We start from the raw sequence: 72,089 nt of genomic DNA on the forward strand, positions 1-72,089 counted from the left end.
AGCAATACTTTGATAGCAGTTCTTTGCCTCAATCATAACAGATGTTTTAAAGGTGATTGGCAATATTTATCAAGGAAATAATTATGGGACTGATTACGAGTACGGCGGTCTTGAGACTACCGTACCATTGTTAGAGGTCCGACCATTAACTCCTTGGTGGTCCGACTGCCCTATTACGAGGAAGTGGGTCAGACCACCTCAAGACCACTGCATCCTCCAGGATCTTAGATCCCTAAGCGGCACCGATGGGGAAAGCAGCACTCTTTGGCTGCGGTGCTGATGCCGGCACCACTGTGCTGATCACAACCTGCCTTTCTGTCGACCTTTTAATGGCAGGGGCATAGCCATAAAAAGGACGATGGAAAAATAGGGAATGGGCCCCAAAGAGGGCCCCAGGGCCATTTTGCCAATTGGGAATTGTGCATGGGGACACATGTTGTGCCCTCCTCTGTTTGCACTGTGTACCATACAACCCATGGTGCATGATACACAGTGCACCTGATGTGCAAGTGACGCTGCACTGTGTCGGCACGTGATTCAGGCTCTTTCTCTGAGTCAAAGCATGCTGCTGCCATGGCACCGCCAATGCAGATCAGATGGTGAGATCATAATGTGTTCGTCGGGATGCCGGCAGCCTTGCGGTGTTCTCCCAACTGCCGCAATAGTGGTCCGGCAGTCAGACCGCCATTCTCCTATTTGGGCCCTAAATATTTACATAAATAATTTCATTGTCCCAGGATTTTGTATGTTCGGAAACCTGACAATAGTTTTATTCAGTAAGCCTAAGTAGGCAAAATTGCAAAAAGCCGACCAGGATTTGACAACAGCATTAGCTACCCTAGCCTTCCGGGATGAAGTGAACGAAGAGAGAACCCTTCTCAGAGCCCTGGAATTATAGAAACGGGCCTTAGATGTTGCGGTCACCTTAGCATAAGTAAGAGGCAACAGTATAATTTTAAGAATTTTGGAAGCCCGTGGCAAAACATATTTTAGGGGCTCCTGTACGGAACAGCTTTTAATTTCATTACACATTTTCTGCTAACTCAAGCCTGCTCGATGCCAAATAATGCTACATTATGTTAATTCTTAACAGGGGACACAAAAAGGGGTGAAATATGTCTTGCCCGGGACCCAAAATATACTTAAGATGATATGGCATAGACAGACAAAGTCAACGGCAGAGGCAGGTAGGTTTAGAAAGAAAAATAGAATAGACAGAGGACAAACAAAGAGAATGTTTACTTTCCATGGTGCCCACTTGGAAGGAGGGCCTTTGGCTACTGCCCATTTTGCCCATGCCTTAAAAAGTATTTGAGAGGGAAGCATCAAAGTTAACAAGATTACCAATGTTTTCTAATGACCTTGGAAGGCTGTTGATGAGGGTCCATGGGACCTTTATTGTGATGGAGTGAAACATTATTCTTACAAAGTGAGTCAAACATAGATAATTCTCCAGAAAATGTGGTCACAATTCCACCCACTAATCTAGTTAAGAATGTAAGCAAGAGTTTTCCAAAGTCTGTCCTGGAGGGCTGAATCCATGTCAGAATTTTAGCATATCCCCGTTTAGATAAATTCAGTTATTTTATAAATCTGCCGTGGATCTGGCCCTCCAGGACTAAATTTGGAAAACCCTCATGAAAGCCATTTAAAATATAATCAATTATACCGGTGTGCTTACTCTGTGCAAATGCACCTAACAATTTCTAGAGTAACTTGAACTCCAATAAAACAAATATAAATGAACTATAAACGTTTTCAGGGTGAAGTAATTTCACAGAAAATAAGCGTTCAAGTTTACTGGACCCTAACTAAATTGTTGTGGCTAACAGGAGCTGTGGAGTGAACGCTGGTGGCCGGCCACCTTGGCCTGTGCACCTGCCCCTAAACAGGTGGTAAAAAATCTAGGTGTCTGGGTTGACTCTGCCCTTACTTTTCAGACTCAAACCAAGAAAGTGGCAGGGACCTGCTTTGGCATATTTCGTCAGTTTAATCCGCTGCTGGGGTTTTTCGCCCCACCAATTAGGCAGGTCATCGTGCAGGTTTCCATCCTGTCGAGACTGGACTACGCTAGCTCACTCTATTTGGGGACAAACAAGACTGAAATCCAGAGACTACAGAGGGTTCAAAACGCTGCTGCCAGAACTCTTCTTGGCCTGCCTAGAACGTGTTCTATGACGAGCGCCATTCGTCGGCAACACTGACTGCCTGTGGCCAAATGCGTGGAGTTTAAGTCCCTCTGCATTGCTTTTGAAATTTTAACCACTTGCATGCTGCCGTCGGCCGTTGGCTGTCGGGAGCACTACCTCGCTAGTGCTGCCGTCGGCCTACGGGCTGACGCGGCCCACCCCCACCCATTTTGCAGAACTGCCACACTGCTGCAAAATTGCGGCCGTGGCAAAGTGGTTAAAGCTCTCTTCGCCAGGCATCCTGGCTAACCTGCGTGTACCTTATTTATATTCCTGCCTGACAACTCCGGTCGATAGGGCAGCATCTGACGGTTGTTCCTTTGGTGAGGAGGGTGCGTGCCGGCGGACTCTCCTTTTGCACTTTGTCAGCCAAACTTGGTGACGCGCTACCTCTGCATATTCGTAGCATGGAACTATCTGTCATTTCGTAAGGCAATCAAAACGTACCTCGTTCCTTTGCTCTAGGCTTTCCCTCCTGTAGATTTGCAGTTTTCAGCTCACAGCACTGGGACGCCCCTTAGCTGGGGAAGGTGTGCGCTTTAGAAAACGGTATAACAGAACATAACAAATTGGATAGACCCCCTAGCCCCCAAATAGTTAGCATCTACTTCCAAATTTGCACACAGTACAAGACCAGAACTTATTTCATCATCTGACTTCGCCCCAACTCTAGAGAGAGAAAGGCAGAAAAGGGAGAAAGTAGACACATATAGTTAAACAGTGACAAAGAGAGAAAGCAGGGCTGAAAATAACCTGCAATAGTCAGGTAAAGAGACAGAAAGTATAGGGTGGCAATGGAACAAAGACTAGCAGCTTTGATGTTCACCAAAACTTGATAGTTGTCTGTGCTCACAGAGGGCTCAAACAAAAAACTTTGAATCCCTATACTTATACTTATCCTTGTCTTGTAGCAAATTAAGCAATGTGGCACTGGCCACTGAAAGCCCTTGAACAAGTAGGCTGTCTGCTGAAGATCCTATACTGGATACATGTTGGGTGTAGCTCGTGTCCCGTTTACTTTTCCTGCTGATGTGGAAGGAGACTTGAAATTACAACACAGAACTTTGACGTTTTGTGAGTGCCTTCCAACCACTGTAGAAATGCGTGAGGTTTCTACTGATACAATACCTAATTCCAATGCTTAATGTGTACAAAATGTAAGTGCCATGGTCCTCATCAGGAGGCCACTGCAGTTTGCAACACCCATTGCTCCTACCATCGATGCCAATGACAGTACCAACACAACCACTAACCATCAAACTCCTACAATGTGACAATCCAGACTATTCCTGGGGCCCCAGAGCTATAAGAATAGATTGGGCGGCAGGTACTAGTCATTTTTAATGTATATTGTATTAGTAAACAACTGTTATGTTCATCCCTAAATCAAACAACCCGCAGCACCTTGTGGCACACTGTCATATTTGCCGGTGCTGAGCATCACACACCATGGGCTCAAATTAAGCACTGCATAAATCCATTCTCACCTTGAACATGGTTGTTTTGCCTTTAATGTTACAACAGAGTTACTGCACTTCTTGTGGTACAGCACAAGTACTTTTCAGTGCAGCAGCTACACTTGCTATCGTGGAGGGAGTGAGGGTGAAAGAAAGCGGCGCTAGTGAGTGACGGGGGAGCGAGAGGATGAGATCAAAAGAGGCACAGGGTGCGCGGAAACATGTGAGCGTGAAAAACAGATTGGAGCGAGGACGAGACATGGAATAGAAATGGCAGTGAGAGGTGGTAGAGAGAGGCTTGTGACTGTTAATGAAAGAGTGAGCGAGGTGACTGGACGAAAGCGAGAGATATAGAAATAGAGGGGGAGACGAGGGGAGAAAGACAAAGAAAGTGTGGTGAGCGTCAGGAACAAACCAGCAATATGAAAGGTGCTACAAACGCGATCTAGTTGTTGACCTATTACATAATGTGATTTCTACAATTAATCTCTGTGTAGCACACTGATAAGGTGCCAATTTGGAACTCGTCTAATCCTTCCGACAATCCCAGTGTACAGTGGGCTACTGAAAAAAATCTGCAAACGCCTTCTTTCATCCGATCAAAGCTGTGTGCAGTTAAGTCGAGGCCTGGACGCTTGGTGGCAGTGTGGTTCCAATGTTACCAAACGTGAATCCAACGCTCCTCTGGGAAAAAAGTGTGTTGTTGCCTTTTATTTTGAGCAATTTATCTTTTTTTCGTTCAACCTTTTTTATCATCCATCTGTCAAAATTTCATTCTGGACAAATTAGATACAAAAATTAATGGAAAATGACAAATAGAGTACAATTCTAATCAGCATTCAACAAGTGGAAATGGAACTATAGTTTATAATCGTTAAAAACAGTATACAAAAAAATTCAGAGAGCATCTTTCTTTATTCAAGTTGATGTTCTCAGCAAAATAATTCTCAGGTTTAGAGACATTAAATAATCTTTAGGTTTTGCTTATAGCATAGCGCCCATTGTTTACCATCAGATAACTTTCTTACCAATTTAGGGGCATATTATCAAGGAACGACGTTAAAATTATCGCCGCTTTAGCGGCAGAAAACTACCGCTAAAGCAGCGATAATGGGCTTGATAATATGCCCTCGAAAATTCCCATAGAAGCCCATGTTCTGGTGTGAACATGGGCTTCTATTGGAAATCTCAAGGGTGTGTTAACAAGCCTATTATCGCCGCTTTAGCGGCAGTATTCTGCCGCTAAAGTGGCGATGATTTTAGCGCCGTTCCTTGTTAATATGCCCCTTGATTTGGGCGCTTATTATTTACTATTTACTGGCTTTCGATCCTCTTGCTGTGTTGTCCTTCCCGTGGAGCTTAGCTTCGGTTTTCGTTCTTTGTTTTAATGACTTGTTCTTTCCACTGCTCACCTTCAAGGAACTACTTTTTAGATCTCAGCATCAGTAGTGGACCCCACGCTCTAGCAGCTTGGATGGGAGGGGGTTGCCACTTGACCCCATAGGCTGGTAAGTTCACCCGGTCTAAAACATTAATTAGTTATTTACAGACTTCCTATGTCTGCAAGTTTGTCGACAAATGCTCATAATAACACTCTTAGACAATGTTATTACAGAGGGCTGTGGCCCTTGGGCTGACTTGCCCAGTGAAGAAAACAAAAAGAGAAATGATGAAAATAGGTAAGCAGAGATAGGGCAACATGAAAGAATAAGTGAAAGAAATAAAAACAATGTCAAGGTAAGTATAGCTAAATAAAGAGGAGAAGATCCAAAGTGCAAATAAAGAAAGGGAGGAGGGTAGAAGAGTGAAAGAAAGGACGAAAAGGTGAGAGAATGGAAAAGTAAAAGGAACAAAGGATAGACTGAATGGCAAGGTGAAAGGGTGGAGAAAACGCAGGGGAAATGGATGGATGGAAGGGTACTAGGAAGAATAGCGGAAAGGTGAACAGGGGATTTGAAGATTGAAAAGATTGATATGTAAAAGTATGAGTGAATAGAAGAACGGACGGATAAACATATGTAGGTAGGTAGGTGAAAGGATGGATGTAAATATGAGAGGATGGATGGATCAGAGAAAGTATAGCTGGACGGGTCAGTGGGTGCAAAGCAGAAAGGAAGTACAGATGATGGAAGGGCGAGAGTATGGCTGGATAGATGGTTGGAAGGAGAAGAACGTATGAATAGAAGTCTTCTAAGAGGATCTGGTTCGCTGACTTGATGCAAAGCGGGGGTTATTTTAATTTTCTGGCTATTCCTTTGCTCAGTACAGTCAGCTTTGGGTGACAGCTGCCGAGAGAGCGGCTGTCATCAGTCTATCAAAAGCAAGCACATTTAGAGAGAGTGGGCTTTGGGTCAGCCCTTTTTAGCCTTGGCATACCTGTGTTTTTTCCAGGCTTTGTCTTTGGTTTGTCGGTCAATGCCATTACATTTTGAGGATTTACATAAAGTAGTCCTTTTATTTAGAGCGCAGATGCAACATGATAACTATCCTCTAGTCTGTGTCCTTTGATATATTTACATTGCTGACACAAAGACATAATCATTTATGATTTATAGCTTTACTGCTTGCTGTTGCGATGCCTAAGCTTGTCATAAAGTGAAGTCCCAGAGCCATTTACTAATCACCTTGATGCCTTCATTTCTTTTAGTTTGTTGCCATTGTAAGGTTGGATTATTAGCATTTTAGTTCACAAAGTAAAGCTAAACAGACACACAAGATATCTTAAAGATCAACACACACGTTGGGCCTTTGTCAAAAATATCAACAATGCCTTATTTTGCAGTGTATGTCTCTACGTTCAGCACATACAACCAATGCAAACGGTATCTTCTTTCTCATTTTCTTGAAACACATCTTTGAGGGTAGGGCATTCATCTGCTAATGCAATCTGTCGAACAAAGGTGACATTTTAAAGTTATCAATATGATTAGGATTATTATGATTGTCATTAAGGAAACACTCCTACTTGTATGTAACCCAGTCATCAATAAACAGAAAAAGTGTGTTTTATTAAAAAATGTATGTTTTCGCTTCTCATTAAAAATGCTGTAATAATCTAAGGAAAAAGTTCACCATCATATCTATCCTACCTGCCATACCATACGTAACCCACCTAGCATACCTAAAGTACCACAGCTACCTCTACCTCTGTGAGGCGTATGTGTAATTGAGTTTTAGATCAATTAAAACTTAAAGGGATTCATTCTGAAATTCTGAAATAAGCAGTACAATGCCATGAAGGTTCTCTAATGTAGAGCAATACAGAGAATGCAAAATCTGAAAATTATCTGATGTAGAAATGAGCAACAAAATCAGAAAATAGTCAGATAGCATCCCTATTAGCATCAAGGAAAGCTGAAAAATCTCCGGCTCAAGCTCAAAATCAATGGCTCCTTTTATACAATTCTTGCATAGAAAATTAGAGAAACTGCAAAATCATTATGGTATGATCGAAAGTATCTATTCTTTAAAATAAATTAAATAACACGCTGTTACGTTAACACATAAGCACCATCCCGATTCTGCATATAATTATTCAACACTAATGTCATCCAGAAATGTTCTAACAAATATGAAACATTTAACAATAGGACATTCAATTGCTTAACAGGCTAGTGAAATCACAGTGGAAGTGCCTTAAAAACGTTACATGTCCTAAACAGGCCTGGGTGTAGTTTGCTGAGTTTTACTGCGCGGAACTCAGGAAAGTTACAAAAAAAACTCAGCGGAGTTCCGCAAGTGGCAGAGTGCAGTGCGAACTGCCGTTTGCGCTGGTCTTCGTGTCGCTGGGTAGAAATTCTACCTGAGCGGCAGCTAGCACTCCGGGGAAAAAACTCTGCAGCACTTCACGAAGTGGAGTTTTCTGCACTCTGCGAGCTCCGCAGAGCGTGAAGTGCAGAAAAGTCTGCAAACTCGGCGAACGGAGTGGAGTTCACCGTCCAGGACTAGTCCTAGGGAACACAGAAAGGGTCCATTGAAAGCAATGTAATCATAACAGTGGAAATAAACCATTACAACTTAACTTGACTATGTTTTGTGAAGCTTGTGGGAAGAGGATGTGTGCAGTGTGGATAAGCAGGATAAAAACACGTTAATAAATCAATTTTTACACAATGTAGGAGATTTGTTTCAATTACAAACATTAATTCAGTTTATGTATGTAAATTCATAAGGAAAACAACTCATTACCCAATATTTGAATGCACAAAAATAGAAAATCCAAAAACAATCTAAAAGCCACCCTGATTATTTTCTAATGGCTAAAAGAATTAATGCAGCTTCATTAATCAAGAAAATTAATTCCGTCTAACTCACTTTCAGCGTCTTTCTGAAATTCTCCTCCACTAGTTACAATTGATTATAAACACAATTGTTATATATTCTCCAATGCATATTCTTTGGAACGTTTTCTCCATATTGATTTCTTCTTCTTTTTTAATCCACTATTTTTTTCAAACACCCAGAAAATGTAAATAATAGAAAAAAAATTGTTGCACAAATCATTATAATTATTATTAGTTTTAGTATGATATTGAATGTCCCCCTTCCAAAGAATCCATACATTAACCAACCTTCCTAAAACCCTTCCTTATCTCACTAATCCAAGAACCTATACCTTCCCATAAGCCATGTTTTAAAAGATTGAAGTTCAAGAGAAATTTTACATAAATTCAACATATGAGAATCAATGATAGGACTATTATCATATATGAAAGTACAGCACTTCTAAACTTTCAATACTTTACAAGCACCACCTTACTTTGTAATAAAATTATCTAATGCTAGGTGGTTCTGGATTACTGTAGCCCTAATACCTATTAGTTAAGAATTTAGTTAAGCTACGTTAGTGCTCCCAATGTATTAACCACAAGTTTAACCATCAAAGTAGATAAACGTCTAATTTTCGCATCATTCATTGCCACACCTATGGAAGGAATAATAGCAACTTTAAGGCCATCTGTCTAAATCTTTGTTTCCTTTTCCTCAAACCAGCTTCATCAATTCATTTCATCCATGTGATAAACTCTTGGAAAAACTATAGCAAGATCCAAACCAATTTTTCAGCAGATTGGAATACGCATTCTTACCTCACACACAATAGATTCCTCTTAGAACCAGCTCCTCACCAATCAAATAATCACCACTCAAAACATAATTTCGTGCACACTCAATTTGTCCCACAAATTCAGCCTTACCTCCATTGAAAGATTCACGATGCACAATACATATTTCACCTCTCCTTTCTTGCTTCATTCTCAATTTAAGGTATAGATTTGAAAACCTAAATTCTTATTTTTCCTTTCTTTGTTCTTTTATAAACTCTTCAGCTTTACAATCCCTCACAAAGTTCACTCTTCTTTTATTATACTCAATAATTTCATGTTACTCTTTACTCAAACTACACATATATCCCTGTTTAGTGGTTTTAGTTTCATGCTTAATTTGTGCAAATCATTTTAGAAATGTACCATACTTTATATTATTAGAACCTTCATTCTCCATGATTTACAAATTCTTTAGCGACATGTTGAAATCTGACAAGTAAGGAAACAAAAATTCATCAATATTAAAAATACTAATAAACACTGTACAGGACAAACCGTAAGAAATGGAAGTTTAGAAGAAGTTGAGAAGAAATTAGAAATGGTAATTTCAGAATAAGTAACTTCTTCACCCACAGAAGAAGGAAGGAAAGTATATATGTAACAATTCATAACCATTGCTATCTCTAAATATTCCTTTGCCATTCTAGTATAAATATTATCTTGATTTTCATTAGTTAGACTCTCTCTATGCATCAGTGTATTATGATTCACCTCATTGTATATTGTAGTTAACTCATCTTTTGTGGAAGCATATCCCACCAGAGATAGTAAGCACAACAACAGGACAACTAAGATCATTAATATTGTTAATAAAACAACAAATCCAAATATTTTACAGCATCTGCTGTACTCCATTTTCTTTAAAGACAAAACAATTCAGTCGCATGGCTCAAAATACATAATTAAAAATGTTTTTCTTTAAAACAATAATATTTACAAATAAAAGGTTTTCTTATTTCATTAAAGCACTAATCAAAACATCATTTCTAAATAATCTTTTTTTTCAAATGTTCTTTCATTTAGTACAGTTCATTCTCTTAATCAATTCCTCTTTATTTACTTCAACTTGAAAATGTTTCTCTTTACAATCTTTCATAGTTTTCATGGTGGTTCTTCTTCTTCTCATTCATTTTAAAACTGAATTGACAACAATTTATTGTACTGTAAGAATCTGAATCTGATTTTCTTCTTGTAGCTAGATATCCCCATTCAGGTGAGGCATGTTTTTTATTCAGTGTTCTGTTTCTAGCTGGTCTTTTAGCAACAGATGATTCACTCCTACCGTTTCCAGAGTCTAATTCAATTACTTCAGAAATCTCTTTGATTGGCTTTAGACTCTACTGGCTTTAGACTCTATTGTCTCTCTGGTTGACAATGTTTTCTTTTGAAGGTTCTTTACAGTGGCTTGGTTTCTTCTGTCTTCTCTTTTCCGCTCACTCATGAACATGTACTTGAACTTGAACCCTGATCATTCTCTATTGCACAACTTACTGTGAATTACTTTCTCACTAAGGGGGTTCTTGTAACTCAACTTTTCAACTGCAGGATTTCATTGTTTGGAGTTGAGTCTGCTTCGGTTTTGTGCCATTCTTGCCTTTGACTTTGACAATGCAACAGCTCTTCATCTCTGCTTTGAAACTAGATGGTGCCACCGCTGGCAGAGGTATCAGGTTCTTTATCCAAATTATTAATTTCACTATTGGAACTTCACCAACCTCACCAGTTTCAAATCCACCCAACACTGGTCCACATTATGAACTTAACTCTATGAATTAGTGATTATTTGCACTACTTCTTCATCTGCGGTTTTCATTCTTTTCATGTGAGTGGTATGGATCCACTGCAGAATTCCAGTGTTCTTCATTAATATAAACTTGAAAGGGGCCACACCAGCACACCTTCAGACACTTTTGCCTAACGTGCTTTCGAATCAGTATCCAACACCCTGGATTTAGTTAATGACAGGAGATGTCTTTTGTTGCTTCAGTTGCCACGTTCATCTGCTGAAAGACAGTTTCACAATATCAGCCAGACCTTTGCACTAATCTATATCAATGTCATCAGTTATTGTGAGCAATGCAACTGAAGGAGTATACGTCAATTTCATTGCTCTGTCCATGGGGTGATAAACCAGTCGTTTTATCAGGAGTACATCTGGTGCTTATCAAATCCAGAAGAAGTTCGTCAGGCCACTTTAAACTAATGACAGTACAGATCTTCCCCATTCATAATTTTGCTCTTATTAAATGTAATAGGGCAACCCAAAGTTATCCTATGAGCTAGGTGGGACTTGCAGCAGTGACAAATGGATTTCAGAGTTTTTCACTACCAGGACATGTAAATTATAAAAGCACATGTCCAACCTTTTGATTACAATGCACCCTGCCAAATGGGATATCTGGGGCCTACCTTAGGGATGACTTGTATGCAATAAAAGGGGAATTTAAGGCTTGGCAAGGGGTTTGTATTGCCACATCAAATTGACAGGCTAAAACTGCATTCAGGCTGCACTGGCAGGCCTGGGACATGCTTAAAGGGACTACTTGAGAGAGTGGCACAATAAGAACATAACCCTGTACTTCCTCTTCTCTCAATAGAACCTTTCCATCCTCAAACCCTTTGCACCAACTCTTCCCACACCCCTCCTACACCCCCCCCCCTATTCCTAAACAACATGAAGTTCTGGCCTTACTTCAGGAATTAGCTCCTCCTCCCTCAATAATCGCTTTTCTTTCAATCTTAGACCAAACTGCTTCACAGGAATCCTCACAATGCTTGATGCACCTCAGACTAAATCAAGCCATAGGCTCCACTCTAGCCTACGATGACTACCAGCGTACCCCTTCCTCTGCCACAGAACCCACTGCCTCCCAACTGATCTCCATAATCATACATTTGTTACTTGAAAGCAACACCATACTTGATGAAATTTAATCATTATGTAAATACTCAAAGATGTGCTTCAACTCACCTTCCAATTCCAAAAGAACAAGGGAAACCTGTAGGTAGTCAAGGACCAAGGGTAATCGTTTTATCAAGTAACAAGGGTCCTTGATTAAGCAAATTAAACCAACAATAAATGAATTATAGACAAGAATCTGTTCTATAATAGGAAAGGTCTCCAGCCGGACACTGATTTAATTAAATGCAAAAGGATGATAAAAATTAAAGACAGACAATTCTACAGTGGGATACAATCATATATCCAGTACATATAACAAGGGGAAGGGATTAACAGGCAATTACATATAGAGCTACTAGTGAAAAATAATACATTAACCTAGCTTAACTCATGCAGTAAACACAGTTGTGTAACACATTGGAAAGCTAGTGTGTTACTACATAGACAGTCAACGGCATTTCGATCCTACACATATTAAGGGATCATCATCAGGACTACATATAACATTGCCTTATTTATAAGCCTGCAAGAATGGGGGAGAGAAAAGAGACATAGGAAAAAAGCATAAATTAATACATGTATCCTCTACATTAGTGCATAGCATAGCAAGTTTACATACCATGCTTAAGGTGAGGACCTTTCACACGTGAAATGTGCAGAGTGACAGTCAATTCCATCAATTTATTAAGGTCGTGATATGGGGAGTGCTTTGTGGGGCACGGTGAGCCTAAGGAAGGGAGTGGGCATAAGTGGGCTGTGCCAGAGTTGGCAGAGTAAGCGTACCTAATTAAGCACAGATAATGAACCCCCGAAATGGAACAGCGCTATGAGTCAACGTGTCCACGGAGCAGGGAATTCTCAGCGATATATTGACGACGTGCTTCTGGAAGAGAAGTCAAGGTATAAGTGATTCCATAACGTTGTCATTGGGATTGTGAGTCAATTGGTATTTAGCCACTAAGATTACCTTAACCTGGAGCGACGGATAGCCTTATTCTAGGTTTGGGTCAATTGCGGTGTCTTGGTCCGGGGACTGGGGGGAAAAATAAATAAAATTCAGGCATTGGTTGATGACGGCGTAGCGGCCATCAAACAGGGGTTGACGGGTGTGCAAAAGTAAAACTTACCCCGTATGTGGAGACGGGGCCAGCGCACAATGGGAGACAATTGAGGCGAGTTGAGGGAGGTGTAGAAAGGTATTGAAGTTAACCGCATAGTCACGGTGCTGGAGCCTGAAAGAAGGGTTGTCTAAGTTACCCGGGGATAATCGGTAGTGAAGGGGTTGGCACACGGGACACTGTGGTGGGGCTTACCATGTTAACGTTCATAAGAATCCACAATGTTTATTAATCCTGGCTTGTCGGGGATCCGTATTTTGGAACTCCCGTATTTAATCAATAATTATTCTGAAAAAATACTTTTTAGAAAAAGGGGGGTTAGTGACCGAGCCTATAGGAAAATACCACGACTAAAACGTCTTGGGTCAAGGAATTGAGGCAAGGCTTACCCGTGGTGTTCACACTCGAACATCATCCGATACTGATGGGCACGATCGCTCCTAACAGTGGGAGAACCGTGTGGAACCCGTGAAGTTACCAGTTGAACCGCCATCTCTGTTGGGGCAGGTTACATTCAGGGCGCATGCGCGGTAATTACGGCGGCCATGTTGGAAGTGGCTAGTCCGCGTTTGGCCGTGTAGTCAAGGGGTGCTGGTGATGGCCACGGAGGAGGGGGGCAGAGAAGTATAGCTGGGGGGAAAAAAGAATTTTACTGAATGAGGTCAGCCAGGGGACCAACCAATGAGTGCAACCGGCGAGAAGTTTCGCCAATGGCGGCCATCTTGGTTTGGGGCGATTAATCATAAGGGAATAAAGGTGACGAGGGGGTGAAGGAACCATGATTTTTACGTGAAAAGAGATAAACGAGAGGAGTTAACACTGCAGAAAGCAAACCCTTAGTAAGGGCTCTATCCTCTATGAAATAATTCCCAAACATAATACCATATCCCTCCATCCTGCTCACTGACTGGACCAACCACCACTTAATTCTATTTGAGCTCAATGTCAACCAGCCCCACACCCAAACTAATCGCTCTAAGCACTGGATTAGAAATATGTTCAAAATCCCCCAATCTGAGTTAGAATCTCGTATTAGTCCAGAAATTCTTCCTCCACCCGACCGTCCTTCCACTGAGGACCTCACCTCTCACTTTATAACACTAAAATTACAGAACTTCTTGACACTGTCACCCCTCCAAAACGTAAGAAATCAAAAACCATTCCTTCCACATCCTGGTTCAATAAAGACCTGAAATATGACATTACACATAAAAGACTCCCTTCCCTTATCCATAGTCAAAAATCTCAGGCACCTCGTCTCCACAACATGGACTAAAAGTATCAACCTCTCCCTATCCAGTGGCTCAATGCCGGCCTCACTTAATCTCTGCCAAGTCACACCCCTCATCAAAAAGCTGAATGCTGACCAGAATGACCTAATCAACTACAGACCCATAACTAACCCCCTCTCCTAACCAAAACTATTGATACATGTATGCTCTCACAACTCAACTGCCACACTGAAAAATTCAGCCTACAAAACACCTTCCAATATGGGTTCAGGAAAGGCTTCAGTACGGAAACTGCATTCCTAAACAATACTGATGACTTACACAGATCTCTCGATGATGGTATGGCCTGCCTCCAAATCCTCCTTGACCTCTCAGCAGCCTTCAATACTGTTAACCACAACATTCTACTAATCAAACTGAACAAATCCACTTCACCAGCAGCATCAGCCCCACAGGGAGTTCCTCAAAGAACAATTCAGTCCCCTGCCTTGTTCAACCTCTATAATGAACACTTGCAGTCATCCTCAAACAAGTCAATATTGCCTACCATCTCTATGCAGATGACACCCAACTATACATCAAAATCTCATCACCCAAAGACATTCAGCACCTAAACAACAGTCACAACATGGTACAATCCTGGATGACCAACTACCACCTTAAGCACAACCCCTACACAACTAAACTCCTCTTCATGCAAGCTAAAGGAAAGTCCTATCCTATACACAACTGGTTTGACCACTCAACTGCACTAAGCCCTGCCACAGGATGTACATGATAATCATTATTTCCTACACTTCAGAAAAAACCTTAAATTATTCCTTCTCTCCCAATACTTGAACCCATCCACCTAAAATAACCGACTTCTTTGACAATCTTCCCCATTCAACCAGCAAAGAGCATGAACAACTACCTCTGATTTTAACAGTGCATCCCCTTAATATTTTAAATAATCTACCAACGCTACCTCTGAACTATATAACCCATCTACTCCATCATCGCTCACATATTATTACTATGTATGCCCATTGTTTTTATTATTTTCCTTGTATATTATCTATAAATGCTGCTGATAAGCTTTCTACTTTACCATTGTTTACATACTATTATCATGTATGCCCATTGTTTTTCTTATTTTCCTTGTATACTGCACGTAAATGTTGCAATGCATATTCTGTAAAGCGCTCTGATACCCTCGGGTCACGTTTGTACTATATAAAACTAGGAAATAAATAGATAAGTATGCTTAGTTTAATACTTTTCCCATGTTGCATGCATGCTTTATGTTACAGCACACATGCAAAGTTTGAAACATTTTGAGAAAAGAAACCTAATCTCAAATGTTACAGGTGCTTTGAGGAAGCATACACCCTGCCTACCATTTTCAGTAGATGGGGCTTTGTGTCAAAAACCATGGTTGGTTGCGCTGGAATGCCGACATTTAGGATCATCCTTGATGCCATGTATTGGAAAGTGTTACATAAAAGGGTAAACCCAAAAATCACTGGGACCTGGGTATAAGACAGTACAATAGTGGGTGGTCCCAGTAACGGTACATCCAACAGTGTATAGAAAATATATAACCACGTTTTTACAAAGTCAAAGAAAGCATATTTGATTTTTGCAACAGTGTTACTTAATCACACTGAACATATATATAAATTAAAAAAAACATTAAAAAACTGCAAGTGCCCAGAGGGAAAAGGGAAAAGAAAACGGAAAAGTCGGTGATTTGGGTGAGAGTAGCGGGGTACGTGAAGTTAGAGTATAGTGTGTATCACAATATTCTGATTACTTGGCATATCATTTAGCCAAATGTTTTCACAGTTACGATAAATAATACACTGTATCATATAGCCATTTATAGCAAGCAACATAACACAGTAAAGCAAGTACTGATGTTTATACTGGCATCATATGAAGTTTCGACATTTTGACCCCAGAATGAGTGTAGGTCCTTGCAAACCATACAAACGGGGTCTTCCTCAGGACTGTGGTGATGGGAGGGGGGGGCCTAGGGATTGAATACAAAAAGTTTTAACACGACTAACCGCTAGACAAGGAAAGTATACAGAATAAGGGTAACAATCACCATTATTTACCGTGAAAAAATGAAGGGGGGCCTCACAAGCGGTAAGTGGTGAGGCCAGTGGGGCTCAAGGTCTCCAAGTGGGTGAGAGCGGAAAAGCACCTGCAAGAATAAGGTGCATATCAATAAACCCTCACATGTGTTAGGGTTGAGTATATTGTGATCATTGATAACTATTAATCTCTTACACGAAGCTTTAATCAAATAATTTCTGTCCAATCCATATCATTTGTTTATCAAAGAAAAATACATCTTGGTTGCCTCTCAAGGATTAAATCTGAAATAGTAGAAAACATGGAACAACTGCTATCAAAGGGCAATAAATAAAACAAAAAAACACAAGCGGTTGGTGAAGTACTCAGACTACCGTGTCAGGGCTAAAGTAATAAATACCTGTCCGTAGCTTAAAAAAGAGAGTCAAACCCTTTGCCACCAGAATCTTAACACATAACACAAAGGAAATATCAATGTCCTCTGTCTCGATTAGACCATTATACCAACATGGATAAAGAAGACAAAAGTTTGAAAAAACAAGAGAACTCACTGCGAATACCGGATTAACTGTCTAAGCAATGGTGGTAACGCAGTGCTGAATCTGCAAATGAAGGCAGAAAGCAGGGCCTCAATTATGGATAATACCTTAAGAGCATCTTCACTTCAATAGTGATGTCTCAACTGAAAAAGCACCTGCATCCCGCTCACAAAGACTATCACAAACTCACCGCTACACGCCAGGAGAGCTCCGCACGAATGGAATGGAACCTGACCGGTGGCACGTGATCTATTTAAATACGGCCAGAAAGCCGTACTGCAACACAATGAACGTAATTTATGGAATCCTCTACCCCTGTGGACTGCTCTACGTGGGCCAAACACAGCAAAAAACTCAAGGCTCCAATACGGTTTGATGTGGGGTGCAAGGGGCACCTTTAGTTGAACACTGTACAACGAATGGACATACCCCAGATCAGCTACAGTGGTTGGTATTAGAGAAAGCCACACTGGGCCCGCGAGGGGGCAACATTGGATCAATCCTGAACACACACGAGTGTAAATGGATGGCCCGTTTGGATACTATGAGAAATGGACTTAATGAACTTGACTCCAGTCATGCGCAATTAGCGTGCCTCATGACTGAGTAGTTTGCTTTAGATACCACCTCACACATGTTGACAGAATGTAGAATTGCTAATGTGCCTCCATTCTATACTAAACACCTTCAAATACCCTTCGGCATCTAAATAGTACTTCTTTCACCTGTAACGCCTAAACATGTAAAATATAATAACCCGGCAAAACTGGTGCATGTCCCTTTCATGTTTTTTAACAATTTTGTCTACTTTTCCCATTTTTTGCAATACGAACGCTAAACTGTTCTTTGTTAACATGTCACGCAGGGCGTTTATGATATATTACATTGTATTTAATGTTTTCCTACATTGAATCGCGAATACCCACTGAGGTGTATTCGACAGTGCTGAACAAATACCTTTGACCATACAATGTGCCCATGATGTTGTTTTCTCTTGACACTGTGTCTAAGGTTTCAGCAATAACACAGTGCAGGCTTTTTCCACAGTATTCTAACAATTTAAACTCCCTTTGTCCCCTCCACTAGACCTTTGACCCTTCGAGTTCTGCATTATACAGTCGCTTTAGTTGGCCCTAGAATTTTTATCATGCATTGATGAAGTGTAGTCTGTTTTCCCTTCCTCTTAGCCAGGCACTTGATTTTTCACAAGCATCTAACGTCTGCAGGACGCTGACATTCCTGCGGACACAGCAGCTTTCTGACCGTATTTAAATCGATCACGTGCCACCGCTCCGGTTCCTTACCATTCGTGCGGAGCTTCCCTGGCGAGTAGCGGTGAGTTTGTGAGATAGTCTTTGTGAGCCCGATGCGAGCATCTTTTCAGTTGAGACATCACTATTGAGGTGAAGATGCTCTTAAGGTATTATCCATAATCAGGCCATGCTTTCTGCCTTCATTTGCAGATTCAGCACTGCATTACCACAATCGCTTACACTGTTAATCTGGTATTTGCAGTGAGTTTGCTTGTTTTTTCAGACTTTTGTCTTCTTTATCCATGTTGGTATAATGGTCTGATTGAGACAGAGGACATTGATATTCCCTTTGCATTATGTTTTCAGATTGTGGTGGCAAAGGGTTTGACTCTCTTTTTGAAGCTACTGACAGGTATTTATTACTTTAGCCCTGACACTGTGGTCTTAGTACTTCACCCACCGTTTGTGTTTTTTGTTTTATTTAGGGCCCTTTGATAGCAGTTGTTCCTTGTTTTCTACTATTTCAGATTTCATCTTTGAGAAGCAACCAAGATTTATTTTTCTTTGATAAACGAATTATATGGATTGGACAGAAATTATTTGATTAAACCTTCAAGTAAGAGATTAATAGTTATCAATGATCACAAAATATACTCAACCCTAACACATGTGAGGGTTTATTGATATGCACCTTATTCTTGCAGGTGCTTTTCCACTCTCACCCACTTGGAGCCCTTGAGCCCCACTGGCCTCTCCACTTACCTCTTGTGAGGCCCCCCTTCATTTTTTCACGGTAAATAATGGTGATTGTTACTCTTATTCTGTATACTTTCCTTGTCTAGTGGTTAGTTATGTTAAAAAATGTTGTATTTAATCCATAGGTGTCCCCCACACACCTCTCCCATCACCACTGTCCTGAGGAACACCCCGTTTGTAAGGATTGCAAGGACCTACACTCATTCTGGGGTCGAAACGTCGACACTTCATAAGATGCCAGTATAAACAACAGTACTTGCTTTACTGTGTTATGTTGCTTGCTATACATGGCTATATGATACATTGTATTATTTATTGTAACTGTGAAAACGTACGGCTAAATGATATGCCAAGAATTAGAATATTGTGATTCGCACCATACTCTAACTTCACGTACCCCGCTACTCTCACCCAAATCACGACTTTTCCGTATTCTTTTCCCTCTGGACACTTGCAGTATTTGAATGTTTTTTACAATTTATATATATGTTCAGTGTGGTTAAATATGCTTTCTTTGAGTTTGTAAAAACGTGGTAATATATTTTCTATACACTGTTGGATGTACCGTTACTGGGACCACCCACTATTTTAATGAATTGGAAAGTAGCACACAATGCTACTTTACATTTTGCAGCTCCTGACTTTTCACACAGACATTTCAGCTGCTGAAAGGAGACAAAAAGCCAGTTGAAAAAAAACTAGGAAATTGTGAATATTATACAGGAATTGTTGGAACAACATTGATTCCAGCATGCTATTTTCTACCGTTTCACATGAGGAACCTTGGAATATTTGTGCACTCTTGCGACCTAGAATTACCAACATCAACCGTATTAGTGCTTCGGAATACAGGGATGTGGCCCTGTAATGCCTTTACATTCACTACGATTGCATTAATACCTGTCTTTGCTCTTATACTATATCACATAAATATAGAGTGTTGCAGATAAATATTAATATCAGAACCAGCCGATTATTGCTACTGAGAGAGCGCAAACTGATATAAATGTATGAGTACATCACACTTACCTATAGTAAGCACAAGTCATGATGAGAAATGCCATGAGTGCTAATAGTATCTGAAATTATATTCTAAATGTATAGCTAATATAGAGATTTAAGTAGAAGTGGAACTAATACAGAAATGTGTGACATTATATGATTTTATTAGACGTGATTATTTTGAATCTATGTCGTGTAGCTGTTAACATATAAGATGGTCTGTGGTAAAACGCAGAACGTGGTAGGCCTCAGGGCCAGAGCTGGAGCTAAAAGGGAAGGTGTTTCTTTTCACGACACAGATTGTTTAACGTTTTTGGTCATTGCATTAATGGGCCATGATTTAGAGTAATGTTTTCTAAATAATAGAATAAGAGTTTTAACATGCTTTAATTAAATGAAGAAATTGAATGCTATAATCATAATGTGAAATATTGTAGGCCTGAAATGTTTTAGCATTGATTTACACGTACATGTCTGGGCTGAGAAATGTTGCAAGCCTTTTTAGAAGTCTATGAGAGTTGGGTTCTTGGCGGCAGATATCTGTCTGCAACAGGAAAGGGGGGATCCAATTATAAGTGAATGAATAGAGGTCTGTTCAGTAGACGGCCCAGACATGGAGGAGGGTTCTGGAATGTTTAAGGGGTATCAGCGGGCCGGAGAAGAGACTGAGAAGCAAGGTCAACTCTAACGTCTGAGGCCCAATACAAAGCATCATGGAAAAAGCCTGAAGTTGCACCACGTGAGAGGCGTTTCGCAAGGGGCGTCTCAAATGTTGTTGACTGTTTTGTATTAGGGACAGCACCCCTGGGTGGAGTTAGAGCAGAGACCTGAGGACCCTTTAGAGAGCGGATGGGTAGGCAGTGAGGGGTCATGACTGGAGAACTTTAGGTTTTCACCAAGAGACTTAGAGTGGGTGACTTCCCTTGGGGGTCATTCATTGCTGACACCTTTGTTAGGTTGGGATTTGGTTAAGTAGGGATACCATCTAGAACAGGGTAGGGACGCCTAACCTGTGTTTGTTTTCCTCCAACCTAAATGAAGGAGAGATATGCGTCTATGCTGATAGCTTTGCTATTTTTAGAACTTGTGTTAGTGATTTCTGTTGCTCGTCTGAGGGCTTTTCGAGAGCACATGTATGTAATTGGACCTGTGTATCTCGTGAATCTCATTCTGAGATGCTTGTATTTGCAGCTCATTATATCTTTACAATAAACTTTTGAAACCTAGAAGTTGTCCGTGATCTTTGAGAGTAGAGTCCTTTCTTGGGTGAACTAATTTGCAGATAGGTGTACTGTTTCCTTCCAAGACAGGCAATAAAGGTTCAGTCGACCAGATCGAGGTTTGGATCAATAGATATAAGGTATCGATCAAAATCTCGCCCTTTCACTACTTACCTTGCTACACAAAACTTACAGCAACAAAACACCAAACCACTTCATGATCAGCACAATAATACTCAAAGCTTAACGTATTGACTTAGTCAGTGGGTTTTATCAGTGTTTACCGCTAGGATTTCTTCAGTTTCAATGGTTTACTACTGATGGACCACTTGTCCGTCATCGCACAGTTTGGATACGTGCGGAATTCTAGACTGGAACTGTGACTAACATCTTCAGGTATTCCTCTGTATTCGGATATTAACCACGTCCTTGCTGGCACTAAATGGAATAATACAAATATAGATTTGAGAAAGGAATTCAACTGGTAGTTTTCGGCTCTACTTGACATTGCTAGAGATGCAAAGACGTCGAGAGGAAGCTGTACTTCCTTCGTGTAATTCTCAGCACTGTTTTGAAGCTGTTTACTTCCTATTTTGAACCAACAGCAGCAAGAAATATGGTTTCCATGCTAGTCGCTGGTTGGCCTTGGCACGAGTTTGTTTATTCTATTTTCCTGTCAGGAAGCAATTGTGATAAGGTCTGTGACTGTGCTCTGGTACATTTTTCCATTTTGTAAATCGCTTGTGATTGATAATGTTGGGAACATGGAGCTCCGTTCCTGAGCTGATTTATTGACTTCGCATTCAAAATGCACTTGTTAATTGCTATTTTAATCAAGGTGAGGGTTCATAAAACTATTTTGAACGCTGTTGATTCCTCCTCACTCATTCGAGAACGGTAATTTCCTCTCCTGTATTTTACACTTAACTTTCAAAACATATTAATTAATTACAAGGTTACTTAAAATAGTGACATTTAAAAAATTGTCTTATCATTTTCAGCTGAAGATTATAATTAGTTTGAGGTGTAATGCAGAATGCAGTACTTTGTCTACCTTCTTTTTTGCAGCATGCTGTTAAGAACGTTCACTAATGTAAATACAAGTTGACCAGTTACAAATGGTTTCTAATGGATGCATTTGGATGGGCTTGTGGTCATTAAATAACCATGAAATCCATACAGAGTAAAACCATAAATTGAAAATTTATTTTTAATGGCAAAATCCTTAAACATGGGAGTCAACCAAAAACAAGAAGTAATTGACAGGATTTGGGTTTAGAGCAGATTAACTGAGCACCCAAAGGTTACACGTGGAGTAAAATAACTTGGCTGGAGAGGAAGATGGGATTTGTGGTAATAAACCCCTACAGTAGCAACTGCGGTTTAAGGTGGTACTTGGCAAATAATAGTTACAGCGGACAAAGCTCACTATTCGCCTAATTGTGAACCAGAATTTTCCAGGTATGGCAGAAGGGACAGGAGGACAGTAAATGGAAGCTTAATGTAGCAATGATCACACCTTTAGTGCCTTAACAGCTCAAATCAGATAAAGATGAGACAGAAAAGAAAGGGGTTTGAGGATCCACCTGATAAGACATAAACTGAGTTATAGCTTAACAGCTATGACCCCACGCAAACCCAACTTCTACTTGGAAAGTACACACCTTGCAATAGTCAAGCTGTGGAACGGCTAGGCTAGGAAGTGAGGGGGTGGGGACAGGAAGGATGTGGGTCGTGTAAAGTTGATGTCAAGTGGGCATCATACCCCTAACACATCCAATGAGGACAGTACTAACTGATGATGAGTCAGGGACATGTTTTACAAGTAAATGACCAGTATAGATAGCATGAAGATGTCACAGCTGCCATTGTGCCCACAATGGGACAGAGAGGACCGTAGGGTACTCGAATATGAAATGGAAGATCAGAGAGGGCTGCGGCTGACATATGTTCTCTAGAGTAACAACTGTAGAAGGGTCTGGAGGAGACATAGCTGCATTGGTGTAATAAAAGCCCCACAGCCCCTGGCGTGTGGGGGGGAGGATGGGCTTCGAGCTCCAGGGGCCCGCTCCTTCACTGGCAGTGCCCTGGTTTGAGAGCTCTGGACTGGGTCCGGAGCATGGGGTGGGGGGTCCCCCTGCATGTACTATGCAGTGAGGGGGCTCTTAACTTTTATTACACCACTGCATAGGTGCTTTAATCCTCAGGCGGCCATTACCACTTTTATCATGAGCCTGAACTAGCGAAAGAGTGGTGTACCTGAACCCTCTCCTTGGGATACTTTCTAAATAAGTGGGGGTTTTAAGACTGTTCTGAAGCTGAAGCGGAAAGTGACACATCAAAGGTGTGATGGGAGTGAGTTTTATATTTTTGGGTGACTGCCTGAGAAGGATTGTCGTAGGCTTCGAATGAAACTGTAGACAGCCAGTCTACCCCCAGCTCTTTCAATGTCATACACATCTTACACTTAAGCATGGGCCAAGAAGTTCTGTTCAAAGTCCAAACAAACGTTTGACCACTGCACAAAAGTGCCAGTTTAATAAGATATCCATTTTAGTGTTTTATAATGTGCTCAAAAGTCTTCTCACAGCGTTAGAGATATTTCTCCACTTTGTTAGTCACTTAGGGCCATATGTATCAACAAACTCTTTTGCGATTCCTAAATAGCGATTTCTAAGGAATCGCTATTTAGAAATCGCAAAATGGTATGTATGTAGGAAATCGCTTCTTTTTAGCGATTCCTTAGCATTCCTAAATTGCGATTAGCAAATTGCTAATCGCAAATTTCCCATTCATTTCCATGGGCCAGGAGGCCCATAGGAATAAAGGGGAAATTTGCGATTAGCAATTTGCTAATCGCAAATTGTGAATATTTTCAAGGGTGCAGGGGTGTCTCAAGAACACCCTGCTGCACCCCTGAAAATGACATGTGTGGGCATATGGCGCACATACATGCCTTAAGGGCATGTATGAGCGTCATATGGCACCTTTCGATTTAAAAAAAATTGCTTTTGTAAAAGAATTCGCAACTTACCACCAACTAGAAGTTGGTGGTAATTTGCGAATCCTTATGGGCATTTTTGCATTAATTTTTCTTTGATACATTGCATTTAAGGAATCGCAAAATTTGCGATTCCTTAAGTGCAATCGCAAAATAAGGAATGGCAAATTTTGCGATTCCTTATTTTGCAGCCAAAATGTTTCATACATACCATTTAGCAAATTTCGGCCTTTGCGAATGCGAATTTGCTTGATACATATGGCCCTTACTTCTGCATTTGGGACTGTTGAAAAACAGGAGAGAGAGAGGTTGAATCTCCTAAGGTCTGCGCTTCCAAGAACTTTGGAGTGCAATTTTTGGAAAGGAGGAGCTCTCTACTCACTACTTTAGAATTCCATTCCCTTCGCCCCCGTCAACATTCAATAATGTTTTAATGTTTTAATGTTCATTGTCTATCACTGAAGTTGTTCGATTGGGATTATATTTTTTGTGAAATTTGTTGAACACTGGACTGGATTTGCTTCTTCCGATTCAACGCCACAGAAAACACATCAAAGACTTGGAACTATTATGTGTAAACTCTAATGTTATACACAAGATGAGAACCTGTACTTGAATAAAACCAAGATACAGTCAGAAAATACATCAAAATGTATCATTAAAAATTTTTCCAAGGGTAATTATTCAAATCAGATGTATCTTAATGCCATAAAAGGAACACAGGTTCTTTGCAAATAACTGAGAAATGCTTGAAAATTAACGCTGATTTTGTACATGATTACCACATCACAGTAAATATATTTCAAAGTATTTAAAACAGGTTGTTACACTTTGTCCACTTGGTATCACTAACTCAAGTCTAACAGTAATCAGGAAATACAAAAATTGAATTTGTAATCAGTATTTATATATAAACAGTAGGATGCAATGCACTGTGGCAAATTCACAGGGTAGACACCATCAGACTTTTGATTCCCTTGGCTCTAAAATAAAATGATTACACTGCTTTTAACACATGAACTTACAATCTTTTGTAAATAAATCAAGGGGAAACTAACGTCATGGCAAGAGAGATTGCTGTGTCTAAGCAAACATTTCACATTTAAAATGTCTTGGCTTTTCAGTTTTTAGTGGCAGGTCAAGTTGATCTTTAAGCTGAATTGTATTATATATTTGTTTGCACCATCTTGAGTGCACATATGGTGTTTTAGATTAACATCTTTGCAGGAGGTTTGTGGCCAGATATACAACGTTTTTTTGCGGTTGCAATGAGGCATTTGGCCTGTTTGCGACTGCAAAAAACAGATGCACAATGTACCAACCGTATTTGCGAGTCGCTAATCTATTAGCAACTCTCAAAATAGGGTTAGCGACTCCCTGTTAGGAAGGGGCCTGCCAAGGGCGTCCCATCCTAATAGTGAGTGCAAATGCCATGTATGAGTATTATGCGGCCACATTTGCGGTTGCAAAAAACTCACAGTTTACCACCTTCTTCAAGTAGGTGGTAAACACTTCACAAACGGGAAGGGGTCACCAGGACCCCTTCCCGCTTGCGAATGGTTACGCAAATATTTTTCAAGAGCAGGCAGTGGCCCCATGGACCACTGCCTGCCCTTAAAAAATGAAACTGAAAAGTTACATTTTTCTTTTTTAAATGGATTACATTTTCCTTTAAGGAAAACGTGCTGCATAAAAAAAAAACTGCTTTATTGACAAAGCAGTCCCGGACATGGTGGTCTGCTGACCTCAGCAGGCCACCATCCCTGTGCGTGCTAGCCATTCCCAATGGGGTGGCAAATTGCAACAGCCTCATTAATATTCATGAGGCATGTAATTTGCGACCCCGTTGACAATCGAAAACAGTGTCTGTGACTCTGCTGTACATTGAATTTTGCGACTCGCAAATTGTGACTCCCAATTTGTTGCAATTTGCGAGTTGCAAAATTCGATGGTCGCACATCTGGCCCATAGAAAGCTATATCTGACCTAACGTCTTCCACTATGAATTAATTAACACAAAATATTGGGAGGGGCACATACTATCATTGCAGCTATTTATTTGTCTATCATTGTGCAATTATATACAAATAAATTCAGTGAGTAGCATAGGAGCCCTAGAGACCAATGAATCATATGAAGTTGCAAAGTATTCTTAATTTAATTTCATAATATGAAGAAGAACACAGCCAATGTGTTTCTTTCCGAAAACCATAGAATTATTCAGGCCAAAGAAACTATTTTAAATCTGATAATTATTCATCTTTCCAAAAGTATGAATAGTATATTTAACTTCACAAGTCTCCCAGTGGGGTACTGCAGTCTCCCAAGGCATTATATCCTGAGCAACAGGCCAGGCATTTCCTAGCACTGGAGTTGACCTGAGTTGGCTGGAGAGGGAGCTTCAGTACCAGGTTGTCTAGAATGAAATTCAAACATTTAACAGAGTCCACAATGTGTGGAAACCTATCCAATAATATTTTCTCTTTCGGCCAGTTTTGAACTAGTATAATACAGCTGGAGGGGGAGGAGGGGTTGAAAGCAAACATATCCAACTGATTGCTGCAGAAGAAGCCACTGCTGTTGACATGGACCACTCTGCCTGACTGAAACTACAGCCTTAAAGGCTGCAACTGTCAGGGAATGTGGGAAGAACTGGTAGCAGGGTAGACAAAGCAAACAGAATATTGGGTACAGAGCCACCCAGGATCACACACAAGGACATCTTAAGGATTTTGGGGGCCCTGGCCCAAACCTATTTTGGGGGCCTCTGTTTAGAACAGCTGTGAATTTATGATCTACTTTCAGCTCTTTCATGCCCATTTTGGCCAGGTCACTGACAGTGCACAGACACACTCGTCCAAATTCTAAATGTGTTTACATGTAATGTTCAGGGATAGTGACATGTGTTTTCAATATTGTAACACAGCAGCATCTCACTAATATTACTGAAAATATTTCTGTAACACTCTCCCACTTCTCATATAGGAGGTTCTGTTTGATCCAAAGAAACCTTTTTTAACGGATGTTGCATGAAACATAAACACAACATTTCTCTGCAAAATGTCTGTAATATGTTTTCACACATCACCCACATTAAAAATACATTAATGGAAAATGGAATTCAAAACAATCAGTTTAAGAATTATGCAAGGTCAGAATTAGGACAAGACTCTCTGCAGAACAGAGCTGTCTCCTTCAGGTGGCCCCCTCAAAAGGCTGGCGCCCTTGGCCAGAGCCCACTTTGCCCATGTCTTAAAACCTCTCTGACCACACAGGGAGTCAGTGTTGAAAAGGCTATTACTTTATTGGTTGATTAATTAAATCAATACAATCCACGTAAAAGAGACAAAACTTAAAAACTTTACAAAATATTTTTCACTTGGCTCCTCCTATCATTCTCAATAAAAAGGAGACAGTAAAGTTATTACTATAAACGTTTTCTTCTAGGACAGGGTAATCTTTGCTTAAATACAACCACATGGCGGCATAGTATCAAAAAATACAGTTAAGAAAAATAGAGGTTACTTCTAAAAGCAACAGGTAGGCCACCAAGAAAGAGCATCATAGCGCAAAAGGGAAGAAACATGATCATGGGCCAATAAGGTGTCAGGAAGTGTTAAACAACTGGCGGACTTGGAGATGTATAATCCAACAATTCAGCCATAATTTGCTGAGTATGTAATCTGAGTCAAGTTTAGCCTGATGCGTGTTATGGCCTTCCAAATTTAATTTAAAATTCAGAGTAACAACAGACAATAGTCAATGACAAGTCGATGATGCTGTGTCCTTTCCTTAGCCGCACAGCTTAAAAATTCCATGGGCCCTTTAATAGGATTCTGCTGTTGTCAGTGCGTCACAGGAGTCTTAAAACAAAAAAAAGATGGATTCAGGTTCCTTGTTGTGAGGCTGGGGCAGGGTACACCGGTTTTACTGGAGAGCAGCTTCAAAGATTTACGATTGTTATGACCACCTGTGTTTGTTTCCTAGTAGTTTTGACACAGGGCCTGGGATTTCCGAATAAGCTTGCAATATGCAAGATGGATAAAGAGGGTTGAAAAGGCAGCCAAAGGGGAAGCTGTGCACAAGGAAACAAAAAAGTCAAAGCTAATAAAGAACAGCCACTCAAGAGCCAATTGTCATTTAGAATTCCTAACACCCAGGATGGACGTGCAAGACATAAATATAACCACATTAACCATGAAACAAATGTGGGGTAAAGCACTCAGGAGCTCCACGCAGTAAGACTGAAGCTCAGTGTCTTTTCATACGCAAATGCTGTTACGAATACTGACTAGAAATACCCACATATAGGATATATATTCAAAGGCAGGGTTATGGTATAGCAGTAACTCAAATACAGTACTAACTTGGACAAGAAATAACACCCAAGTTGTCAGCTGTGCCCACGAATTCTGGTGGTCAAACAAGAACACTGAAAGCAATAAGAGCAAGGGTGTAGAACTAAAATACACAGCCACGATAGACAAGGAGAATGCAGAAGGAGCCTGTAACAGGACAGAAGGCAAACAAAGGACACACTTGGCAGAAAGGAAGTAACTAACCACACAAGGGAACTAGAAGCTAAGATAGCAGGAACAGAATGCAGTAAACTGGAAACTAGGACTAAGGCAAATAGGAAGAAAGGTGGGAATTGGGAAAACGGTAACTGCAGAAAGGGAGAATTTTCAAGGAACAAGGTTGCACTAAAAAAGTGATGGCTCAGGATCAGGAATGAAGGTAACATTGCAGGCAGTGTTATTTCAAGGAATACGGATTAATTCAGGTTCAGGAACTTAGGAAACAAAGGGTCACTCCAACAGGAACACTGCTACAATGACTAATGCTGGCCTGAAGGGAGCTGGGGCTCAGAAGATCTCACTTTAATTACACGAATAAGGTGTGAGCAGGCTAGCTCCTTGCTGCTACAGGTGTCCTGAATTCCTCTACCCATCCTTGACCTGAAGGCGTGAAGACGAATCAGTGAGTAGGGAATTCTCTGTATGAAGTTTTTAGCATAAGCAGACTGGCTTTCACAAACCCTGACATTGATCCAGAATAAACTGAACTTTCCAAATAGCATCAAAGAGCCAGGAGCTCATTATGTGGAGATAGCAGAAGATCCAGAAGCTTATTTGAACACTGGAAAGTTCCATATGTAAGCTCTGGATTGCAGAATCGCTGGCTGCTAACTAACAGGAGCATCTGAGGCAGACCAATGTAGAGATAAGCTTTCAGAGGCTCCAGACAAGATTAAATGCAGACTTGCAGGATACAAATCCAGCAAAGGAGACTTAGGCACTTGAATCAAAAGTGCATCATTTTCAGATGATGACAGGCTGGAGTTGCTCTCAGAAAAGGAAGGCAGATTGACTGTAGGCTCAAAAGCCAAATACAAACTGGCAGGAGGACCAGAAGATAAACACAAGCTGATGGAAGACATAGGAGCTAAAATGAAGCAGACTTGAAGCTCTGGCCCTGGAGTTAGGCATACAGAAGACTCACATGCAGGAGACTCTGTAAGCAGAAGTGCAGGAGACCCAGGCCCTGGAAGTTTACATGCTGCGAGTTTTGTCTTTGAAGTTGGAGACTCATGGTCAGACGGCAGTCAAGCTAAAGGCTTTGGATCAGAAGGTAGTTATGCTGGAGGCACTGAAAACAGGAAGACTGGATGCTCTGGGTCTGATAGCAAACTGACTGAGGGTTCAGGCTCCAAAACTATAAAAACAGATTAAAAAAAATCAAGGGGGTGAAAGCAAATATGGCAGAATAATGGAAATGAAAAAAACTTTCTTTCCATACATACCAATGGACCAAATAAATGCAAATAATGTATTTCTTTTCTAAAAGTAAATGTACAAATTAATGAGAAAATTTAATAAGTGTAAAAACTGCTTAAACATCATCTTATAAAAATGTAAATATGTGTCAAATATACTTGTAAAAATAAATGCAAAATAATTTATTCATATTATTTTATATTTATAAAAAATATAAAGAATGAAAATGTAACTCGAAAAATGTAAAATCTTTATGTTAAAAGATGTCAAAAACAATATGCTCGTAAATATCTCTAAAAACCTGAGTTTTGTTTCTAATATAGACTATGAGATCTGCACCATTTGGCCTTGTGTTTTGAGACTTTTGCTTTTAGTATATCCACGTGGGCAAGTTGATCTTTTACATCTTTTCAACAAAGAAGAACAACAAAGTCACATTTATCATCATGGGTGTCTGTGATTGACATATGTGATAAAGTTGTACATTGCCTTTTAATTTTGTGGAATTGAGTGACAAGAGGATTCAAGAGTGATTATACTAGTGATTAAACCAGTCAAGTGGTAGTAGTTAGTCATTTGTCATTGCTCCATCTGTTTGATAGTAGGGAAGAGGAAATACAGTTTCGTCTTTTGGATCACACGTAGGTAGGAATATGTTGTTTCCAGTGGAGATGGCATTTTACTTGAGAAGTTCAAGTAGTTGTTCAGCAATGTTCTTTCTGTTTCCTTGGGGTGGGAGATACAATTAAGTTTCCCTTGAGGCTCAAACTAGCTCAAACCCTATCCACATGGTGTGTCTATGAAAGCTGCTGCTATATTGGGTAGGGGTATGGTCTCCATAGGTGCTCTTTAGTAGATCTAATCTCCTGTGATGAAAAAGTTCATAGCCCATGGCAGGGAGCCAGCACAGCAGGTGATCCAACTGTTAAAACGGTCACGCTGCTGCTGTGGTCACCTCCATGCTCAGCCTCAGCCACTGGTAGGTGGGACGCACTGATCTCTCAGCATCTCAGGTGCAGGAGAGAGCGCGAGTGCACTGGCAGGCCGCCTCCTCTCCTGATGAAACTTACCTCATGACAGAAGGTCCACTGGTGCTGCCTCCCTGCCATGCACTTTTCTCCGTGGGGCCATGCTTTTAGACAAGTACATCGTCTAAATTCCTGGCAGTTTTCCTCTTCCTCAGGGAAGGTAGATATTTCCCAAAACAAGATGGCTACCACCAAAAGGAACCTTCTCCTGCACAACACAGTAGCAGCGATCTGGCCTGCTACCTCGGATGCGGGGGTACCGCCCAGGGCAGGCTTTGAGATTGGTGGCGCCCTGTGCAACAATGTCTGTTAGCCCCCCCCACTCCCCATGACCACCTCTGCTATGTATTCCCTCACGAGCACACTTTAACAGTGCCCATCAAGTCTCCATAACCACTGTATCTCAGATTAATTTAGTTTTATAGCACTGCTCATACCAGTGTAAGGTGTCAGACCACTTTACATCACACAAGCATATGTATGTAAATCAGCATATAGGAAATGTTACATCAGACAGGACTAGAAGGTGTAGGAGTGACATGTCATTGATACTGGTAGGCAATAAAGTTTAAGAGTCCTTATTCTTGAAAATCACAAATTCAGAATTTAAAACGTAACATCATTGTTAGGGATTCTCTTTAATAATAAGAATTGTTTTCTACCCAAATGAACCCGTTTCGCAAAATTAGGATGATGAAAGACTGGGCAAAAAAACATATAGCTTTAACATATACCTTGCCGTTTTCATGCAGCTCTTCGATGACAGTTATTAGCTCAATGTTGTATATTAGGATTTTGTCTTATAAATCACAGGTTAGAAAAATAGCTCTCTTATAGAAGCAGTAATCTACGGACCTATTTACATTATATGCACTTTGTTATCTGCATAGGACACGTTCTTAGCAGCAGGCATTTTAACCCTCTATGCTACATTAGGAAGAGTCAAAACTTCCACTGGACAAACCTCCGTTCTCTTTCCAGGGAGACGATTAATCACCAGAGTTATCTTGATAGTTTAATTGAGGCCTGAAAATTGCTGGAGGCCAGGAACGCTGCAGCAGGTGCTTTTAAAATGATAATTTACTTGAAAAAATGACGCCCCCACCCCAAGTCAGTGCCCGGTGTGGTGACACCAATCGCATTGCCCTAGAGCTGGCCCTGGTACCAGGGTTGAGACCACAGAGCTGCAGTTAAGCCAAAACTGGGTGCTCCAACTCCCACCCGGGGGAGCAGCAGCCGAGTTTAGCAGCGAAGCCCTGACCTCGAGTGACAGCTCCAGGCGGAGAGCGTTCCGATCCTCTCCGTGGGGGAGTGGCGTGCCCGCGGAGCCCAGGTGAAAGGTGCCGGGCCTGCCATGATTGGGCCAGTGGGAGGTCCACCTGGAGGCCGGAAAAAGGTTATCACACATGGGGTTGAGGCCGAATGAACCGAATGGAGAAGTGGAGCTCGGAGGAGTGATTATGGACGCTGAGGCCTATGGAGCTGTGGAGCCAGCCGGAGCTGCCTGGAAGAGATCTCGGAGCGCAGCGGTCGTGCTCCCATAGTGGGACAGAAGCGCTGGAACAAGGGTGCCTTCAGAAGTGCATTAGGGCTGATTACTGGCTGGCCCTTGCGGGGAGGCGGAGAGGAGGCCATTGAAAATGTTGTGACGCAGCATTGAGGCGCCAGACGCTGCAAAGATCCCCAAACATTGGCGTGCTCCAGAGGACATGGAATCTACTTGTGGGGGCCAGGGGTGAACAAGGGGGCCCCATTGGGATTGACCACGATTTCCCTTGCCACCCGGTACGGTGCCTTTCACAAAGCGAAGCTGGGGTCGATCTGTGGCTGCTGGAGGCCTCCTGATGAGATGGTGGAGGAGCTGGTGTGGCCTGCTGGTCCCGCTGAGGGTAACTGAGGAGTAGCAGTGAGGCCAGAGGCATACTGACGTGGGTCCAGTAGACATTACACTATACTGCCCACATGTGGCAGAGAGGCTGATAGGGAATAAGCGCACTGGGGAAGACCTGAGCTTACCGCCTGGATAGGTGTGGGAGATTTGTTCTTAATCTTTCCTGGTTGTGCGGAGACCAGCTTCCATGGTCGGGTAGGTCACCTTCCTGGTGTGACTGGGCCATTGAGAGCTTCTGCACATCGCTTAGGACACAACTTGGAGAGATTTGCAATGCTCTTTGCTGGCGACTGTTGGCCCTCCCCAACCGCTCTTATCTGAAATAATGGGAAGTCACGGGGGAAACATGTTGGAACCACACCTGTTCATGAGGAGGCTCTAACGGATCAGGTGTGAGGTAGCCCTGAGCCCCAGACAAGGCCAGACCCCATCCATCAACAACTTTCCATGATACTGGACGCTATTGCAGACACAAAAACCACTCTCCACCAGAATATAGTATGGTGTCCGTGGGCCTTGGCCTCTTGCGTGCCGAACATCAGAAGCTCAATGAGAGGGTGAAGGTGGTGGAATCTGGAGTGGAGGAGTTGGTGCCGGGCCATAGGGCCCTTTTACAGCAGGTGGCGGAATTGTCTGACAGAGTACAGATCCTAGAACGGCGTGCAGAGGACGGTGAGGGCCACAATCATCGCAACAATCTGCGCATTCTTGGCCTTCCGGAGGGGATTGAGAAGGAGGACATGGTGGCATATCTGGAGCAGAGTCTCCGAGAGGTGGTGGCCCGGGAGCGTTGACACAGTTCTTCACGCTGGAAAGAGCACATGGTGTGCCTGCCCGCCCTGTGGCTCCGGGCCGCCCCGAGGCCCCTGGTGGCTAGGCTGTTGCACTATAAGGACAGGGACATCATTCTTCAGAGAGCCCATGCAGATAGCCCATTTGTGGTTGACAATGCCAAGGTCTCTATGTTCCCGGACTATACATTGGAGGTCCAGCGGAAACGGGCCTCCTATTTTGAGGTTAAGAAGGCATTCTGGGTAGAGGGAATCCATTACTTGCTCATGTTCCTGGCTAAGCTCCGTGTTGTGTTGGATGTTAAGACTCACTTCTGCTACAGCCCTCATAGTCTAGTCAAATTAGTTTAAAAAATGGGCTAACCTAGAACTAATTGCAATACAATTTCTGTGAGTGGATTCTTATTAAAAAATTCCGTAGAAAACGATGGTGATAAGTCTACCACTCTATCATGACGCGTTAATCCAATTTGGCGGATTTTTCAAAATGGCTGCCCATTATTTGAGATATAGGGTATAACTGTTTATATGCCCATGTGTGGTATCATTTTATATGTTTTTAGGGACGGGAAAGTCAAAAATAACATCAAAAATTGTTCTGATGACTATAACATCAAATCGGATTGATGCAATAAACAACGATAATTATACATTAATATGCCAAACATAGTTTTGACATTATTTTTTATTTACATTTTTTTAACATCATTTGAAAAGGATAAACACATTTCAACTAGATAATATAGCACTTCTCAATATGACACCGACAAATGAAAATTGTTAAAGAGATAAATTCAAACAGCACTCCTTAGTATAAGAATAGTATGATTTTAATCATCGTCCATGTCCACTTCCATGGAATTGCAACAGCTTATTCCTCGACAATCCGTGCACGCATCTGTGCACACTATTCCCTGTCTTTTGCATATACATTGCAGAGTCACACATTGACTCTTGACACAGCCACATTTCACAAATATTAATAAATGATCTGGTGCTGGTGCTTGACTCACTTCAAATCCCCACTGTAATGGATCCATATGAATACCCATTCACTGCTGCACCTGATGATATACTCTGAGCAAATGAAATTTGCAGGCATCCTCTGTAGGAGGCAAGACTTTCCGGTTTCACATGTATTGTTGATTTTTTTGCCTTTGAAGTGAAAGTTCGAAGTCTTATATCATGTAGTGTGCTGTATGGGACACCTTTAAAGCGGTGATCTGAGGAGTTTGCATCTCCTCTACAGCAGGGGCTCACAAGACTCTACTGTGGTACCTGGCACAGAGCGAGGATCAGTTACTCCACGCGGAACGGGCCAGCCACGCGGACTCAGAATCTCAGGAGGCGGTTTTGGCAGCACCTGAAGAGGTTGCTGGTCTAATGGAAAAGCTCTGCTGTTTTGACCATAAAGAATACCTCGTTCGGGCTCATGCTGAGCGGGATAAGGTGGGCTCCCTACTGGCATGGTTGGCTAATCCTGTGGCCCGCGACTCCCCGATTTTTACCCTAACTACGGCGGAGGGTTGTTTGATCTATGCCCAGAAAGAAATTAACGACCAATTCCTGGCTTACTATGAACGCCTCTACCGAGGCGCGATGCCGGATATACTGGAGGAACTTGATGACTTCTTGGCTGCTGCACACCTACCGCGCCTCGAGCTGGAATTGGCGTATAGATTGGGGGTTGAGATATCAGAAGGAGAAATTTGCATAGCAATTAAACATATGGCTCGTCGTAAGACACCTGGTGCAGACGGATTGCCGGCTGAGTTCTATGCAGCGTATGTGGATCTATTGGCCCCACACTTGCAAAATATATATAAGGAGGCCTGGGACACTGGTACATTGCCGACAACCACCCGAGAGGCTATTATAATACCCCTATTTAAGCGAGGATGAGATGCTAGCTCCCGATCAGCTTACCAACCGCTGTCTATGCTCACGGTGGACTATAAGGTGTTAAGCAAGATCCTCGCGACACGACTCCTATTGCATATGAGGGCCCTGATTCACCCAGATCAGGCAGGCTTCATCCCGCAGCGCACCACTGCGACGTGTATACATCGGCTTGTCAGGATCATGGGGGGAGATTTCGAGGGGCTCCCAGATGCGGCGGTGCTTTCAATCGATATTGAAAAGGCCTTCAACAATGTGGAATGGCCCTACCTGCTCAGAGTTTTGAGAGAATTTGGATTGGGTGACCGGTTTGTGCAATGGACTGCATTGCTTTATAATGCATCCACGGCCAGAGTGAAGACGGGGGCCACGATATCGGCCGCGTGCCAAGTGAGCCGTGGGATGCGCCAGGGGTGCTCACTGTCCCCCTTACTGTTTGCATTGGCCATTGAGCCACTAGCATCTCATGCTCGGGCGGGTCAGGCGTATGAGGGCTTAGTGATGAGGAGTGAGACCCATTATATATCCCTTTACGCAGACGACTTGCTGAAGTTTTTGGCGGATACGAATGGTGCACTCCGGGGAGCCAGACTCCTGTTACGAGATTTTGGTAAAGTTTCGGGACTAAGGGTCAACTCGAGGAAGACCTGCCTTTTCCATGGAGAGGTGCGGCTCAATGGTTAGAGCAGCAGACCCTGATGCAGAGGTCTGGCCCGGGACCAGGGTTCAATTCCCGCCTCGATGGCACTTGGACTCAATCTCCCCGGACCTAATAATTCTCGCCTCGGTGCCTAGTCTAATCATGGGTCCCACTCTGTGACTCTGGGCAATAGCTTGCTTAATCTCCGCAACGGCCTCAGCAGCCCTTGGATGCCTGGCTTCACCTTGGGGGTGCCCAGGAGTGGACATCTCACAGGAAAGCCAGGAAGGGTTCCACAGCTGTATGAATACAGCGCTACGAGACCTCTGGGTAGAAGTGCGCTATATAAATACAAACACATTTACATTTACATTCCCACTGACTCCAAGAGAACACACGCCCCAGACAGTAGGGGACCTTCGATGGGAAGGTCACTGTCTCCCGTACTTAGGTACCCATGTTTACCATTCCCAGCCAGACTTGTTGGAGGGTAATGTGAACAGGGCGATTAGTAACCTACAGAGTAATATGGCGTTCTGGCGTACCCTGCCATTGTCGGTAGCGGGCAGGGTAGCTTTGCTGAAAATGGTGGTGGTTCCTCGCCTATTGTATTTTTTTCACACGTTGCCTGTATGGATACCTGCGTCGATTTTCCGGAAACTTCGGTCCTTGACTACGGGGTTCGTTTGGGGTTCGGGCAGACGCCGAGTTGCTTTGACCACCCTGATGCGCCTCCGTGCGGAAGGAGGCCTTGCAGTCCCTGATTTTGAATGGTATTACCTGGCGGCACAATTGCAATGGCTTACTCAGGCGGTGGCTCGAGAGTTCAGGGGACCGGAGGGGCCACAGAGCAGGCTGCTTCCCAGACATGTCATCTCCTTTATAATACTGCAGCAGAAGATTGACTTAGATCGACTCACGCTTGAGGAACGTACACTTCGTCTCTGCTGGAATCGTAGTCACAAACGGTCGGGTATCACTCGCCCGTATGCCCCGGAGATTCCTCTGGGAGCATGTACGGCCCTCCCACATGGCGGCGATTGGTCGGCACTGGCCAGCTGGGAGGATCTCAGGCTACACATGATTGGAGACTGACATGGAGACGGGCCCTCTTGACCTTCCAAGAGCTGCAGAACACTTATGGACTCCCACGAGGGGATTACTTATTGCATGCTGCTTTGGTGACTGGTATTCAGAAAAACTGGAGTATGGGACTCTCGAATTCGCCGACCGCTCTGGCCTGCCAATACGTGGTTATGGCAGCTGGTACTTTCAAGGCCATTACATACCTCTATAGTCAAGTCAAGTCAAGTCATAAAATTTATATAGCGCACTACATACCCAGAGGGTTTCAAGGCGCTTGGGGAGGGGAGGGGGGTTATTTGTCAAATATCCACGTTTTAAGTTGTTTTCTGAACGCTAGGTGATTCTGGGTGAGGCGAAGGTAAGCGGGGAGTGAGTTCCATGTTTTGGCAGCCAGGTATGAGAAGGATCTGCCTCCCATGGTGGTTTTGTTGATGCGAGGGACAGTGGCGAATGCTTGGCTGGAAGATCGAAGTTGGCGGGAGGGGGTGTAGAAGGACAGTCGAGAGTTGAGGCAATCTGGTCCGATGTCGTAGAGTGATTTGTGTGCGTGGGTAAGCAGTCGGAAAGTGATCCTCTTATTGACGGGTAGCCAGTGGAGGTCTTTAAGGTGACCAGAGATGTGTTCGTTGCGTGGGATGTCTAATATGAGCCTGGCTGAGGCGTTTTGGATTCGTTGTAGTTTCTTCTGTAGTTTGGCGGTGGTACCTGCGTAGAGGGTGTTTCCGTAGTCCAGTCGGCTCGTGACCAGAGCATGGGTGACTGTTTTCCTTGTTTCGGTGGGGATCCAGCGAAATGTTTTTCTGAGCATGCGAAGGATGTTGAAGCAGGATGAGGATACGGCGCTGACTTGTCTGTTCATTGAAAGTGAAGAGTCCAGGATGACGCCAAGGTTCCGTGCGTGGTCTGTCGGGATGGGTGCTTTTCCGAGGGCTTCCGGCCACCAGGAGTCGTCCCAAGCAGAGGGGGATTTACCTAAGATGAGGACTTCTGTTTTGTCTGAGTTCAGTTTCAGACGGCTTTGTTTCATCCATTCGGCGACTTCTTTCATTCCTTCGTGTAGGTTAGTTTTGGCGGTGCTGGGGTCCTTGGTGAGAGAAAGGATCAGTTGAGTGTCATCCGCGTAAGAGATGATGTTGAGGTTGTGTTGGCGGGCGATGGTCGCGAGGGGGCTCATGTATACGTTGAAGAGGGTGGGGCTGAGTGAGGATCCTTGTGGTACGCCGCAGATGATTTCAGAGGCCTCGGACTTGAATGGTGGGAGGCGGACTCTCTGGGTTCTTCCGGAGAGGAACGAGGTGATCCATTCCAGTGCCTTTCCTTGGATTCCGATGTTTTTGAGGCGCTGTAAAAGGGTGCTGTGGCAGACTGTGTCGAAGGCTGCAGAGAGGTCGAGGAGGATGAGGGCGACTGTGTCTCCATTGTCCAGTAGAGTTCGAATGTCGTCTGTTGCTGCGATGAGGGCGGTCTCAGTGCTGTGTTTGGCTCGGAATCCAGATTGTGAGGAGTCGAGGGATTTGTTGGCTTCGAGGAAGGCGGCGAGCTGGTTGTTGACAGCTTTCTCGATGACTTTGGCCGGGAATGGAAGAAGTGAGATGGGGCGGTAGTTTTTGAGTTCGGTGGGGTCTGCTGTTGGTTTTTTCAGAAGAGCTGTGAGTTCAGCGTGTTTCCAGTCTTCTGGGAAGGTAGCGGAGTTGAAGGAGCAGTTGATGACGTCTCGGAGGTGCGGAGCTATGACGGAGTCTGCTTTGTTGAAGATGTGGTGAGGGCATGGGTCTGTGGGGGATCCAGAGTGGATGGAATTCATCAGGCGGATGGTGTCCTCAGTGGTGATTGGGTTCCAGGCGTTGAGGGTGTTAACGGGGGGAAGATAATCAGCTGATGGTAGGGTGGGTTGGCTTCCGGGTTGGTTGTCAAAGCTGTTGTGGATGTCAGCAATCTTGTTGTGGAAAAAAGAGGCTAGGGAGTCGCAGAGAGTTTGAGAGGGGGTGATGTCGTTGGAGTTGGCCGAGGGGTTGGAAAATTCCTTGACGATGTTGAAAAGTTCCTTGCTGTTGTGGGCGTTGTTGTCGAGTCGATCCTTGAATGCTGTTTTTTTGGCTTTTCGGATCAGTTGGTGGTGAGTACGGATGGCGTTTTTGAAGGCGTCCTTGTTGCTGGTGGATGAGTCTTTTTTCCAGGCCTTTTCAAGGGAGCGGCATAGTTTCTTGGATTTCTTGAGGTCCTCGTTGAACCATGAGGCCTTCTTGATTTTGTGTAGGCGTTTTTTCAGTGGTGCTAAGGTGTCTGCGGTGTTGGATAACCAAAGGGTGAGGTTGGAGGCGGCTTCGTTGGCGTCAGAAGAGAGGGCTGGGGAGGTTTGAAGGAGCGATGAGGAGATCTGTTCCGTGGTGATTTTGTTCCAGTTTCTTTGTAGAGTTGGTTGGAGGTGGATGATGGGTTTTGGCTTGTTGTAGGTGAAGTGGACGCAGCTGTGGTCAGTCCAGAGGAGCTCCGTAGTGTGGTTGAAAGAGACATGGTTGCTAGAGGTGAAGATGGGGTCGAGTGTGTGACCTGCGATGTGGGTGGGGGAAGTGACCAGTTGTTTAAGTCCGAGGTTGGCGAGGTTGTCTAAGAGGGTGGCGGTGTTGCGGTCGTTGATCTTCTCAAGGTGGAAGTTGAGGTCTCCCAGGAGGATGTAGTCTTTGGAGGGGAGCGCGTGTGGGGTGATGAAGTCCGTGATGTCTTCACTGAATTTTGCGCGGGGTCCTGGTGGTCTGTAGAGGAGGGTGCCTCTGAGAGTGGTCTTGGGGTCGATGTGGATCTGGAAGTGAAGGTGTTCGGAGTTGGCGAGGTTGGCGTCAGAGCTGGTTGAGATGCGGATTGATTTCTTGTGGACGATAGCGATTCCTCCTCCTGTTTGGTCGGTGCGGTCTTTGCGTGTTATCTTATAGTCGTCAGGGATAGCGATGGCGATGTCAGGAGCGGAGGAGGCGTTCATCCATGTTTCCGTTAGGAAGGCGACGTCTGGAGAGATGGTGTCTAGTAGGTTCCAAAGGTCAATGGCGTGCCTGTGGACCGAGCGGGTGTTGAGAAGGATGCATTCTAGGTGGTTGGGGTCGGGAATCTGTGGTGTGGTCGGAGCGGAGATGTTGACGGTGCCGCTGAATTTGCAGGAGTAGCAAGAGAAAGGTCCATGGGTGTGGCCAGGGGCGGCTTGGACGCAGTTGGGGGCGCGGCCGGGGTTAAGGGCTAGGAGGGTGGCTGCATCGTAGGTAATGCGGGGGTGGGCAGAGCGAGGGGCAGGGGGTCTGGCGCTGGGCGCGGTCCAGGCGCGGACGGGCGTAGACGGGCTTACCTTTGGCGCACCTTCGGCGTGTCCGAAGCGCGTGGACGCTGCGCGTGGAGGCATTGGCCATAAATGGAGGGTGGAGGGGGCGGAGCGTGGGAGGGTCAGCAGCTGGGAGGCGGTAGCGGGGAGGAGGGGCAGGGAAAACAACAACAGCAGACAAGATGGAGGTCAGAGGGGAGGCGAGGCAGGGGCAGTAGGTCGCCAGCGAATAAAATTACTCTAATAATGCACGTTGCTGCCAGGTGAAATGCAGTGCAGGGCGGGCGGCGCTATAGTCACAAGCGCTGATAGCAATGAGATTACACAAAACACTGCGCAAATGTGATAAAAGCAGGCGAGCCGATTTTAAACACGGCGCTATTTACTCTAATGCAGGCGATGCCACTGAGGTAAATAAATAATGCAGGCGATACCGTGCAAGTATCAGTGCGATCCCCAGCAAGATAGCAGCACAGGGAGAGGAGCAAGGAAGGAGCAACCGGTCAGGAGCGAGTCCGGGCGGTCACAGGGGCTGTGAGGACGAGGTAGGCTCTGTGAACGTGGGTGGGAGGGTCAGCAGCTGGGAGGCGGTAGCGGGGAGGAGGGGCAGGGAAAACAACAACAGCAGACAAGATGGAGGTCAGAGGGGAGGCGAGGCAGGGGCAGTAGGTCGCCAGCGAATAAAATTACTCTAATAATGCACGTTGCTGCCAGGTGAAATGCAGTGCAGGGCGGGCGGCGCTATAGTCACAAGCGCTGATAGCAATGAGATTACACAAAACACTGCGCAAATGTGATAAAAGCAGGCGAGCCGATTTTAAACACGGCGCTATTTACTCTAATGCAGGCGATACCACTGAGGTAAATAAATAATGCAGGCGATACCGTGCAAGTAGCAGTGCGATCCCCAGCAAGATAGCAGCACAGGGAGAGGAGCAAGGAAGGAGCAACCGGTCAGGAGCGAGTCCGGGCGGTCACCTATAGGAGGCTGTCGACTGAAAAGTTGCTGCCGTTGGATGCCTTGCGTGGGAAGTGGATATCGGAAGACCCATCCCGGAGACGACGTGGCCTCGCTTGGTCCGGCGCGCCTGGAGGGGTACTCGGAACGCTAGGTTTCAACTGGTGCAGTTTTTTGCATTACATCGGGCATACTTGACGCTGGCCAAATTATCGCAATATTTTGATGGCGCTACATCACGATGCCCAAGATGTATGGCCGAAGGAGCTGATTTCTTCCATATGTTTTGGTGTTGTGCGAATTTGTCTGCTTATTGGTCGGGCATGGTGGCCTGTTTGAATGCTGTGACGGGCCAACAAATAGAGGCAGACATGGGAACCTGCTTGCTGCTCTGGTTCCCTCATACCCCCCGCACTAAGGTTACTAGTAAATTCTATGACTTGGGTTTGATTTTGGCTAAAAGGGAACTCACCATGAACTGGAAATCGAATGTAGGCCCTAATTATTTAAGATGGAAGGCGACTTTGTTAAGGTGGGCACAGGCTGAGGGCACACTCGACTAAAACAGGCCAGGCGCATGGATAACGACAAATCCATAGAAGTGGCTAGAGCATGGGAGGCACTGGTGACAGCGCTCCAGGAGCCTGCTGAGAGTTCAAGTGAGGGGGAGGAGGACCTAAGTTAGGAATGGGTCACTAACTGGTGCTGCTAGCAAGAGCAGGAGACGTGTGGGAGGTTACGGCGGCAGGCGTAGCCCATTGGGATGTCCCTTTACACAACTGGGGGTAGACAGGTTATGTTAGATATGAGGTAACCATTTGAGATACGCCTTTTATGTATTGATCACAGGCGCACTGACAGGGGGAGGGGGGACCGGTGGGAGGGGGGGTATAGTTTTTCTTAACAGGGTATTCGAGTATCATGGTATGCTGAGTGGTCTGTTATCGAAATGACATGGTGTACTCTTGATTTTGATGCTCAGTATGTTGGAAAATACCAATAAAATTTGTTTACAAAAAACAAATCATGTAGTGTGCTGTCTCCTGTTATTCCTCCATATAACGATAATAGCATTAAGACCGGCATTTTCAATTTCTTCTAATGATTTTTGTGAAGTTTGGAATACGGCAGCACTTTCTTTGAAGCGGAATGATTTTCTTAGCAACTTTATGAAGTCACGTTTTCCTAATCCAAATGGTTTGGAGGTGGAATCACATCCTAATACGGCATGAGCAAATAAGATGTGAGCAGACGTCATTACCTAAAGCTTTTGCTAATTTCCTAATATCATACACAGTTATGTTTTTGGAAGATTTTTTTGGTTCTGGGCAAAGGAAAATATCAAATTGGTTTTCTTGAAAATGATGAAGGAGTAGCATGAGAAGATCGGTGTCCTCGCCAACAATGGCTGTAGGATGAGTTTTGGCCGACTCAATAGCCTCAAAAACGACCATGAAGTCTGCATCACTATGAGCTTGCTCTGTTTTACACTCAGCTTCTTGTAACTTTTGTGATAATTGAGCAATGAAGGCTTGTTTATTTTCATTATGACTCAGAAATAATTGTTTCTGGTTGGCGATGGAGGTAGAAGTTATGAAATTTACTTTAGGTCCTACAATACCTCGGTTTCTTATTAGATGGGTTTCAAAATTTTGTAGAAAACATATCCGTCGAATACTATTATTGCCTGGCCATACTTTGTTAGCGCATATCTCCCATAGGCACAAAGCAGCTCATGGAATGTCTGATTCGGACTCCAAGGAAGGCGATGCAGTAACCACCCACCATTAATGACGAACTGCATATTTTCTGGCATGTTAGGAATGGCCGGTACTTGCTCTTTAATATAATTGGCAAGCTGCGACTTCCCAGATTCCCTTATAAGTCCATGCTTATTGAATAAACTAGCTGGGTATGAGCAAAGCTCATAACAAAACACCTTCTGCAAATCCACGCCACTAGTCTGAGCACAAAGTAACAAGCGCTGAAACAATAGTTCAGGATCCATAACAAAGGTTCCTTCTTTCAATTTAACAGATTGAACTGATTTCATTACCTTCACCTGGTTGCTTTTTCTGAAAGAGAACTCAGAGACTTTTTTGTCCGTCATCTCATTAAGAATTCTATTTTCCAATTTCTTCTGCAAGTTCAGGATTAACATCACTGCCATAAGTAACTCCTGTGACAATGTTACGCAGGTTGTTGTCTCGCTCAAAAACATTGAGCTGTTCTACATATACCAGTACGTTCTGTGTATCTTCTTTATCGCGTTAAATTCTTGAACTGGTCATAGTAACATGTTGCTCACTTGCTGCATGCTTCACTGAAGCAAAGTCCTGCATGCATTCATTCAAATGGGCGCAAATAGAACGTGACATAACCCAGACAAGCTGCAGCTGTTCTGTCATACCTTTTCCATGGGTCATCCCACCGAATCCTTTTATATTCTTCATTAGAACTTGATTAGTTACCAAATCAGTTGAAAGGCCACCCCAAAACCTATCACTTCTTCAGACAACATGCAGACCATTTGTAAATGCCGTGTATACATCAGGAGCTTCAAATTCAAGCTCAACCATTCTCTCATAATAGTCGTGCAGAACAGGCATATAAATTATGGCCACAAGCTGCAAAAAAATGTAGCATCTCCTTTACCATTGCAAGATGTAGATGCCAATTTCCTGTTCTTTCACTTTTAAGAATTGTTTCAGGATGTTGACCATTTCCAAATATTGCAACCAAAGTCGAGAAGTCCTGTAAAAGTTAAGTTTATGTTTGGCCTTCAGCAGTTTGGTTGCAATTTCGACAACAGCATTATGTGTAATATCCTCAACAGAAAGCTCCCCATTAAGAAGATTATTAAACAATGATCTAGCTGCCTATAAATCATCGTTATCATCTAGGGCTTGCATTGCTAAAATCATGTTGAAAACTGATGAAACAATAAGATGACCACGAATCGCTCTTGCAATAGCTTTACCAGAAAGCATGTGCTTTACAGCATTTCCTGCATATATGATCTCAAGTATATCAACCAAGCCTGCTCCACTCATCAAAAAACTGATGTATCCAAGAAAACTCATGATTGTGTGCAGGCCTCCTAGTCTCAGAATGACCTTCTTTAAAGGACTATCCTGTGATTCATTGGCTATGATGCTATGTGCTTTGTGGAAAAGAGGCTGGTGGAATGTTATACTAGGGGTCTGGCTGGATCTCTTGGCATGGTCAGAAACAAAAAACAGTGTTGAGAGAATACACGTCTCATTTGTTGGATCCATATTAATCATTGGCAGAAAGATGACAGATGATACACCGGGATGGTTACCTTTATGTAGTAGTTGGCATACTCCTTGCCATCCTGGAACACTGTTGCTGAGTAGATGTGAGATGTTCAATAAAATATCCAGGTTTGCAGATGAGTCACTGTACGCGATTTCCTTAATGGTATTATACTACAAGAAACGCATCACATTGGCCTGTGAATGATATGTTTTTATTGGGATTTGCCCCAACATCCTCAGTTCTTCGAATGAAACGTGACGTTTCTTAATGACTGTTGAACATTTTCCAGTTGGAGTCACAGTGGCGATAATGCCCATCCCATGAAAAGTACCATGGCCCTCTATTGTAATAATTTTGTGATCAATATTATCAGCTGCATATTGAACGAATTTCGGAGGACTTTCAGAAGGTTCCACAAGGACAGGTATAGTATTTCCTCTTTCTACTGCAGCTGAAGGTTCAAAACTAAGAACTTCTGAATAGGAGCTGCAGAATCTCATATAATTTACTGCTTCAACTACAAATCTCAAGCTTGTGTTGTCATGTAATTGAACTGCCAGCCCTAACTGCAACAGTGCAACTAAGACTCGTGGGCGCACAGCTTGCATAATTGGTTGTCCTATAGAAGCTACTTCTCTCTCTCTCTGTTGGTTTTATCAGTAACAAAAACTGATAATAAGAGCCTTAACGAATCAGGAATATAGCTCACATTATAGTCAACACTACTCATGTTTTCAATGGGTGGATATATTTCTGGTTCTATAGGGTTGTCTTTAATATAATTTCTTATTATTTCAGCTGCTGACATAAGAAGATTGTTTTGATCCTCTTCAACATCTTCATGGCTATGACTGTGGTACTCTTGCAATACATGAGCAGCTGTACTTTTAAAAGTAACGACATCAGCAGTCCCTGCAACTGTTCCCATGAAGATTTCATCTTCAAAATGCTCTTTGAGTTTTTGTTTCATATACTTCGAACTGTATGGTTTGCTATCTTCTGGCAGTAATTCTCACATTTTATTAACAAGTTCTTTAACAGTAGTTTGTTCTTCATCATTTTCCTCCATGTATTTAACTACTTGAAGAAAAGTTTCCTGGCAAACTGAGTCCTCCGGTCGACCTGAAGATATTGGAGGGTTATCAGTGAACTGCCCGGAAATGAATTTTCCAGTATAAAAATTGACGTAACACTGTTTGTGGTAGCATGCATCTACAGCATGTAAATCAGACACATATTTGATACGTCGCTTATTTTTGATTAACAAAATAACAAACAATAACAACAAAGTTACAAAACAAAACACAAACAAAAGCAAACTTTTTATTTCAAAAGTTAATTGTAATATTTACGTTCCTTCACACTTTGTCATATAAGTCAACGAAAAAATTATACAAACTTTGTCTATCTGACATATTCCACGATTGATAATATGATCATCAGAAACAATTTTTGATGTTATTTTTGACTTTCCCGTCTCTAAAAACATATCAAATGATACCACACATGGGCATATACACAGTTATACCCTATATCTCAAATAATAGGCAGCCATTTGGAAAAATCCGCCATATCGGATTAACGCGTCATGATAGAGTGGTAGACTTTTCACCATAGTTTTCTATGGAAAAATTTCAATAACAATCCACTCACAGAAATTGTATTGCAATTAGTTCTAGGTTCCACAACAAATTGACTAGTCTATCAGGCTGCTTGGGACTGGTTTGAGGCCTACTGCACGGAGCAACTGGGCCGGGCGCCGAAGCCACATCGGCCACTGAGAGACCGTGGATCGGGGGAAAGGTTTCACAGACAGTCAGAATGTATTGGGGCCAAGAAACCCACCTCATCACAGACAGAGTTACAACGTGCTGCAGCATTGCAGGCTGTGGTTGAAATAGCCTGGAAGGGGGATTCTCCATCGGATCAGGGTTCGAGGTCTACGAAGGGGTCGGGAGGCACCAAATCGCATTCTTCCGACCTGGGTAGTCTGGAACTCCCGGTGTTGGCCCCGCACACAGCGGATGGTATCATGTAACAAGAGAGGCTGGATTCTGCAGTTTGGAAGCTTGAAGCTGGGCTGATGCCAAAGGAGTTTGTGCATTACTTTTCATACCGACAGGTTTGCTGTAGCTTACTATAGCTTTGCTGAGTCGGCAGAGCTGTGACCCCCTGCTGGTTTTCATCATGTTAGGTTTGACCTTCATTGTTTGACTATTGTGCGGGTGGAGTATGGGCGAATGGCCGTTACCATATTGCCCTGGGGAGTTGTTCTGTGTTTGGGGTTGTTACAGTCTATCAGATATGCCTCTCACCTGCAGGGGATGCTTTGTTATTGGATCTTAATTCTCTGGGGGGGCAGGCTTGTTGGGGGAGATTGATGGGATACACGGAATGGCGATGGCGCAACAGGAGGTGAAAATACTTACCTGGAATATTAGAGGTATGGGCTCCATGGCTAAGCGTTAGAATATTTATAAATATTTGAAGCGCGGGGGAGTGCAATTCACCTTGCTGCAGAAAACCCATCAGACACATGAAGAGGTGGACCGACTGAGGAGATTATGGAGGGGACAGGTTTATGCCATGGGGTATTCTGCATTTGCTAGGGGAAGTTGGTGTGGGTACGTCTTGGGGTTCCATTTGAGATGACCCGGAACCTGGTGTATGACGCCGGTAGATACGTACTGGTGGGGGGATGACTGATGGGTCGAGAAGTGACTATTTGCTGCTGCTATACTCCCAATTACAACCAATTGACGTACCTGATATCCTTATCGGCACACATAGCAGACATGGCAGTGGGTCAGCTGGTGGGGGGGTGACTTTAATTGCGTAGCAGATGTGTGTGTGTTGCGTTCTCACCCCCCCCCCCTGGAGAGTGCACAGTCACATAGGACAGCAGGGAGGCTACGGGAGTGGAAGGCACATTGGGATTCACACGATATATGGTGATTGCAGCATACAGGGGACAGGGATTACTCGTATTATTCACACTTACGTCAGCTCCACACCCAGATTGATTAATTCTGGTGCTCACAACTGATTGGCTCCCTTACTCATTCTACCGAATATCAGGGCTGTACTTTTTCTGACCACAGCCCTCTACTGCTGCCTCTTCACCCTCTGATATGTAGGCCACTGATACCGACCTGGCGGCTTACCCCAGTAGACGTTTGCGGAATCATTATGCGAGGCTGTGGACACATACCTTACTGAGCATGCGGACACTGCCTCCACAGCTCTAATTGAATGGGAAGGTGATTGTGCGGGGACATTGTATGGGACAGACTGTAGGGATACAGAGGGAGCTCCATCGAGAGCTTGCCAGGATTGAGGAGGATCGCAGGTCCTGAGAACAATTACAGACTAAACGCATGCAGTATGTGAAGTGCTGGATAGGCTCCGTGTGCACGATTTTAGAGCCTACATGGATAGAGTGCAGAGTGAGGAGGGGAAGGCGGGGCGCTTACTGGTGTGGCTTATTAGATCTGAGCTCAGGGGTTCCCCGATTACTCAGATCAGAGTGGCAGAGGACAGGATGGAGTTTGACCCAGATAAGATTAATGGGGCCTTTCAGGTGTACTATGGAATGCTCTATCGGGCGCCGCCTGACCCATCGTAGGATGAGATTGCTGCCTTTTTGGCTCCCCTGGCTCTAGAGGAGGTAGAGAAGGATGCTGTGGAAGATTTGGGTGGCCCGATTACCCTTCAGGAGGTTAGGGGTGCCATATCCTTGTTGGCCGGTGGTAAGACCCCTGGCACGGATGGCCTACCTGCTGAATTTTATTTATGAAATATAGATCAGCATTGGCCCCTCGCCTAGTAACTATGTATAATGAAGCCCGCAGGCTGGATGAACGGCCGCCCTCCGCGCGGTCCGCTACTGTGATACCATTCCCCAAGACTGATCACCTGGAGGCTGGTGTGCGGGATTATAGAAAGCTATCTATGCTCAATACCAACTTCAAGCTGCTTAGTAAGGTTGTACCGCTCAGATTGCTCCCCCACATGATGCACTTGGTTCACCCGGATTAGAAAGGGTTTGTCCCCTCCTGCAATACATCATTTAATCTACACCAGTTATATTCGGCTCTGTATCATTCTGAGAAAAAGATCTGCCTCGGTCTGCGCTCCTCTCAGTAGATTTCCTCTTGGAGGTCATGCGGAGGATGGGGCTGGGTGAGGGCTGGTTGAAGTGGTTCCATTTGTTGTATACATATCCGATGGCATGGTTAAGATGGGGGCATTATATCCCCAGAATATGCAATAACTTGCGGCACTCGTTAGGGATGCCCCTTGTCACCGTTGCTGTTCGCACTGGCGGTGGAACCGCTGGCGGCACTTTTTAGAGCAGGAAGCGAGGGATTAGGTATACTGTTGAATGGAAGGAATTGTACAATTTCGCTGTATGCAGATGATCTGCTGGTCTATCTTAATGGTGCCGCCAGGGGGGCACACTCTGCGTTACACTCCAATGTTGCCACTAATAGGGTTACCTCATTGAGAGCCGCAGGTGATTCTGAGGGAGGAATAATTATCTACTTGGACGGAGTTGGGGATTGACACGACTTGGGATTGTTGTAAGGATAACTGCCTACTCCCATTTGAGGAGCTGGTGGAGGGTTTTGGATTGCCTCTGGACAGTTCCTCATGTACAAGACACTGGTGAGGACGTTTGAGCGATTATGGGGAGCAGGGATGGAGGAACCGGTGCTGCATGGGGTCCTTCACTCTGTGGTCACACTGGGAACAGCTGAATACCAAATTAAATGGTGTTATGCATCACTTGTGAAGACATCTATGTCCCCATTATTGGATTTACGGGGGAGGTGGGAGAGATGCCTTAATAGACAGCTTACTGATGCAGAATGGTGGTGGGTTTTTGGATCTCCCAAGAAGATTTCACATAATTCTCAACTCAAATATCTCAGGTTAACTATGTCCACATTACATACATGACCCGCATTGCCTACTGGCTGCATGCGGAGGTGAACCTAGGGATTGCCCAAGATGTCGACACTTAGATGTAGACTTCCTTCAAATGATGTGGAACTGCACGATTGTGAAACAGTTCTGGGAGGCAGTGTTGCTAAAATTCAATAATACTCTGGGTCACGCACTGACCCTCACGGTGGAGGTCTGCCTTCTTGGTCTTTACCCCAGGCCGCCTAAGCGAAAGGTGGGAAGTCAGTTCATCGATTTTCTTTGGCATTGGCCAGGCGGCAAATTGCAATCTCCTGGAAATCAGCGATGGGGCCGCGGTCAGGGACCTGGACAGTAGAGGTCCAGTGTTGGGCGGCGGCGGAGGGCAGGGCACTGCACAGAGAAAAACTGAAGGGCTTACGTAAGCTCCCTATTGTGAAGCTTGGGGTGAAGTACTGTTTAATTGGGAGTATCCGAGTCGTCCAAGTAGTAGGGGGAAGCAGGCTATCCTCAGCACTTGAGAATTATGTATAGAGCAGCATGGGGATGAGAGTGGAAGACTGTCACGGATGTGATGACATGACTTTTGACCTAAGTTGGACTGACCCAGGCTACACTCCTACTTTTGTGTGCTTCCACCTGATGGGGAGCCCTCGGTGTCCGGAGGTCCTTCCTCCCCCTTCCCCCTTTTCTTCACCCCACTTGTTCCCTCCCCAACCCCCCTTGTTTGCCCCCTGGGATTCCTACGGGCTGCCGGGAGGTCCTGAGATAGGCGTTGCTCCAGGAGCGAACAGGTGATACTACCTGGGTCGGCAAGGGGCATAGAACGGCCCCCGCGTGTAGAGTACTGGTAATAAAAATAGCGTATGTGCGGACTGGTTTAATGTTTTCTCCTTTGTTTTCTTTGTTTTGAAGTTCTAGCTTGATCACTTATAATGTAATGGCATGTGCACTTGACACCCATTGAAAGGGTTTTGTACTGGTTTTTAGTTATTAATATTTGTCAGGCCCCAGGGACCATGAGTGGATACAGTACACACACGGATAAATGCTAGACGGGGTGGGTTGAGCTGCCCATGTATTGGAATGGAATATATGGGGTAGTGTGAATACTGACTTATTGTAAAGTTTTACTTTTTGCTTATCTCCGTAGGGTATGTACTGTAATATGCTGAGGGCCAAGGCCAGAGCCGATAGATATTTGAAATGTTATCATTGTCAACTAGTGCATATTGAAATTCTCCACGTGAATGGTATGTTATATGTTTATAAATGCCAATAAAAATATTTTCAACAAAAAAAGGTGATCTGTTTAATCCAAGATGGTGATATCCTTCTCTTTTGCCTATATAAAGGGAATCTTCTGGTCTACTCTTCATGTCGCAAATCTACGAGTATCCCAGTCATTGTGTTCCTCGCTCCTGACTATCTCTACTTTTCCCTGGTGCCTTCAGTCATGGCTTCCCGCATCTTCCCGTATTCCTAGTTGTTGCATTGTTACTCTTTAATACCTGCAGTGACTACTTTTGTTGGTGGTCGTCTCTGCCTCCATCAAGCCATTGCCATTGTGAAGGTTTTTTCCTTTCTGGCTGTTTCCTCCTTCTCAGGGCTCCTTCTGGTTGGGACGTTCTGCTTAGGCGGTCTATAGTGTCTGCAACAACGTAACTACTGGATGGGATCACTCTTACCTCTTGCAGATGAAAATTATGAAGCCATGGAACTCAGGATCAGGTAGTTATCAATTAACTCCAACAACGTGTCAGAGCTGCAGGGCAGGCTGTTGCTGTGTTCGGGTCAGAGGGCTTTGAGAGCAGTGTTCCAGTCCTTGTCAGCGAAGCTGTTCCAGTTTCAGACTGGCGGTGGTGCATGCGTATTGGGGTATGAAGGGATGTTAAACTTTACAATGCTGTGGTCTGTCCAGGAGACTAGTGTGGATTTGTCAAGTCTGATGTTGTTGTAGGTGGTGAAAATAGGGTCCAGAATTTGTGCAGTGGCACTGGTAGGCCTCGTTACTCAATGGGTAATGCCCAGCCTTCCCTGCTCTTCGACGAATGCTTTTAACTTGGGTTAGGAGTGATCTTCCAAATGGAAGTTCAGGTCTCAGAGTAGGAAGTAATTGCTAGCTTCAAGAGTGAGTGTTGTGACAAATTCCATGGCGGTGGCAGTGAAGTTGGTGAGCTGATTCAGAGATCCTGTAGATGGGAGTCCCCCTTAGGATGAAGTTGGCTTGCATATGGCACACCTTCAGCTGCCACTAAGTAGGTCATGGGGGATGAGAGGAGTGATGTCACTTCCTGGGCGGCTAGATGATGGGAAAGCCAGTGATATCACTCCCTGTGTAGATGGATGATGGAATTTAGTCCAACTGTTTAGCTTCTTCTTTCGAAGACAGTTTTATTGGGATACGAGTGAAGTCACTTTTCTATTCATATGGATGATGGTAAACAAAGTGATGCCACTTCTTGTGTAGATGGATGATGGGGACATGTTACATACTAAATATTAAAGGAATATATGTCCACACCCTGAAAAGACCCCCAAAAACATTTATCAATAATAATCCACATTTGTAAAGCGCACAATCACCCGTAAGGGTCTCTAGGCGCTGGGGGCCGTCGGGAAGATTAAGCAAGCTATTGCCCAGAGTCACATGGTGCTGGGCTAATCTGCTGCCGGAGCCGGGGATCGAACCGTGATCCCCAGATTCCGGAGTCAGTCGCCCTGGCCGCGGCGCCACACCTCTTCCCGAGGTCAATGTATAGATAAAGTTGCAATCTTCCTTGAGCAGTCTTGATTATGAATAAAAGCATATGCTCATATTTCAGCACATGAAAATAATACAGACTTGCTTGAAAGTTATTTTCCATTTTTTGGCAAACATTTAATACTGCAGTGAAAGTAGTACATTTTTAAAAAGAGCGCTTTTTGTTATCAAGAGATAATCTTCGTTAAGCAAGTTCTGCTTACTGCCTTTCCTCCAGTCATGTAATTAAAACTAGTTTTGGAAGTGTTGGTCTTCTATGGGGCAATACAGCAACTACAAAAGCCAGGAAGATTGTTGTAGTGCAAATACTAACCACTTACCTGAAATGAACCAACACTTGGCACCAGATTGACTTAAGCAACAGCCTTCTTTTTCACATGAAGATTCCAAACAGGAACTCAAATAGCACCAAATCCTAAGGATCAGTGGGAGCTTGACAACAACATATGTGATTTTGAGGAACCCTTGCGGGCTTCGGCATCCTTTGCTGCTCTACTGATGGATTTTGAAAAGCAGAACAGCAATACAGTTTCAAGGTAAAAACTTTGACCAGTATGAATGACCATGCTTATCCAACCACAGCACCTTTGTGGTTGAACTGAAATCATATCTTGGTACGGTTCTACGTTGATCATTGACTTTGATTGACACTTTTCTTTTCTTGGTGCTTTTTGCATTTAACCCTTACACAGCTCAGTTTTCCCTAACATGTTTGTTTCCATTTTTTGTCATTGTGCCTTTTTCATTTCTTATTTTTCTAAGTTTGTTTGGGAATTGTATGTGCTGTGTTCTTATCTTTAAGTCCTAAATGTTGTTTATTAAGTACTGTTTGAGTTTAACACAGATTTTGCCAACTGCTTGTGCAACAGCTGCCAGAGCCTAAGCAGAGTTTCTCATTTAACAATGTTGGGGTCCAGTTTATTAAAGTAGTAGGGTCATCCGCTCCCAAATTAATAAGCCCAGTCCTGTCAGGAAACAGCAGATATTTGATTGCCAACATGAGTAGTTCTGGCAACTGCTAAATTTTCCAATAACAGTATATTATGAGCTCTTCCCCCAGAGCAGACTTTATGCTTTCAATCATATACTTTGGCACACTATTCCCTGCTCCCTTCCATGACATTATCAGAGTATAAGGCTGACAAATTTTGAAAAGCATTTCCAAATTGGGTTTTATACTTTGGATGACACGATGGAGTAGGAGGTGTCAATTGGCATGCCTGACATTGCAAATAGGATTGAAATTGAACAATGCTTAAAAGGTGAAATCCCTTGTAGTTGCTCTTTTGTTGACTTAATGGTGCTACTCTGTAGAAAATTACCTTTTCTGCGTGGTCACCCCAGATTATTTGCCTTTTTCTGGACCCTATTTTTACTGGATTTAGAACTCTGTGCACTTACCCTCTGCTAAACAGGAGTAAAGTACATGTGCTCACCTTTAAATATGGTTAAATTTGTTTACCCCTGATCCACTTATTTAACTTGCCATCAATTCCCTAGTATGTGGTGTAGTAAAGACTCACGGTTAATGGCAGTTAAATGTCATATGTGGACTGCAGCACCTATTGTCCATTTCACAGACTGGGCCTGTAAAACGTGGCTTCAGGCCTACCCTATGTTGCCTTGCTGCAGCAGCCTAAAACCCGTTATATAACTTGTTAAAATAACCATTTGTGACAGGCAGCAAACCTTGCTTTTAAATATTTGTTCTTCACCTTGATTTACACCTTGTTGCTCACAAGGTAGAGCGCCTGTTATTTAAAACTAGAACATGTGCAAAATTAAAATGTGCATGTTCCTCCAGTGACTAGATACCAAAAGGTATTTTCACTGGCAGGGCTGTGGCTGGGTCCCAGACAACGTTAAAGTACAGATTATGAAGTTAAATCTATAAGTTTTGACATGAACTGGTTATAAAAGTCACTCAAACACTATTTTTAATATTGAGCACAAATCCAATTCAATGCAAAGTCAGATTCTTTCTAAATATTTAGGAAAAAGAACTTTTTTTTAGAAAGTTACCTTTTACCTACCTGAACATCCAGTGGGCTAATTACCATTAACCTACTGACTGCTGGTTTGCCAGTGCTTAACCTTAATGAGGCATGAAAATTGGTCCCAGAGGAGGGGCAATACATTAGGTTTAGGGTGTTGTTTGTCTTTCCTTGCAGGAAGGGCAGTTGGGTTGTAACCAGGAGTGTCATTAACTTGTTAAGGAGCAAGGCGAGGCCTGCTATTTCACAAGAAACTTTAAACTAAAACCTGGTGTTAGGCAAGCCTATGTCCCTCAGGCTCTCACCAGCCTCTCACCAGCCAGGCCTGCTACAAAACCAATGAGAAGGAGGTTTCCCCCAAAACTAGCTTGGTGTGGACACAAGTGAGGGGACAGCTCATTTCCCAGCCACACCTCTGGATGGACACAAAGGCTCTGTACAAGGAAACAAAAACTGTGTCCCCATCTTGATTTTAGGAATGAGCTACATTGTGGCATTGTTTGTAGTAGGGCACACCGGCATTGCTGAAAATGTGGGTATGGTACCCCCTGGGAACTTTTACCCTACGGTTAAGGGAGGAGCCAGGAGTCATGCCCACCTACATAATAAATGTGGCACCATAAAAAACTTTCCTTAGAACACTTTATGAGTCTTTTGAAGATCAGTAAAAGACTAAACCTTGCTTGTTGTAACCCGAGAGGAGCTCTGAAGGACTGGATCTGCTCTGTTTTGTACCAGGTCAAAAAAGTGAACATCAGGGGTCAGTGGGTTGACTTCCTGCATGGCTACATGGACACACAGGTTGAAGTACCACTTCTGCATGGAAGACTAGTTCCCCACTGACAACTGGAACTGCACTGTGTGCTGCACAGGGCCTTTGCCTGAACCAAGCCCTGAAGTCCTAACAGCCCCGCTAAAGACTGGAACCCTTAAGTCAAGAAATGAGAACAAGGCAGCTTAATGTGACAACGTTTTGAACCTTGAAAAAAATAGGACTCCTAGTTGCCAGAGGACCAGGACCAACCAACAAAGATGATTCGGCAGAGAAGTAACCCCGCAAGACTGAAGAAACAGGTTTGTACTGAATGGAGCTTCTCCGCAGCAACAAATCAATTTCAGTAGGCCTTTGGCAAGAACGTATTCCACCCTGTGGAACCCTCTTTGAACACAGCCTGACACCTTGTGCTACTCGAGAAAAATCTGATTTCCATTTCAGAGACTAGGGGGCAGATTTATGAAGGCCTTGCGCCACCGGTGCGTCATTTTTAACATGGGAAAAAGTGACGCACCGGCGGCGCAAGGCCTTCATAAGTCTGCCCCTAGGTGCCTGATTAAATTTCGGCGGACGTGTTACTCAGTCACAATGGTGATGGATATTCCATCCAGCGAAATATAAATCCCATACTATCACATGGGATTGATACCATAATATCCTATAGGATTTATATTTCAACAGATAGGATAGCAGTCACCTTTGTGATTGAGCAACCCGTCCGCCAAAATCTAAATCAAGCCCTATGTCCCAAGGTAGAAATCTTGACTAGGTGAAGGCGGAAAGTATCTGACCGATGAGATAATGACCCTGGTAGTAAACATGACTTTCTCTTTCACACCCAAAGAGAATGGGCGTTTTTGTTTATTTTACCATTACACATACTCCACTTCAATACCTTCTATACCATGGAGAGTGCGATGGTCCACGTGTCATTCTGTCCCCATTCCAGGGTTTGCCTACTCTCCTACAGGAGTCTCTAAAAGGGAACAGAGAAAACACCTCACCTGTCATTTGATGGCATGCTTCAATATGGGTGCCTCCTCTCATCAAGGTAGGTGATTGGCTCGACCAAAACAGTTTTGGGAGCTTGAGATAAATGATCTGTTTGGGAAACTATGACTTGTCCCGCTTAGAGCTTCTTCCACCAAAATCGAGGCTTCAGCAGAAACTTTTTCAATGCCTATATGACTTTGTGAGAGTCTTCCGGATACAGCCTGCAGCTCTGCCCCACTGAGAGATTCTGACTTTCACTTTGCAGACTAATGAGCTTATTTATGAAATAGTGGTGCAGTGCAGAGCAACTAGTCACCTTGCTGTGCTGCACTACGTCACTGGGAAAGGGCAGAAATGCTCCATATTTAAGGCATTTGACTCATTCCTGACTTTTCCCCCCTCGTTTGCCGCACAATTGGCAGCCTAGTGCACCATGGTGCAAGAGTGCCTGCAATGCATGCAGGATTGTTTTTTGCAGGAAGGGACACCTTACTTCACAAAAACAGTTCTAAGATGCATATTCCTCTATCTATGTGTGCTGCACAATGCAGCACACATATAAAGGTAAAGTAACCTCCTGGGGAGGCATATCTTTTTGGGGCATTCCCTGGTTTACAAGGTCTTTGTATCTGGGAATGCATCAAAAACCATAGGAGTTGCATGGAAATACCCACACAATGCCCATGGAATGCCTTCCCAGAGCAGAGTAATGCAATGCAGTGTGCTGTGTTGCGGTACTCCAGATTTTTTAGCCATTCAGAGCCACGCAAAGTGGCATTGCGTAGCTTCAAAAATATGACTTAAGGTTTGCGGCACTCTTGCATGGTGCAAGAGCGACGCAAACCGGGTCATAAATATGGACTTTAGTCTGAAGGTAAAATTATTGACTGGGCTCATGCTTGTTGTTTCGAACCTCAGGATCCATCAAGGTCAGCCTCAAATTGTAGCTAGATCCCGGTCTACTACAAACATGGACTATCATTGCCACTTAGTGCTTTTTTGCACTATTTTCAGTTTTAAAAAAGGTAAAAGTGATATCTCTGTTTGCCGTAATTGGAAATTTGGCATTTTGGTGTAATTTTTATTATTACAATTTACTCTGTTTTTCTGATTCGCTTTGGGATTTTTATGGTTTGGTGTTTTTACTTCATTACTGATTAGGTATTGTACATGGTATACAACCTTTACCACACATTTTTTACCACGCAATACCATTACAACGCTGGCATTACAGCGCAAATAATTACAACGCATTGCGCTGGGGGGCGCTCTAGGATAGGGAATAAGTTTAATTTTCTATCCAACACCTTCCCTATTGTCCTCGGGGACTGGAGTTGGAATAGAAAATTATACTTACCACTATCCAGCACCACTAAGCGCTATGCGTTGTAAAGGTATGCGTGGTAAAAACCGCGTTCTAAATGTATGCGTGGTAAAAGTATGCGTTGTAACGTCATACATCCATTGTACATACATTTTCTTAAATTAAGCCTGTCTGCTCTGCGTCATAGCTACCAAGGGGGTTGACCTCCGGTTAATTTAGTGACATTTAGGCTTCACAAAAGCAGGAAAGTGTTTTTCTTCCTGTTTTTATTCCTTGAGGTGGGAGTCCACCCACCAAAATAATAATCCACTGTCTTACATACTGAAACTGCCATCTGTATGTATCTGCAGGTGTTGAGACAGAATATTGAGTTGGAAATGTCGACCTACACAAATATTGAGTTGGAAATATAGTGATTCAGAAAAATCAACAGCTATAATATCGTGGTCAAGAATATCGAATTTAACGTCAGAAATATTGTTTTAAAAAATAGAAGTCATTAATATTGTTTGTGAAAATATTGTTGTTTATAATATCGATTTTTTAATTCGTTTTTATGTATTTTAGTTTACATTTTAAATGTGTGATGTATTTTTTTGTAGAAGTATTGTTTATGTTTTATAATATATGTATTACATTTTTCATAGTTATCAATTTTAATTTAATGGAATTTTGCGTTTTTAGTTCCGTAGCTTGTTGTGGGTTTATAGGGGAATAGGGTGGGAAGTAATTTATTCATATTAAATTAATGCTTATTTTTAATTTATTTAATTTAGATTTTATAGTGTTAATTGTGGGAAGTAATTTATTTGTAACTAATTATCAATTGGTTGGTAATGAATAGTAAAGAATTAATTATTAATTAATTATGGTAATTGTGTAATGTATTTTAGGTGTGGGTTGTGAGGTTTATAAGGGTAAAGGGTGGGAAGTAATGCATAGGTATTTAAATAGTGATTAGTCATTAATTTATATTGATTAATTGATTGAAAATTAATTATGGAAATTGTGTAATTAATTTTAGGTGCGGGTTGTGGGGTTTATAGGGATAAAGGGTGTGAAGTAATTTATGTTCAATTAATTCATAATTAGTTGTTAATTCATATTAATTAATTGCTAAAATTATTGTAATTGTGTGATTGTTTTAAGGTGGGAGTTGTGGGGTTTATGGGGTAAAGGCGAGAAAGTCATTTATTTTTAATTAATCAATTAATTAATAACTAGTCCTTAATTAATATTAATTACTTGATTAAAAATTAATTATGGAAATTGTGTAATTAATTTAAGGTGTGGGTTGTGGGGTTTATAGGGTAAAGGGTGAGAAGTAATTTATGTTTAATTAATCAAAAATTAGTTAAGGAGACAGCCCTTAAACTGATTGAATCCTATCTGAGCAACAGGGTTCAGTATGTTCAGTTCGGAACATCCTCCTCAGAGCATTTTATGCTTCCCTGTTGTGTGCTATGCCGCTCTTCATTAAGCCCTATGTTATTTAACCTCTATGTGACCCCCCTTGGCTGAAATAATAAGACAGTTTGACTTCTTTGTGATATCCTATGTTGATGATACCCAGTTAGTGGTGTCAATCTCTAGCAATGTGGAGGAAACATCAGACCTGTTTAACTGCTGTATGACCCAGATGAACGAGTGGATAAGCTCGATCTGCCTAAAGTTGAATGGGGGAAAGACATAGGTGGTAGCCAGCTGGTTTGGGGGAGCTTCCGGTCCCAGTCAAAAAGGTGAAGAACCTGGGCGTCATATGTGCAGACAATCTAACCTTTAAACACCAGATCAGCAATCTTTCCTCTTCTTTATTCTAAAGATAATACGAAAAATCAGTACCTTCATACCGTCCATACTCATTTACGGAAATGCTCTTTTTGTGGGCATGCAAAAGCACAATTTACAAAGCTGCAACGTCTGCAAAATGCAGCGGCCAGATTGCTACTGGATAGCCCTATGTTCCAATCCAGGCTTCACTGGCTCCCTGTTGAAAAGAGATAAAAGGATAAAATATAAATCCTTATGCCTAGTGTTCAAGGCATTGCATGGGGGCGGTCCCCAGTACCTGAAACAACACCTAACCTGGTATCTAGCTTTCAGAAATCTAAGATCATCACATAGCAAACTATCACAGTTCCCTAGATTCAAGAAAGCTTGTTGGGGCGGAAGAAGCTTAATTCTGGGGACAGTGAAATCTTGTAAATCACTCTCAACTGATTGAAAAACAACAACACTGCTCTCCTTCAGAAAGGCACTAACAACGTGGCTCTTTGCAAACTTAGGGGTCTATTATGATGACAAGTGGACTTTGTCCACCCGCCATCACCCCTGGAAATGGGACCGCCCTCTAAGGGTGCGGCGGTCCCGCATGGGCAATTAGAATGCGCCCACCACACTGCTGGGCGCATCCCACATGTTTTGCATTGCAGTGGGCGGTGCTGTCAGCAGCACCCACCGCAATACAAAAAAGGCATGTGCGCATTTGCATGCACAACGTGGCAGGCACTACGCGGTGCCTGCCACAACGTCAATCCAAATGCACGGGGGTACCATGTGCCCCCCCAATCTCCAACAGCCTGGGGGCCCGCAACGGGACCCCAACTGAGGAAACCGCATGCCTTTCCGTGGTGGCAATGCCAACATGGAAAGGTTGCTTGCCGCTGCCATCATAATATTGATGGTGGTATCTAGCAGACACCCCCGCCATATTCAACCCTTTCCTGCCCGGTCCACTCGTAGACCGGGCAGGAAAGCAGCAGACGGTCTTCCTGTCCGCCACGGTACCCCCGCAATCACAATATGGAGGGGGAAATAGGAGGTGGGCAGGGGATGATGGGCGATGGCGATCCGCCCGACACCATAATAGACCCATAAATCTCTGTTGTCACACTTCTTCTGGCACCTTTCCGCTCAGCGCCTAGACACCCTTGGGTGTTCATGTGCCATATACGTTTTCAAATCAAATCAAATCTCCATGGAGTGGAAATAGTCATTTTTACCTCTCCACAATCCAACACTTTCCCTACCGTTGCATTCACTGGTGTGGGAATAGCAATGTTTACCCCTCCGCTTGTTTAATGTTTTACTTTACAATAGAATAGGGTTTTTAATATATAATATATATACATATATATAAGATGAAAAGGTTGCCCCAAGTTGAGCCCCACTCCCGCAAGGGAAGTAAAGATCAGGGGAAGCCAAGTTGTGCCCATTGCGTCCAACAGTCCTGACTCGTTTTGAGCATGCGCTCTTCATCAGAGGACACCCGCAAAGAACCACCAGCATACATTATTCCAGTGTCTTCCCTTTATTTGAAATTGCCAACACGCTCAGGGGATCATATCGCTAAGCATTTTGGGACTGGAAGTCCATTTAAATGTTCAATTCCACAGCACGGATCTGCCCTCTCAGCGGCAGGGTCGGCTCGTGACCAGGCGAGCCGCAAATATAAGAAGAAAAGGTTGACCCACACTCCCACAAGGGAAGTAATGATCAGGTGAAGCCAAGTTGTGCCCATTGCGTCCAACAGTCCTGACGCGTTTCGAGCATGCGCTCTTCATCAGAGGACACCTGCAAAGAACTACCAGCATACGTCATTCCAGTGTCTTCCCTTTATTTGAAATGCAAACACGCTCAGGTGATCATATCGCTAAGCATTTTGGGACTGGAAGTCCATTTAAATATTCACCTCAGAGGGCTGCTGGCAGTTTGCAGTTGTGGCTAAAGTAATCCGGTGCACACACAAGCACTGCCCCAGTGCTAACAATCACCTTCTGCTCCGTTTAACACTGTTCAATTCCACAGCACGGATCCGCCCTCTCAGCGGCGGTGTCAGCTCGCGACCAGGCGGGACGCAAATATAAGAAGAAAAGTTTGCCCCAAGTTGAGCCGCACTCCCACAAGGTAAGTAAAGATCAGGGGAAGCCAAGTTGTGCCCATTGCGTCCAACAGTCCTGACTCTTTTCGAGCATGCGCTCTTCATCAGAGGACACCTGCAAAGAACCACCAGCATTCGTTATTCCAGTGTCTTCCCTTTATTTGAAATTGCAAACACGCTCTGGTGATCATATCGCTAAGCATTTTGGAACTGGAAGTCCATATAAATATTCACCTCAGTGGGCTGCTGGCAGTTTGCAGTTGTGGCTAAAGCAATTCGGTGCACTCACAAGTACTGCCCCCAGTGCTATAAATCACCTTCTGCTCCGTTTAACACTGTTCAATTCCACAGCACGTATCCGCCCTCTCAGCGGCAGTGTCGGCTCGTGACCAGGAGGGCCGCGAATATAAGAAGAAAAGGTTGCCCCAAGTTGATATGATAGGACATGATACCGCTAATTTGGGGACTGCTCCTTGATTACACACAGCATCCACGGGGCAATTAGGTGCCATGTACATGCAAGGGAAACACATGGGTAATATGCCCCGGCCTTTTCTCCTACCCATGATTGCACAACACCGCTGTGGCCGTTCAAGATGTAATGCCCACTGTGTATGTCCGATACAGACAGACAATCACTATGTCTGTTCCCTGAATGTGATCCAGATACATTGACTCCTTATTTGCCCGTCAGGGCAACTGTACAAACATTGCATGGTTCTTGATCAACACAATTGTCTATTCTGTCAAATTTTACGGGTCGGGTAAAATCAGATGTCAACAATGTGTAAGCTCCCCGAACCTTTACCTTCTTAATATGTCTCTTCACTTACTCATACAGACGAAATGTGAGAACATTGCACCGGTATAAGCACTTGACATCACATGTATTGCCTGCTTATATCTGAGTTATGGTGTGAACACATATGTATTGCCAAAAAGTTTATTGTGCTGAAACTGTATAATCAAATTGTATACTGTTGCTTAATATCAAAAATCTGTGAGAATTATATATCACTGCTAATGTCTGTATAAATAATGTTATGACTTCTTACACACCCGAAACATACATGTAAAAAACACATTTATAATATTCCTGTAAACACCGCACATAACGTAATTTAAAAAACCCAGTCTTTCTACCCTTTTCTCCTTCTTTTTCCCGCTGTCCCATCATCACGAACGGCAATCAACACTGATGCCTTCTGTAATGACCGATCACTCCTGACTCATTCAGCATATATTCCTGCCACCTGCATTCACTCGCTGTCATTGAACCCAGACAGCCGCAGCAGGAGAGACGCGTGGCGGGTGCGTGCGTCGGTTTACAGATTAACTCAACAGGTAAGCCCCTTTGACATTAAACTACCACCGATCGCAAAACCCTGATTTCTAAAGACTCTTGGCTATTTAAATATCGTTATATACCAGAGTTTGCGTGTGAAGCGGCTAATCCTTGCCCTCGTTGAAATACGTACCATGACACCGCCAGACCCGGCATATATCATTTGAATGCGCTGGCATTGTGGTTTAAGAACCCTCCACGTTCATTGCTTTGTGACGTATTTTGCCTCCATATACTCATTAACAAAGACACGCCACGTGTCAGCAGATTGTGCTAATAATGTCTGCCTAAGTTTAAAGAGTGTAACAGGCAAACTGGGCACTCGCATGACTTTGACTAAGCGGACCATCCGTTACAATATTTATGTATTGATGAGAGCACAAACTAATAATACTTTTTGCACATTATTGCAGACAACCAAGAGCCAGGAAACTTTCAGTTCCCGTTCTAATACATCTCCCCAGCACAACTATCAAGTATTTGAAGACCCTGCATGGGTAAGACTTACTCCCCAATTGTTTAAAATGCTGCAACACACACCCCCATCTAACATGATAGTGAAAGACAATTGCTCTCTTACAGATACCATCTCCGCCGCTGTACAACAGGTGTAAGCATCTGCCTCATCCACTACTCCCAGCCCTTCTCTCTCCCGCTTCCCTCACACTGAGGTAAGCTTCCTCACTTCTTGCGATTATGAATACTAGCAATATCGCTATTTTGCAGCGTTCTTAGCCCTTCCTTTCTTTTCTCACTCTTGTAGTACCCGGCTGGGTCCAGTGTGAGTATTCTTACCTTTATTCTTCTGCACTTGACCGGTGTTGTCACTCCATTCACATGGCTGCGCATACAACTTACATTTTGTTCCAGGTACATCACCTTCTTTTTGGCCATCCAATCATATACTTATGAACAGCGATCCCACTGGACTTTAGTTCACACCACTCTTCTCTTTAATTTACAGATGTCCCTATATTATTAGGTCCTGAAGAGACCCTGTATTTATGGCAGGGTTGAAACGCCGTCGACAGTAAAAGAAACAAATCACTATTCCAACATTGACTATTGTTTACAGTGTTGTAGAAAATTGTTGAAAGCTTAAAATGGTCGTTTCTTCAAGAATAATGGAAACCATACTATAATTATCACTAATTGTCACTTGATTTCCCTTTCTTTTGGTTCCAATTCTGCACTTGGGACACTAAGCACCATTTTGTTATGTATTTTTGAAACTTGTCATAATAATTTATAAACTACAAATACGCAACTACAGTGTACTCGGCTACTTTTTGTCTAATATCCACTCGACCCATGTACATTGCCTTGTGCATTCTTATTACCATTATTACATACCATTGTCTCCTCAAGAACCACTGTTTCTTGCTATATCAGAAATCATGAAAGCACTGCAGGCACTGCTAATCCAAAGAACAAGGAAACACTAAGGGACTGATTACGAGTTTAGGTGCTATTTATCACACCTGATAAAGAACAATACCATCAGGTACATTATTTATCCGGTGTGCTAAATAACACCTATTACACGTTGGTGGGTAATAACATGCAGATCTTGGTGTTTAATGCACCAAACTCCTCACGATTTGGTAAATACCGTATGCTTTTCCCTTTTAAATTCCGTCAGGTTTAACCTTCTGAAATGTAATAAAGTTAGATGTTTTTAACACATCAGACAATTATCGAATGCGTTAATACCTAAACTGGGGTTTACGCATGGGTCAGAATCCAACAACCAACCCATAATCAAAGCCTAACATTCATGAGTCAAGGAAACACTACAAGCACTGCAAGAACAAGGCACAATGATTAACTACATTTCAGACACTCAGAAGCCGAGGGGTCAGACAAACACTAACATTGATACAATGACCAACTTTGGACTGAAGTAACCTGGGGCTTAAACAAGGTCATTGTGATCACGTATCATGTGTGAGCAGGCTAGCACTGGCCAGCCACTGGTGTGCTGAATTCCTCCACCTAATCTTGGCCTGCAGGGGTTGAAACAAAGAAGTGAGCAGGGAGTTGTAGTTATACAAGTTTTTAGCAAGAGCAGGCTGTCTTCCAAAAAACCAGGCATGAAGCTGGAATCGATGGGAATTTCAGAATAAAGTTGAAGAGGCTAGAAGTCAGTATATGAATCCCGTGGAAGGTCCGGAAGCTTATTAGAACACTGGAAAGTCCCACAGTTAGACCTCCTGGTGGTGGGCACAAGAGTACAGTGACCGAATCATGACACTATAGCACCTCTCACAGCCGCTCCCGGGATTTGAAACTGGAACCAAAGCCTTCACTCCTGTTAAACAAGTCTATTTCTATTGGAACTGCAATAAAAGGTACCAGAGGACTGTTGGCAACATGTGATGCTCTGGTGTGCAGTATAGCAAGCGGTGGATTAACAGGAGCATTGGAGACAGAAATCTGAAGAGGCAAGCACTCTGGTGCAGGAGGCAGGAATGCATGCAGACTTGAAGGTTCCAAAACCAGGAATGGAGGCTTGTGAACTTGAATCAAAGATGCAGGAGATTCAGATAATGGCAAGCCAGAGTAGCACCCTAAAAATAAACTCAGATTAACTGTAGATGCAAAAGTGAATAGCAGATTGGAAGGAGGCGCAGAAGTCAAAGACAAGGTGACAGAGGACAAAGGAGCTAAAACAAAGCAGACTTGAAGCTCTGGTCCTGATTATAGACCTGAAGAAGACTCACATACAGGATACTCTGGAAGAAAAGATGCAGGAGGCTCTGGCCTTCGAGGTTTACAAGCTGAGACTTTGGTCTCTGGGGACACGCAGACTAGAGATTCTAGCTCTTAAGGTGCTGATGCTGGTGGCTCACAAGGGAGACCGGAGGGTTAGGGTCAGAAGGCAGCCATATTGGAGGCTCAGGCTGAGAAGGCAGACAGGTTGAGGCTTAAGCTCTGAAGGCAAGCAGGCTGGGGGCTCAGACTCTGAAGGAAGGCAAGCTGGAGGCTTTGGCTCTGAAGATAGGTTGGCAAGACATCAGGCTCTGAAGGCAGGCTGACTGAAGGCACAAGCTTAAAAAGCCAGTCTATCTGAGGGTTAAGGCTCTGGTTCTTAAGGAAGGCTGGCGGAGGGCTCATGCTCTGATGACAGCAGATCAGATGAGGATTCTGGAGACTCTGCAAGGAGACATGGCGAAGGAAGAGAGGTACAAGGTTGACAAACTTTTAACTTAGAATAATAGTAGTTCATGGACGGTAGACTCCCTGTTGACAGTAGCACATCAAAAAAACACTGACGCTTATTCTTCAGGAAGGCCAAGAATAGTGCTTAGCTCAGAATCTCTAATGATCAGACTTTCCTTACCATTTTGCAGTTTACTTAGAGGAAATGGGTCCAAGATTACTTGATCATGTGAGATCTTTTCATTTTCTTCTGCATTACAAGGATCATCAGAGCATAGAATACTTACATTTCATGACTATTCAATTTATCGTATGCTTGAAAGAGAACACACAAACAAGGAGTCAGGATTTTGTTCCTTCTCTGTCAGGAGGATTTCTTCAGTCGCAGCAGTTAGATCAAGAGCGTAATCTGAGTCGCAGGATAGTGTTGCATCAGTGATTATGTGGTGCACTGGTTTAGTTTTGTCTGTAGGTCAATGGCCTGTGTATGTGTTATCTCTGTGGTAAAACTGTCCTCACTACCCGGAAAAGGAAGTAAACAGATGTTTTGTGTTTTGCCTGGCATTTGGGGTTCCTGAAAAATGGATGGACACATCTCAGATGTAGAGTCTAGCTCCACTTCAGCACTACAAAACACAATTTCAAAGGAGTTAGAAAATGCAGTATTCATACAAATATTTTCTTAAACGTATGCTTTGAGATAAGGTACAATGGCTATTCTGAGTGGAATCTGGGTGCAAAGTCACGTGATTCTTCATACAAACAACAGACCAACTCTGAGGTGAATGTAAAAAAGAACACAAGATGTTTTTCTCCATTTGTTAGGAGACTAGCAGAGTTGGTGAAAAGTAGTCTTGGACAAGGTGTCATGTGTTCAGTGCATGGCCCATTGTAGTTTTCCCTATGTTAGCCTAACTGTGCACGATATAGGCCACATTTCTGTTGCGCACGTTAATACTTAAACACACTTATTGTTGTGCCATATTGTACTTTCACACAGAACTTGCAGTTGTTTTTGTGTTCTGTTCTTTCCTGGGATTTATTCTAAACACAAACAAACAAGGTCAAACAAGAGACTTTCTGAGACGAGATGTAGAACATACACCTGTGTATCTGAAGCTATGGAGTACGCTACCAATCCCAGCGGTTTTTCTTGTATAATCATTCTGCTTCTGTGGACGGGGAGGAGGGTTAGACTAATATGCCTTATAATATGACAGGGCGTTTCATAATATATGGTATATTGACTATGCTGACTGGATTATTGTTAGGCATTTGTATTCTGATTGTGGCACAAATACTGCATTCTAGAGCATTCTAGAGCATGATAGTGTATATAAACATTTCCAACTTCCTTCATGTCTCTGTTATATCTTATTGTGGATGGGGATGAGTGTGAGAGAAAAAGGGGGTGTCCTGTTACCACTATCCCTGAGAGAATCAGGAGTTTTGTGTTCTGGGGTGTCAAATGACTTGTCTCTCTGGATATGGTTAGGAGGGCAAGTGGGACACTATAGCTAGTCGGACTTGGGTTCATGGTTACTGAGGTGGTATAGTGACTCAGTCCCTGCCTACTGATGTTCTATGGTCCCAAGCATAGTTCTGTTTCTGAGCAGAATCCCTGCCACAAAGGGATTTTAGATTCATAGTCACACTCAGGGTTATAGTATTTTAATAGTGTCTGAAATGTGTTATTCTTTTCCTGCAATTCCAGAACTTTAGATTTAATTATACACTGTGAGGGCTGTAAAAGTTTCTCTGCAAGGACAGTGGTATGCTTCACAACTTCACAACAGGCAACAGCACTAAAACTAGTATTTTATTCAAACTGATTATTTGCTGCCTGCTTTCTAGTCTATCTTTTCTCTCCTTTGCTAAACTGATCACTATTTACTTTGAACAGAGTATTATACATAGTCTCTTTAGTATTAGTGGCAGTACTTTTACTGGGTTACAGGTAAGTATAGGCGAAATGCGCGAATTCGCGATCCGCATAATCCGCAAATTTGTGCAAATTTGCGGATTTTTTTTCCGTGTTCGCTGGGATGTTTGCGTATTTGCGGACCGCTTGCAGTGCACCGACCGTGGAGTTGCCCATGCGGTCATACATGGGCGCGGCCATCTTGTGCACGTTGCGTATTTCCGTTTCCGGGCGCTATTGGCAATCTCGCGTTGTGTGCGGCGCGCTATTACCAGTTTGCGCGTGTTTTTGAATGCTCGCGGGGGAAATATCGTGTGAACTTACTCACGCAGTCCTCAATGGGCGCAGCCATCTTGTTTTTCATTCATTGCTATGGTTCTGGGCCTGGCTTTTCTATCCTCTTTTAATCTTTTCAATCCTTTGTTTCTTGGAACTTTTTTTTGCTCTTTTTTGCTCATTATCTATCTCGCTATGTGTCTAGATCTATATTTTGTGTTTGTTTCAACTTTTTGTTACTTTAATAACTACTTTTTTTGTTTAGCTCTCTCTTTTATTTTATTTTTTTTCTTCCCCCTATTCTTTTCTTCTTTCGGCCAGGACCATGGCAAAGGGAGCCGGCAAATCAAAGGGGAAGAGTCCCGCACCCCGTAGCCGGCTCCCTTGCGGGCGTTTGAGGGGAGTGGATTTAGTGGCCAGGGAGGTTTTTACCGCGGTGGAGGTGGCCGCCCTGATATTTTTTGTTCAGCGCCACCTCCCTAAGACCGTGGCAGCAGGGGGCAGGCCCGGTCAAGGGTATGGCCTCCGGGAGCGTCGCCAGCGGTGGGTTAAGGTGTGCCGGGCCATGCGGAAGGAGTCGGGGGTCCGGCGCACCTACGACCAAGCGACGCACCGGTGGGCCGACGTCCTCGACCGGGAGCAGGACCTGCTCCACCTGCTAGGTGTGGAGATCCCTGGCCTTGGTGAGTAGCTATTTAATAACTACTTTCTATTCTTCTGCTCTGTGTTATATTGCTAATATGTTTTTCCCGAAGAGCAAGAATGCTGCCTATTCGATTACATTGCAGGTAAAATAGTGTTTAAATAGCTTCTGTGATTGCAGGTGCTAGCCTCCTCAGTGGCGTTGCTACTATGCTTACTTGTTTGCAACTTTGTACTCATTTGGCCTGAGAAAATGTATGAGTGTAGTACTTTACAGAACTGCGTAATGCTAGAGAGACTTGAGACTCAAGTCTAGTCTTTCCTTTGTACTCCTGCTGCCACTAAGAAGAAGAAATAGTGATGGATTGATAGGTTGAGTATATTATGACTTGTTATTAGTAGTAGGACATTTTTCAGTGCTCTGCAATCATGATGACGGACTGTGTCTGTCACGTCGCATGCTGCTGAGTGCTGGCAGTCGTAGTAGAACCTTTTTGTTGTTGGTTTTGTTAGTGATTTATATAACTTTCCAAGTAGATGGTCTGCAAATCCAGCAAAACTGTACTAGTATCCTCCTAGTTGACCAGATCAGATAGGTCAATACATGTAGTGCAATTGTTGGTAATTTGTTTCCCCGAGATAATTTTAGATTGTGGTCAAAGAAATCAAATATTTAAAAAAAAAAAAATCATCCATGTTGTGTTTCTTTATTTCATGATCATCAGCACCTCCCAGGGGCAAGGCGACTAGCACCATTGAGACTCCGGTGGAAGAAGGTAGACAGTCACAGGATCGATCCCTTGCAGGCTCTTCTGCTGGCCCCAGTAAGTTGTTCTATTGTTATATCAATACTTCTACTTCCCTAACTTTTATAGCTCCTATTCATTACAAACTGTTTCCTAATTCTATTTTTTACAAAATAGTCTTTGATCTTCTTCTAATCTAGACTACTTTCTACATTCTTATCCTGCCTCTACCATCACTCTCAGTGCTACTACTATTTATGATTATGAGTCGGTCTGTGTAGGTAGGTAAGCTTGCCCAGTCAGCAAACAGTGTTAAACAAAACTCTGATCCAGGAATAGCTCTAGGCACTGAGTGCAGTCATCTGGGTTGCCCTTGCTGTCTATTCCAGTCTTCTTAATGTAAGTGCTTTTACAATTTCCAACAACAAAATGTCAATGTTTACACCTAGAAAAAGGTAGCAGTTGCCTTTTTGATTTGCTAGGAGCACATACCATACCGCTAGTGTTTCAGGGACTATTCTGCACATAAAGAAGTATGGACAAGAGAAATAGGACATTATTGATGATAGGTGCAGTTCGACTTTCCACATACCTCAGTCCGAACAGAAGTTGAATGCCCAATCCCCTGACCGACTATCTAGTGTGTCTGACCAATGATTTTATGACCTAGAAGAACAGAAGAAGACTACCGCCGAGTACCGGCCTATCTGAGTCACTGAAACATGACTGCCAAGTGCAGTAGTTCAAACTCTTCCGCTCACTCACTCGTGAACAAAAATCACACAGTGTTTGTTAGTTTTAAAGTTTTATTTTCAATTAAGAAATGAAAAAATGATTTCTTTATTTTTAATAGCGTAGTATTCGGAGCGAGCACTGCTGATAGATGACGTTAAAGTTTAAACAACATTCTCATGAATCAAATTACTTTAACGTAATAGTTAACAGACACATGAAATTATTAGAATAACTGTGCGGGAGCCCCCACCTTCTTTAAAGTACTTAAAGTACTGCTGGTGATGACTTACTAGTAGTTTGTGAATCGTCCTGTTGGCAGAAGGGCAATGTAATCTTCTTTCTGTAATTAGAAAAATGGTGCACGTTAAGCAAGCATTCCTCAATTGTCCTAATAAGTGTAGCATTTAATGGAATAAGCATATAAAAAGTTAACACCCTCCCAAAAACCGTTACTTTTTTTCAATCCCAGTAATAATAAATGTGTTATGTAACATCTTCTTCCATTACGAGACGAAATAGGGGGTTGTGTATGGCATCTGAAAATATGACATGTTTTTTCTAGACGTCACAACATCTGATGCGGCACAGATGACCACCAGTGCCGGGGCCAGCAGTGTGGAGGGCTCCACTCTAGGGGCGCATGTGGCGGCGCCACCAGAAGGAGCTGGGGGGGGGAGGCTCAGCGGCGGCGGATGGTGGTAAGTTATTATGCTCCTTACTTATTGATATTTTTGAGTAGGCTCGCAAAGGAGTGTATGATGTACTGTACAGTACACAGTACGCTAGTATAAGTACACTGTTCTGTTAAGAACAGTTATTAATTTAGAACTACTTTTTGGACTATCACGGAGAAGACAGTCCACCTTGACTTGTAATAGCATTAGCGGCAGTACTTCTCGGGTAAGCAATGGCCCCCTCTATTTGACTTCAACTCAGCTGGCAAACTTTTATCGTGAAGCCAAGTCATTTCAGATGTACTTTAGGGATGTGAAGAACAAAAAGTGAAAGAAGGGTGAAACGAAGGACGAGCGAGTCTTAACATTTATGACTGTAAAGAATGGTATTTTTGAATGCAAGTCAAGAGAAGAAGACGGTGGTTTCCAAAATGTAATGAAAAGGGTGTTAGTTGGTTGTTGAGAAAAAGAAAACTTGGTACATTTGAGACATTAAGAAGAATGATAGACGTACTTTGGAAGCCTGGATGTTATCTTCTTTTTCCCCATCGATAGCAGAGGTGTATGATGTAGTAGAGCAGACGCTGAGTGGATGAAGATTGTTACGTTGAACAGCATGTCCGTGCGAGAGTAGCAAAGCTGAGGAAATCCAAATACTAGAATTTGTGATTGTTCACAAATACTCCCTGCCTTGACTAACAGTACAGTACTTTACTTTGCAAGCACAGCATCTATTGTGTATGGATTGTATAGTTGACAACATTATATCATGTCAAGTACCTTCCTCCGCCAATTATGGGTACCACACTCACTCCATATGTTAATAATTTTATTTCAGCTGTGTCATGGGTGGACTATCGCTGTAGTTCACTCAATCTATCAAAACAAAGCACCTAAAGGCATCCATCATATAACCAAAGATCATGTGATCGGCAGGATAATGATATATGATCAGAATTGAATAATCTTCATTCTTCTTTTGGAGTAGTCAAGGCCCGGGGGGGCAGTGCGAAAGATATCATTACATTGAGCAGTAGCCCTTGATGTAATCGAGTATGGCCAGTGGCAGAGCCACCCCTATAGGAAAGTAAGAGCTTCCTATCCCCACCTGCATGTACTGCTTAAAGTAGTGCGAGTCTGCGTCATCATGGCTTGTGTCTGTTTTTCTTGGGTGCAAGCTGAGTGAGCTGCCATGCCGGCTACCACAAGTTCACATACCAGTAATTTCTTTTGCAAAACAAGAGAAAAAAACACAAGACTTTTTTTTAGTACTCTCTGACTATGTATGTGTTAGTGAGTCCATCCCTAGTCCTGCTAGTGGAATTCCTGAAACTCCCAGTAATGTCACAGGTTTACAAAGACGGCGGAAAGATACATGCCAAAATGTTATACTGTGTTTGCTACTTGCTGGTGTTAC

The sequence above is a fragment of the Lissotriton helveticus genome, chromosome 2_1 (genome assembly GCF_964261635.1).
Source record: "Lissotriton helveticus chromosome 2_1, aLisHel1.1, whole genome shotgun sequence".
Lineage (NCBI taxonomy): Eukaryota > Metazoa > Chordata > Amphibia > Caudata > Salamandridae > Lissotriton > Lissotriton helveticus.